Source organism: Euleptes europaea, chromosome 3 (genome assembly GCF_029931775.1).
Source record: "Euleptes europaea isolate rEulEur1 chromosome 3, rEulEur1.hap1, whole genome shotgun sequence".
NCBI classification, from domain to species: domain Eukaryota; kingdom Metazoa; phylum Chordata; class Lepidosauria; order Squamata; family Sphaerodactylidae; genus Euleptes; species Euleptes europaea.
In genome coordinates this window covers 34,993,945-35,050,108 of record NC_079314.1, presented here as the reverse complement: position 1 = coordinate 35,050,108, position 56,164 = coordinate 34,993,945, and the positions used below count along the sequence as shown (strand labels likewise).

Below are 56,164 nucleotides of genomic sequence, written 5' to 3'. Positions count from 1 at the left end.
TGATCCCCAGGCCCTTGCAAAACAAGCAGACAAATGTTATTGGGGTCCTCTCCAAGCCCTAGTAGGTATCCTGTGGGCCAGCATCAGCATATCTTGAGGTGGAGCATCTGGCAGGACCCAAGGCTTCTGGCAGGGCCCACTGACATTGACCCCTGCCCTACACACTTCCTCTGACATCGGCCTGCACTCCCTTCCCTCACCCACTGACTTGCAAGCATTCCACCTCCTGTGCTTCTGGCTACCTGGGCTGCCCAGCACTGCCAGGAAAGAGTGTGCTGGTGGTGCAAGCAGTGCCCCTAATGGTCACAGCAATGGCAATTCCAGCCACACATACTGCCCAGTGTCACTGAGGAAAGGACTTGCAGGTGGCTGTGAGTGTGGTTGGCTGGAGTGGTTGTGAGCTGGCAGAGGAAAGATGCATAGATGGGGGGGCATGTGAGTGGAGGCAGGAAGGGAGATGGAAGCAGGGGCCCTGGTGGCATGCAGAGGAGGGCCCCTCGAGCACTCTCTGCCCAGGGCCCCTCAAGAACCGGCCATGCGTATCCGTTACTCAGTAGGAGGCATGCCAGCCATATCTTTGGGCCTGTGCGCTTTCTTCAGTTTGCTGCTGATGGTGGCTGCCAGCTCCTGAGTCTTAGATGCCTGAATAGGTGCATTATCATCATAAGGAAAAATCAACAGGTATGGTTTCCAGAAAACACACATCCAAGATGGCAGTTCCCCTTTGCCTCACAGTCCAGACGAAGCTCTATAAAAGTTGGGTGCCTTTAGTGCTCATCACACCCAGCTAAGAATAAGACTCCTGATTGGGTTCTGTCTTCTGAGCCCCACCTGTTTTCTTCCCAACCCGCAGGATGGACCAGTCTTTCGCCATCCAGGAGACGCTGTCTGCCGGGGAGACTTGCCTGGCCATATCCTTCAGGAAAGGAGAGAATGTGAATGCCAGAAGGACACTCTGCTTTGCTTGGCTGTTCTCTCTCGCGGGCATGGAGCGGGGCGGAGAAGAGCTGGCTGCTTATCGTGAGGAGAATGCAAGAGGGCCGAGTGGCACATGTCCCTGGGACCCTTTGGGAAGCTGCCAGTGGCAGCCCTAGGGAGTCAGCAGTTTTTTTGGCTCTTCCTTGACCATCAGTCGCACACGGTGCAGGGAATCCTGGTGGCCGAGGAGGGCATGGAGAGCCGACTGTTCAGCCTGGTTGAGAGCCACGGGAAGTCCATGTGCGTTGTCCAGGTGTTGCTAAGGGGTCTGGTGCTGCTTCAGTAACACATGAAAATAAGAACCACATGGGGGAGCACAGGAGGAGGCTACTTCCTTTGCCAGTGTCCTCCTTCTCAAATCTGCATCATGTTCATAGAATCATAGATTTGGAAGGGACCACCAGGGTCATCTAGTCCAACCCCCTGCACAATGCAGGAAATTCACAACTACCTCCCCCACACACACCCAGTGACCCTTACTCCATGCCCCTACTCCATGTTGCACCTGAGGAGCACGAGGTGGGTAAGTCCCATTGTAAGGTCCCGATGCAGGACTTGATGGGCCTTGGTCTGATCCAGCATGGCTTTTCTATGTTCTTATAATTGCAGCAGACCCCTCTGCAACCCCATGGCAACCCACCAATCATGAAGCAGCATGCTGGCAATGCCCCTGTGACAGACAAACAGAAACAAGCAACCAGCATACGCTGATGCAGCTGTGTCTCCCCACACACCCTGGTGTTATCTGAGATATGGGTGCCTTGGCTTGGGTTTAGTCAGTACTTTCTAGGACTGCAGACATGACTGGCCTCCTAAGCTGTGCTGGGAGGGGATTGGGGAGGGAGAGGTGTGTGTATCGGGGAGGGACAGCTTGAGTTTCCATGCTTGGTGCCAAGCTACACTTAGGTAACTCCAGTGCCAGTGTCCATACGGGCAGCATCAATGTGGCATGTTAGGGGTGCACGAGGCTTAGTTGCCCCCAGTGTCACATTGTGTTTGTGCCATCAAGTCGCAACCGACTTAGGCCACCCCAGCAAGGGGCTTTCAAGGCAAGTGAGAAACAAGAGGTGGTTTGCCCACACCTTCCTCTGCAGAGCCTTCCTTGGTGGTCTCCCATCCAGGTACTGACCCTGCTTAGCCTCTGAGATCTGACGAGATCAGGCTGTACTGTGCTGTCTTCCCTCCCAGTGTCAGATTACACTGGTGAAAACCCTGGTGTATTTAAAAAAACAACAACCCATAGAACCCCCGAAGGGCTTAGTCACCATCCTAAGTGGTTTGGAATCAGGACTTAGAGGATGATCTTAATCATGTGGAGAAAGCTGAAGAACATAAGAGCGCTGCTAGGCTAAACCTAAGGACCCATACACTCCAGAATTTTATAGAATGGCCAGATAGTTGACTCTGGGAAGCCCACCAGTAGCATGAGAAAGCAGAGTGATATTATCCAGTACCAATGGGTATTGAGGGGTACGTTGCCGCTGAATGTGGAGATTTTCTTCAGCCATTGATCCACCTCTAGGCTTGCCAGGTCCCTCTTCGCCACCGGTGGGAGGTTTTAGGGGCGGAGCCTGTGGAGGGTGGGATTTGTGGAAGAGAGGGCCTTCAATGCCATAGAGTCCAATTGCCAAAGCGGTCATTTTCTCCAGGTGAACCTGTCTCTAGCGGCTGGAGATCAGTTGTAATAGCAGGAGATCTCCAGTGAGTACCTGAAGGTTGGCAACCCTATCCATCTCTTCTCTGTGAAACTGCCTGGTCCATGTTTTGAACCGTGTACACCACAGGCCGTCACAGTCTCTTGAGACGGGGAATTCCGTCACTTCATTTTGCATTGAGTACAGTAGTGCTTTCTTAGTTCTGTCTTAAAGCTGCTGCCCGCCAATTAAACTAGAAGAGCCAATTTCTAACAGTTGAAAAGGGGAGGAAAGTTATTTAATTCTTTTGTAAACTAACATTCCCCCCCTTCCCCCACACACACACCATCTCTAAAGGGAACCTCCACATCCAGAGGCAGGAAACCTCTAAATCCCAGAGCTAGAGGGCTACATCAGGGGAAGGCCTCAGTCTCTATGCCCTGTTGTTGGCCTTCCAGAGGAACTGGTTGGCCTCTGTGTGAGACAGGATCCTGGACTAGATGGACAACTGGTCTGATCCAGCAGGGCTCTTCTTACGTTATGTCCTTTTTGCAAACTGCAAAGCCTCAAACGTTCTTCCTTTCCACACAGGGAAGGTGCTTCCCTTTACCACACTCCGATATTCTTTTGAAGAGGGCACAACCAGAACTGTACACAGTATCCCACACATGGCCTGACCAAAGATCTGCGCAAAGATCTGTGCTAGATCTGTGGTTTGTAGTCCTTTGGGTAGAACTTGCTCTTCTCACACCCTGCACTGAAGTTGTCTTTGACATATGGTGTACCCGGTGGAGGGGGTTGCTGATACTGAGGGTTGGCTGGGTTCTCCTTCATGCTTTGTGCCTGCAGGATATGCCTCTACACACACCGGAGAATGGCCATCACTGCCGAGGACGTTTGCCTGGACAGGGTTCTACTCATCCAGGAGGGATTTGCAGTGGAAGAAGGTAGAGGTTGCTCTCCTGCCCATCAAGTGTTTGCCTCCTCCCATGTGGCTGTCATATGTCACAGAGGATATCTGGAGCTCCCCTTTTGCCTCTTTGGAAATGTTGAAACTATTCAGTCCATCTGAGAGGGATCCACCGTGATGTAGTGGTTAAAGGGCGGTGGACTCTAATCTGGAGAACCGGGCTTGATTCCCCGCTCCTCCTGCTGGGTGACCTTGGGCTAGTCACAGCTCTCTCAGCCCCACCTACCTCACAAGGTGTCTGTTGTGGGGAGAGGAATGGAAGGCAATTGTAAGCTGCTTTGAGACTCCTTTTGGTTGAGAAAAGCTGGGTCTAAAAACCAACTCTTTCTTCTTCATCATCCATGCCAAATAGCAGCTAAGAAGCAGTGGGCAGATGCTTTCTGTACCCAGCAGCTTCAGCAGAAACTATCTTCCACTCTTCTGGCTTGGGGAAGGTTCACCCCAAGACAATGACTAATCAGGGCAACTCTCTTGTGGGCCCCTCCACCAGTAACTGCTTTTCTCCTCATCTTTTGACAGTGACCCCAGAGAATGACCTGCAAATTCCAGGTGAGTGGCTCAGTTAGTTCTGTGGTTCCTAAGGAGGGTAATGCTGTCCCTCCCACCCCCAGAATCTTCCACTCTACTTCTTGGCAAATTAGGTTGCAAGGATTGTATGACCATGTACACTGCACTGAGAGGCAGTGTGGTGTAGTGATTAGAGCAGAAGTCCTCAGCATGGTGCTCTTGGGCACCATGGTGGCTGCCGACACCTTTCCTGGTGTCCACCAAGTGTTTTTAGAAAGTGGGTGGGGCCAGGTGGAGCTTTTGTCCAGCAAGGCTTCTGGTTGGCCATTGGAGAGTTGATTGGCTGTGCCGATTTTTAAAAAGAGTTGCTTTGGCCACAGTTGCTACCACATCCCTAGGGTCTTCACTGTGTGACTGAAGACAAGCTGCCCTCCATGCTGTGCCAGAATTCCAAAGGTGCATCCAGACTCAAAAAAGTTGGGGACCCAGGCAAATGCACATGTATAGCTGAAGGTGCTACCTGGGCCCTGCTTGTAACAAGCTCAAGGGTCTTCATTCAGCCTTGTCCCACCATTTAGCTTTGGATCTGCAGCTGTGTTCCATGAAGGCCACTTCAGTATTCAGTGGGCATCTATGGCTGTGCTGCCATCCTAGACAAGTGTTTGCCAAGCACAAACCGTAATAATCTGCCTACTGCTCTCTGCTTGTGTTCTCAACGCGCAGGCTCTGATGTTACAGTCCAGATTACCTCCTGTAGTGCCAACCTGCTGGTGAGGCTGCCCTTTGGCTCACAGACCCAGATGTTCCTGCAGGAGGTCAGGAAGTGCTGCAGTCCAGGTATGTGTGTGTGTTAAGTGTCATCAAGTCACCTCCGACCTATGGCGACCCTATTAATTAAAGTCCAGGTATAATGTCTCATTATTTCTAGCGGTGTTCAGCCCATGCTTCCTCTACCCCCATTTAATGAGAGGTTCTGGGGCTCAAGCTTGCCTGGAAACTAAGCTGCCCGATGTGGAAACCTGGATGTTTGAGAGCGAGTGAAAGTTACTGGCTCAGTAGTGAAAAAAAAGGCATGGAGTCCATGCTGAAAAGCATTGCACACTTCGCCCAGTCCAAGGCTGCAACTGAAATTGGTTCTGGCACAAAAGCCCTGGGCCGACAGCTTGTCTAGCACCACACAAGGAGCTGACCGCAGAGGTGGCACTTGTAGGGTGCCACCCAGCACTTCCTTTTCAGCAAAAGGGGTTTTGCAAACAGGCCGGATGGGGCTTGCTGCTTGTCCTGGTTTGTCTAGAGGGAGTTCTTTGTCCAGCTTCATGCATGTTTCTCCTTGGCCTCCATGAATGGCTGAGTCCCCACAGGGTAGCATGCCTGGAAGTGAAGCAGGCCAAACAGTTTCCCCTGGGAGAAAGCTCTTGGCAGGCCTTGCCAGAAAACAGCTGCACACAGTGGAAAAGGCCAATGAGGGCTGTCTTTGAAGTTGCAGGGAACAAAGATGCAATGGTGGTGGACCCAGAATGGAGCACTGGTGGTGAAGTCAAGGCTGCCTCCACTTACGGACATCAGAAGTAAGGTGTGATGAAGAGAATGATGGGGGAGTGGGGAGAGACCAGAGATGGGGCTTGAGAGTTCTGTTCTGTGGCCCCAGCACGGCGAAGAGCATCTTGGGTGAATCAGACACCTCAGTCCACAGCAGTGGGATCTTCTGTACACATTCTGAGAGGCATGTGTAGGGTTGCCAACATCCAGGTACTAGTAAATCAAAATGGGCACCTCTGTGCCTATACCATATAGGTTTGGAAAGCAGCACAGGAATTAGGGTACAATTAAGCACAAGAGATGGGGTACAAAGTAGAAAAAATCTGATATGTGATTATAACATGAGAGACAATGTACAATGGTCCACAACAACAAACAGGTACTAGGTGTACTATTCTATAAATATATACATATGTACAAAGCATACATGATGCAAACTCTATGCAAGGCAGAAAGTGTATGTTCTTCTGGGTAACAGATAAGAACAGTTCCTGTAGAATATCCAGTAATTGGTATAGTCCAAAAGAATAAGATGGGGGATGGCCGTTTCACATTCTTTTCTTCAGCCCCATATTCAATCAATATTCTATTGTGAATCAATCACATAACAAAATCATCTGTCTTTACTCCATGTGCCATTGCATTAAGATAGTTCCGATCCCTTGAGGAACTAAGGAATTATCTTAATGCAATGGCACATGGAGTAAAGACAGATGATTTTGTTATGTGATTGATTCACAAAAGAATATTGATTGAATATGGGGCTGAAGAAAAGAATGTGAAATGGCCGTCCCCCATCTTATTCTTTTGGACTATACCAATTACTGGATATTCTACAGGAATTGTTCTTATCTATTACCCAGAAGAACATACACTTTCTGCCTTGCAAAGAGTTTGCATCATGTATGCTTTGTACATACGTATATATTTATAGGATAGTACACCTAGTATCTGTTTGTTGTTGTGGACCATTGTACATTGTCTCTCATGTTATAATCACATATTAGATTTTTTCTACTTTGTACCCCGTCTCTTGAGCTTAATTGTACCCTAATTCCTGTGCTGTTTTCCAAACATCCAGGTACTAGCTGGAGATCTCCTGCTATTACAACTGATCTCCAGCCGCTAGAGACAGGTTCACCTGGAGAAAATGGCCGCTTTTGCAATTGGAATCTATGGCAATGAAGTCCCTCCCCTCCCTAAACCCCGCCCTCCTCAGGCTCTGCTCAGGCTAAGAGGGACCTGGCAACCCTAGGCATGTGACAACATGTATGTGACCAACTAGGTGTATGTGTGTGAGGGTGTGTGTGTCAGCTAGGCTCTCTGTCGACCCCGGATACAAACAAGATGGTTTTCCCCACGGACACTTTTATCAACCTCATGGGGTTTTCAAGGCAAGAGACGAACAGAGGCGGTTTGCCCTTGCTTGCCTCTGGGTAGAGGCCCTGAAGTTCCTTGGTGGTCTCCCATCCAAGTACTAACCAGGACTGACCCTCCTTAACTTCTGAGATCGGGCTAGTCTGGGCCATCCAGGTTAGGGCGTTATGTGAGGGTGGGGGTACCAGCAATTGTGGTATCGGCTGGTGCCCCCTTTGCACGGATTAGATCTTGCAAACACAGAGGAGACCCTTTTATAGTCAAGGGCTCGTTGCTCTCTCCAGGACATAGAGCCCCATAGCCACTGCCTCCATGCGCCATATAAGTCTTCTGTTGCAGTGGCTTGACGATGTACCCCTGTAGACCCATGCCTTCCCACAGATTTGCAGTGGGGGTGTTTGCCAGGAGTTGGCAAATCTTGGAGCTTTCCCTGGGAGCAGGCAGTTCCCCCGTCCTCAGGTCAAACGAAAGGCAGGAGAGAAGCCCCTTTTCATGCTCATTTTTGTCATAAGAACACAAGAAAGGCCCTGCTGGATCAGACCAAGGCCCATCAAGTCCAGCAGTCTGTTCACACAGTGGCCAACCAGGTGCCTCTAGGAAGCCCACAAACAAGACGACTGCAGCAGCATTATCCTGCCTGTGTTCCACAGCTCCTAATATAATCGGCATGCTTCTCTGATCCTGGAGTGAATAGGTATGCATCATGACTAGTATCCATTTTAACTAGTAGCCTTGAATACCCCTCTCCTCCACGAACATGTCCACTCCCCTGTGTCCTTCAGTGGCATCAGCTTGACGCAGAATCAAGGCAGATACACACACACAGCCATGCGTGAGAAAGAGAAAAACAGTCACCTCTGTGACTGCACCAAGCTCTGGGACTCAGCATGGGCCTGGTTTGTCAGCCCCATGTCAGTTTCTGGGTCTGAATCCCTTCCTCTGCCCCCTGCCTTTCCAGGCCAAAGAGTGCCAGCGAGACGGTCCACTCGTCCAGTGTGACAGCCTCTGAGTGGAGACAGAGCCTGTCCACTCGGCCGCCTGGGATGAGAGACACCCTCATCCACTCTTGGCTCAAGCAGAAGGAAAATTCGTACACATGCATCCAGAGCTTCAGGTAACGGGAGCCTGGCGGGGCTAGTGGTTGGCTTTGTGCTTAAAGAGGTGAAGGTTGTTTGAGTGAGAACAAGTCCTCCTCCCCCCCCCCCCGCCATTGTAGCAGGCTGCCAGTCAGCTGCTTTGGCATAACAAACTGGCGTGGAGAGTGGAGAGAGCAGAGGGTGTTTGCAGGGTCTGTTGGCTGCCAGTGGGGGCTGGCAGAATTCTGCTGCAGCTCATGGCTCTGGACAGCTCTTCTGTTTCTCTGCAGGTTCTTTGTTGGGACGTACAATGTGAATGGCCAGTCACCCCGAGAGAGCCTCCGGCCCTGGCTAAGCCAAGAAGGGGAGCCTCCTGATGTCTACTGTGTGGGGTATGTAGGCATTGCCTTCCCTTTCTGGACATTTGACCTAAGACACACTTGAAGGAACTGGGGTCATCTCAGATCCAGAGTGGGTACTTTCTGTGGCAGTGGTTGTTTATGCATGGGTACTTTCACTCACATTCGCCACTGCCTTCCTCTGCAGAATCTGACCCTGCTCAGCTTCTGAGATTTGACAAGAGCAGGCTATACTGTGTCGCCTTCCTGGCCCCCCACATTGTGTTAAACCTCTGTAACTCACTGGGCAGACAACAGTCCAGTTTATTTTCCACAAAGGAAGTACTGGGGAAGCCTGTGCCCGGGCTTCTCACACACAGCTTTCTCTCCTGGGTGCAGCTTCCAAGAGCTTGACCTGAGCAAAGAGGCCTTTTTCTTCAACGACACGCCCAAGGAGGAGGAATGGTTTAAGGCTGTCACGGAGAGCCTTCACCCAGGAGCCAAGTATGCCAAGGTAGGTTGGGATTTGGCTGCTGAGTGGGCACGATTCCCTTGTCTCGTCTTGGTGTTCTGTGTCAAGGTGGGCTCATTCATTTCGTCACATGTTGAGGGCAAGAGTAAGGTGGCATTTCTGTCCCAAGTGGGTTGTGTGTGTGTGTTAAGAGTGTGGGCAGTCAGCTTCCCATTTGAGAGCTACAAAAGGAGGTTAGAAAAAGAGGAACTGGCTTTCTGCAGTGGCGCCATGGCATGCCAGCATTTTCTTTCCTTCATTCCAGTCATGCAGAGAGGGGCACGTGAGGTTGCTCCCTCCTTTCCTGCCTCTGCCTGGCCAAGAACCCCAGGGGTTTGTAGCAGAGTGTCTATGAACCAGCTCTGAAGGCAGCTGGAGTTATCTTGTTGAGATCCATAAGCCCTAGAAGAATTCTGGATCCTGCTTTGCGCCCTTCTCCTTGGGTTGGTGCAGCGAGCACAAACCTTCCCTGCTCCCCTCCGTGTTAACAGGTGAAGCTTGTCCGACTGGTTGGGATCCTGTTGCTGCTGTATGTGAGGACGGAGCTCGCCATGAACATCTCTGAGGTGGAGGCCGAGACAGTTGGCACAGGCATCATGGGTAGAATGGTGAGGGCTGCCAGGCAGCATGCATGTGGGGATTAGGGATGGCTCTACCCATCCTGCTTTGCTTGCAATGCTGTGCACAGCCCGTACCTTGAAGCGGGCACACAAGATGCAGGTGTGTGGGTGGATGGCTTCATTCCTCAGTGGAACTGAAGAAGCCCTTTCTTCACGTGGGCTATGGGCCATTTGTCACTGGACACATTTCATGGCTCTCTACAGTGGCAGCTGTCTAGTTGACTCTTGCAGGGGACAGGTGCCAACTGCAGTGTAGAAGGTGCTCTGGGTCTTCTCTGGCCTCTGCTGGGCGCCTCTGTGTACCTCCCTGCATACTTCAGAGGTCCTTGGGAATCCCAGTCTCTTCATCAAGGCAGCATCCACATGGCAAGGATTCTCTGATTTGCATTCAGCACTGCTGCAAATGCAGAGGAATTCACATTGGCAATGGAGGAACCACAAAGGAGCTTTCTGCACATTTTCTCCTCTGTCAGCCACCATTTCTTCTGCAGTTTTTCTCATTACACCACTGGAGAGTTTTTTGAGGGCTCTTAAATATATTAGCCATTGCTGTAGCGATATAGTGGTATCCCAATTACACTGTGTGTGATTTTAGAAGACCTCTGGTGGCATGCCGTGACACAGGATGGCCTGATATCGGCAGATCTTGGAAGCTAAGCAGGAAGCTAAGTACTTGGATGGGAGACCACTAAGGAAGTCCTGGATTGCTATTCAGAGTCAGGCAATGTCAAACCAACTCTGAACATCTCTTGGCTTGAAAACCCTACGGGGTTGCCATAAGTTGGCTGTGACTTGTTTTCTGTTGCCCGAGAAGGTCGGACCAGAACCAGTGGGTTGAAATTAAATCAAAAGAGTTTCCGTCTAGACGTTAGGAAGAATTTTCTAACAGAGCTGTTCCTCAGTGGGACAGGCTTCCTTGGGAGGTGGTAAGCTCTCCTTCCCTGGAGGTTTTTAAGCAGAGGCTAGATGGCCATCTGTCAGCAATGCTGATTCTATGACCTTAAGCAGATGATGAGAGGGAGGGCATCTTGGCCATCTTCTGGGCATGGAGTTCGGGTCACTGGGTGTGTGTGTGTGGGGGGAGGTAGTTGTGAATTTCCTGCATTGTGCAGGGGGTTGGACTAGATGACCCTTGTGGTACCTTCCAACTCTATGATTCTGTGACACTTTCCACCACCAATGTCAGCATGGTGTGAAAAATGGTACTGATGTGGGTGGAAGCTTACAGCCACCTTCCCATTAAGATGACATACCAGTGTGCTTGGACTGCATTCTTTCAGACAAGATGGTTAGTAAACCAGATCCGAGAGAAGGTGTACCAAGAATGGGGGAAAACCTGGTAAATGCAGAGTTGAAGGATGGGGTTGTATGGATGCTCCCCAAAACAGCACTCCAGGGTAGAAACAGAGGAAAAACATCTGTTTGCAAGCCACCCAAGGCTGCTTCCTTTCTCTTTCCTTCCCCCCCCCCATCCTGCTGCCAAGGGCAACAAGGGCGGGGTGGCCATCAGGTTCCAGTTCCACAACACCACTGTCTGCGTGGTCAACACCCACCTGGCAGCCAACCCTGAGGAGTACGAGCGGCGGAACCAGGAAGTCCAAGACATCTGTGCCCGCATGCAGTTCCACCAGCTGGAGCCCAGCCGCCCTCTCCTTGCCATAAATGGACATGAGTAGGTTGGCAAAGTGGGAAGGAGGGTCTTTTTAAGCTCCTCAGGGATGCTGTGCTGTTGCGTGCAAGGGGACAATTGAAAAGGATGGCTTGTGTATGTGGGAGCAAACATCTGTCCCTTCTTCTTAAATTATGCTTCCCGTAATTCTTTCTCTCCTTCCCCACCCCCTTTTACTTACCTAAAACCATACTAGATGCTGCCTGGGGAGGGAAGGTGGCACTGTATAGCCTAATCTCATCAGATCTCTTAAGCTAAGCAGGGCTGGTACTTGGATAGGAGACCACCAAGGAGGACTCTGCAGAGGAAGGCAACCGCAAACCACCTCTGCTTCTCCCTTGCCTAGAAAGCCCCTTGCTGGGGTTGCCATAAGTCAGCTGTGACTCAATGGCACCTATGTATGCAGGTAAATGATGCCTATCAGATGCCTGACGCAACAGCTCTCAATGGTTGTGGGAGGGTTATTTGTGTGTGAGTTTGAATGAAAATGAGCTTCAGAGGATGCAATGAGGAATGAAGCAAAGAAAGGGAAGCAGCTGCTGAACAGTCTTCTTTTGGTCGTTTTCTGCTCAAAATGTCCCCCCCCCCACTTTCCCACATCTGCTGCGACCTACATCTCTTCCTATGAGCAAAAAGTAACTTGGAAAGAAGATATTTTAGCAGTAAAATCTCCTGGAGGGGGGCAGTGAAGCTGCCTCTCTGCTCAAGAATGCAGCCTCCTGCATAGGGTTGCCAGCTCCGGGTTGGGAAATACCTGGAGATTTTAGGGGTGGAGCCTGAGGAGGCTGGGGTTTGGGGAGGGGAGGGACTTGAATGGGGTATAATACCGTAGGGTCCAACTTCCAAAGCATTCGTTTTCTTCAGGTTAACTGATCTGTATCACTTGGTAAAAGGTAAAGGTAGTCCCCTGTGCAAGCATTTGACCCATGGGGTGACCCATGGGGTGATGTCACATCATGACATTTACTAGGCACACTATGTTTACGAGGTGGTTTGCCATTCCCTTCCCCAGTTGCCTACACTTTAACCTTAGCAAGCTGGTTACTCATTTTATCGATCTCGGAAGGATGGAAGGCTGAGTCAACCTTGAGCCGGCTACCTGAAACCGACTTCTGTCGGGATCGAACTCAGGTCATAAGCACGGCTTTGACTGCAGAAATGCAGCTTACCTCTCTGCACCATGGGGCTTCTATTTCCTGGAGATCAGTTTTAACAGCAGGAGAGCTCTAGCTGTTAGCAACCCTACTCCTGCAGTTTCAGTTTTTAAAAAAGCAAGAGACCATTGGATTCATCTGTGGTATAAAGCCTAGTTTGTCCCCCCCAGTGGCATTTCCTGCTTATAGCTGCTGGCAGGAACAACAGTAAAAGCAGCAAGGTCTTAGGGGGCTGAGTGTGTGTGTGTGTGTGTGTGGGGGCCCTCCTGCTCTACCTCCTCTCTTCCCCAGCAATCTGCTCTAGTGGAGTGGTGTATTTGTTGTCTGCCTGCCAGAGGTATTCCTGGTCTTCAGTGACTTTTTTTCCACAGTGTTGTCTTGTGGTTGGGAGACCTGAACTACCAGCTGGAGGAGCAGGAAATGGAGTGGGTGAAGAAGCTGATCCAGGCTCGGGACTTCCACGCCCTTCATCAGCACGACCAGGTGCCCAAAGAGCTCTTCTGGGGCAGGCAGACGTGCTTTCCTTTTGGGGGCAGGGCAGAGGAGGCTTCTTGAGAAGTAGCTGAAGAGCCTCGGGGCCTTCAAGGCTTCTTGCTTTATTTAGCCTGGACTGGGGAGCTAGTCTGGTATCATGGTTAGAGCAGCAACCTCCAGTTTAGAACCACTGGTATGCTTCTTGAGTCTTGGGGATAAATTCTAAAAGGTCTTGAATGGATCAGAAACAGAGAACTCTGAGTTACTCTTAGACTGATTGCTGTCAAACAATGCACTGAGCTCACTCAAGACAGGCACACAGGTACACAAGAAGAGCCCCACTGGATCAGAGCAGTGGCCCATCTAGTCCAGCATCCCATCTCACACTGTGGCCAACCAGTTCCTCTGGTAGGGCCAACAACAGGGCGCAGAGACAGAGGCCTTTTCCTGATGTTGCCTTCTGACACTGGGATTTAGAGGTTGACTGCCTCTGAATTTGAAGGTTCTCTTTAGTCACTATTTCTAGAAGCCACTGACAAACTTCTCCTTGAATTTGCGAACGTCAGTGTACTACTTGCTGCTGCTATTAAATCATGGAGATTGCAGAACAGGTGCAATGATAAAGAATTCAAATCGGAAGGGAATAAATTCCTTGGGAAGATGTATTTGCATTCTTGCCTCCCAACTGAAGCTGGTAAAAGGAAGGGAAAGTGCATCTTCCTCTGGCTGGAGGTGGCTTTAGCTTGCTCGCCTTTCTCCTGTGTATCAAGAAAAGAAGGCAGGTCTGAGCTCCGTCTTGTGCTTCAGGTCCTCATCATTTTGTCCTCTCCTGCTTCTAGCTGAAGATTCAGATGGGGGCCAAGGTTGTCTTTGAGGGCTTCAGGGAAGGAGACATTTCTTTCCAGCCAACCTACAAATACAAACCTGGCTCTGATGACTGGGATGATAGGTAGGTGGCGCCGCCTCTGGCTTGTTTTGTTCCCTTCGGTTTTGCCCTCTCCTCCAGCCAAAAGGCAAAACATGAGAAAAGCCATAAGACGGTCATCAAGGCATTGAGTCACTGCAGTGTTTTGCACTGGAAAAGTAGACTGAGAACAAGGGATGTCCTAACGTGGCTGCCACATTGTTAGGGGAGGGGCTGTGGCTCAGTGGTAGAGCATCTGCTTGGCATGCAGAAGGTCCCAGGCTCAATCTTCAGCATCTCCAGTTAAAGAGACTAGGCAAGTAGGTGATGTGAAAGACCTCAGCCTGAAACCCTGGAGAGCCGCTGCCAGTCTTAGACAATACTGACTTCGATGGACCAAGGGTCTGACTCAGTATAAGGCAGCTTCATGTGTACACCCAGCCAGAATCTTGAAGTTTAAATTCTGCTGTGGAGAAGCACCAAGCAAAATTGTGGTGCCCATGGGGCACTGAGCTGTGGGCCATCAGGACCAGCGAGCTGTATGATCGGCCTTCCTTAGTAGCAGAAGACACAGTGAGAGGTTCAGCACATCTCTGATTGGTACAAACACACATGACTGAATGTGCTTTCATCTCCACCAGGGCTAGTCTGGATCTCTTCTCCTAGTTCTACATTGGGAGGGTTTGGGAGAGGGGAGCGTGAGAGTGCTCCCCTGCCGTTATGCAGTATTACCACCTCACTGAGAAGCAGGTATTGTTCATGGAGGAGAGGGCTATTCATGGCTGCTAGTAAAAATGGATACTCGTCATGGTGCATACCTATTCTCTCCAGGATCAGAGGAGCATGCCAAATATATTAGGTGCTGTGGAACAGAAGCAAGATAATGCTGCTGCAGTTGTCTTGTTTGTGGGCTTCCTGGAGGCACCTAGTTGGCCACTATTTGAACAGACTGCTGGACTTGATGGGCCTTGGTCTGATCCAGCAGGGCCTTTCTTATGTTCTTATGTTTGTTCTTATGCTTTTTTTTGTTGAGCTGCAAAATGCCTTCTTACTGCAGGGGGGGCATACCCTGTCCATTTCCCTTGCAGTGAGAAGTGTTGTGTCCCAGCCTGGTGTGATAGGATCCTCTGGAAAGGGAAGACCGTCTCTCAGCTGAGCTACCGAAGCCACATGACTCTAAAGAACAGCGACCACAAGCCTGTCAGTGCAACCTTCGACATTGGGGTAGGTACCCGGGCCGGTTCTAGGTTTTGGGGGGCCCTGGGCAAAGTGTGCCCAGGGGCCTCTCTTCTTGCTTACCTACCCATGTGCCCTCACTTGCTTGTTCATTATCCTCCTGCCCACTTGCAAAGTCTCCTGCCACCTACAGTAATAGCTTCCCACACTGCCTGCATAGGGTTGCCAGGTCTCCCCCAGCCACCAGTGGGGGTGGGGTTGCCAGCTCCAGGTTGGGAAACTCAGGATGTTCCTGAGGAGGACAGACCTTAGTGGGTACAATGCCATAGAGTCCACCCTCCAAAGAATCTCCTCCAGAGGAACTGATCTCTGAAGATGAGCTGTAATTCCAGGGGGTCCCCAGGTCCCACCTAGAATCATAGAGTTGGAAGGGACCACCAGGGTCATCTAGTCCAACCAGGGTCATCTAGTCCACACTCAGTGACCCCTACTCCATGCCCAGAAGATGGCCAAGATGCCCTCCTCAGGATCTGCCTAAGGTCATAGAATCAGCATTGCTGACAGATGGCCATCTAGCCTCTGCTTAAAAACCTCCAGGGAGGGAGAGCTTACCACCTCCTGAGGAAGCCTGTTCCACTGAAGAACCGCTCTGTTAGAAAATTCTTCATTATGTCTAGATGGAAACTCTTTTGATTTAATTTCAACCCGTTAGTTCTGGTCCGACCTGGTCCGACCTTCTGGGGCAACAGAAAAAAACTTGGCACCCTCCTTTATATGACAGCCCTTCAAGTACTTTAAGATTGATGGAGGCTGGCATCCTTGTGCCTGCACTACCTTTTCCCAATGGTGCTGGGTGCAGCTAGAAAGGCCACTGCCATGGTCAGCAGGAACGCTTTGCGCACCACCTACATGCCCTTTTCTAGCAGCTGTAACATATGGGTGTTGTTTGGTCTCCTCTACAGACTGTTGGGTACTTATTTTCCACGGCAGGCTCTGCTGATGTCTCCCCAGCATGGGAAAGGTCCATTGACAAAGCCACATGTCTCTTCCAGGTAAAGGTGGTGGATGAGAAATGCTATCGCAAAGCCTTTGAGGAAATAGTGCGCTCTTTGGATAAGATGGAGAACGCCAGCATCCCGTCAGTAACTCTGTCCAAGAGAGAGGTAGGATGTGCTGCCTTGGCCAGCATGACACACTCCACATTCTCTTTCTGAAGGTTCTGACCATATTAAAAACCCAAACAGGGAATCTGAAGGGCTATGCTTAGCCTGTCTAGGACTATATCTGGGGTGGTCCATTTCCTTCCATGGAGGAATCTAGTTAAGAGATCTTTTAACTAAGGCTCTGAGCTGTACATCAGAGCAAAGTATTGGCAGAGGTAGAGTTTACCAACTCCGGGTTAGGAAATTACTGGAGAATTAGGAATGGAGCCTGGGGAATGCTAGGTTTAGAGAGGGGAGGGATCTCAATGGGGTATATTGCCATAGAGTCCCTCCTCCTCCAAAGCAACCATTTTCTGTAGGGAACTGATCTCTGTAGTCTGGTGATCAGTTGTAATTCCGGGAGATCTCCTGGCCCTGCCTGGTGGTTGGCAACATTAGTCAATGGGCTTTGGGCCAGGCATTTGGTCTTTTGGGTCGTTCGTGACCTCCCTGCTTGGGAGCTCAACGGCTGAGCAAGAGGACAAAATGGGAGCTACCAAGAGCTCTGGGCAAAGGCAAGAGCAGACTGACCATTCTCGCTATGTGCTGTGTCCCCCTCCACCCTTCAGTTCCTTTTCAAGGATGTGAAGTACCAGCAGCTTCAGGTGGAGTCTTTCACCATCTGCAATGGCCCGGTCCCCTGCCAGTTCGAGTTTATTAACAAGCCCAGTGAAGGCACCTACTGCAAGCCGTGGCTGATCGCAAAACCAAGCAAGGGCTTCCTGTTGCCAGGTGACTCGGTTGCTGTGTGTGTATGTCTGCGTCTGTTTGTCTACATGTGTGCACGCTCTGTTCCAGGTTGTGACCTGTGAAGCTGTGGCTTCCAACAGGATGGGGATGCCACAGCCTCTGAGCATGGGAAGACTGCCCCTTTCCCTTCGTATTCATTATTCATCCTCTGATTTTGTATGTAGACAGAATCTCTGCTCTGACCAGCAAGGTTATTTCAAAGGAGCAACATCTGTAACTTATTGTGGCATGACCTGTTGTATTCCATCAAATGGAAGGGTTTTGGGTATGACGGTCCATAATCTCATTGCACTGGCTGAGGTTATGTATTCAGCCCAGAAAGGTATTTGGACCTCACAAAATAACTAATGCCATTTTTTCCAGGTGGCTTGTTAGTAAGCATTTTTACCAAATATTGTAAAGAATTACATTTTGCATTGTATTTTAAAGAATTGTAAAAAGAAATAAACCGTGAGCCAACAAAAGAACTGTTCCAAAGACTTTACAATAATTTACATGACAAGGCCAATCCAAGCAAAACAGGAAAACCAACCAAATAGTGAGAATCTGTTCTCCACCTCTAACTCTGGCTGGAATAACCTGCATCTCTCTTTTCCCTAAAGATTCCGAGTTGGTGATTGAGTTGGAACTGTTTGTGAACAAATCAACAGCAACAGCCTTGAACTCCGGAGAAGACAAGCTGGAGGATATCTTGGTACTCCACCTGGACAGGGGCAAGGATTATTTCTTGTCTGTGTCGGGGAACTACTTGCCCAGCTGTTTTGGGTGCCCCATCCAGGCCCTCTGCTACATGAAGGAGCCCATCCGAGAAATGTTGCCAGAGGCCATCAGAGAACTGGTGGGTTCCTACAGTTGATTAGTTAACTGTGCTCCACCCTGGAGGTGGCAGCACTTTGAGTTGTTGTTTTTTACACAAGGCGAGGAGCATCCCAAGCATCTAGGATGCTGCATTGCGTGAAGTTACGTCCCTTTAAAGCAGTGCTTTCTTTTAGACCTTGATGCCGCTGATGACAGACGATGCTTTTCGGGACGAGAAGCCCTTGGACATCCCTAAAGAGTTGTGGATGATGGTGAACCACCTTTACCGCAATGCTTGCCAGCAGGTTAGGGTGTCTCTGGATTTTCTGTGTACTCCTAAAGGGTTCCTTTTTCCACAGGGCTAGTAGTTGGCTGCCCTGACTTGGATGGCCCAGGCTAGCCTGATCTCTATCAGATCCGGGAAGCTAAGTCGGATTGGCCATAGTTAGTACTTGGATGGGAGACCACCAAGGAAGTCTAGGGGTGCTATGCAGAGGCAGGCAATGGCAAACCACCTCTGCTCATCTCTTGCCTGGAAAACCCTACGGGGTTACCAGAAGTGAGCTGTGACTTGAAAACACTTTCCACCATGAGTAGTTAGCTGCAGCAGCTAGGATCAGGATGCATTGGGTGGTGTTGGAGGACACTTACATGGTGTTGTGTGATTATGTACCGTGCCAAAATTCTGATCTTATTCTGTTCATGGGATTCTGTTCATGGGATCCACCTGTGCAAGACAACCTAGCTGATCTGAAATGTTATGCAGTGGGGTGTGTGCAGAGGGGGAATATATATGGATGTAAATACAGGAGATATTCCTTAAACCAGGGATAGAGAAGTGAGACAGCTGTTTTTCTTCTCACTCCTCCCTATGATGTATACACCCTTTATTGCAGGAAGACCTGTTTCAGCAACCAGGCCTGCGGCCAGAGTTTGAACAGATCCGTGACTGGTTGGACACAGGGACATTGGATGTGCTTGGTATCCTTTGACAAGTGTCTTTGAAAGGTCTGTTCTGCTTCTGTAGTGTTGACTATGTTTTTTATTGTTCGTATATTTTAACATGCTCCACACTGGATGGCCCAGGCTAGCCTGATCTCTTTGGATCTCAGAAGCTAAGCAGGGTCAGCCCTGGTTAGTATTTGGATGGGAGACCACCAAGGAATACCAGGGTTGCTATGTGGAGGAAGGCAATGGCAAACCACCTGTGTTATTCACTTGCCTTGAAAACCCCATAAAGGGTTGCCATAAGTTGGCTGCGACTTGTTGGCTCTTTGAACACATACACACTTCAACATACTGTAAAACGTGTGGATGCCCTACTGTAGCAGAGAGGTGCATATAATTTTGTACAATACCTTTTTGTTTGTGTGTTATGTGCTGTCAAGTCGTTTCTGACTTACGTCGACCCTATGAATTAATGACCTTCAAAATATCCTATCATTAACAGTCTTGCATACTGGGGTGGGGGGTGGGGCTTGACATATCAGGCAACCTTTTTTCTCCCATTAAGTTTCTTGTTGCCTGTCATCATTCGTTACTGTTATTCAACACTCTATTTTGGACAAGGAGGATCCCGAGTACATTCGATAGAAAGAAACATCTGACTTGGAAGTGGAGAGGCTGTGGCTCAATAGTAGAGCATCTGCTTGGTATGCAGAAGGTCCCGGGTTCAATCCCTGGCATCTCCAGCTAAAAGGACCAGGCAGTAGGTGATGTGAAAGACCTCTGCCTGAGACCCTGGAGAGCCACTGCCAGTCTGAGTAGACAATACCAACCTTGATGGACAAAGGCAGTTTTATGTATAGTCACTATAAGGCAGCTTCATGTGTTCACTTGGCATGATGCCCTTCCCTGGACCCTTCTGCTATGCACTACAAATGGGTGATCATGACAGGAGTGCTTAGCATTAGTTTCAGTTGGGGCTAGGAGCCACAGAATCATAGAGTTGGAAGGGACCATACAGGCCATCTAGTCCAACCCCCTGCTCAATGCAGGATCAGCCTAGAGCATCCCTGACAAATGCTTGTCCAGCCTCTGCTTAAAGACTGCCAGTGAGGGGGAGCTTGCCACCTCCCTAGGTAGCTGATTCCACTATCAAACAACTCTTACTATAAACTTTTTTCCCTAGTATCCAGCTGGTATCTTTCCTCCCGCAATTTAAACCCATTATTGTGAGTCCTATCCTCTGCTGCCAACAGGAACAGCTCCCTGCCCTCCTCTCAGTGACAGCCCTTCAAATACTTCAAGAGAGCAATCATATCCCCCATCAACCTCCTCTTCTCCAACATAAACATTCCCAACTCCCTCAATCTTTCCTCGTAGGGCTTGGTCTCCAGGCCCCTGATCATCCTCGTCACTCTCCTCTGCACCTGCTTTATTCTGTCCACATCCTTTTTGAAGTGAGGCCTCCAGAACTGCACACAATACTCCAGGTGCGGCCTGGCCAATACAGTGTACAACTGAACTATGACATCTTGGCGGTTGCTTCTTTAACTCCCCCTTCCAGGGCCAGTTGGCACCAACCACTCTGTGGCAGAAGCACTGCTGCTCTTCTTAGAGAGTCTTCCCGAGCCGGTCGTCTGCTCCAGGTTGTACAGAAGAAGCCTGGAGTGTGCCAACAGTTACGAGATGAGCAGTCAGGTAAGGCAGGTGTTGAGAGAGGTACAGGACTGAGCAGCAAGACATCTGCTACTTGTCTGCATCCGGAATCTGGTGTGCAACAATAAGTGCTCTTCATCTCCCTGCAGGTTATTTCTATGCTGCCCAAGTGCCATCAAAATGTTTTCCATTACCTGGTAGCATTTCTGCAGGAGCTGCTGGAACACACTGGGAAGAATCATTTGGATGTGAATATTCTTGGTAAGGAGAACTGAATGAGGGAAGCCACCCCTTTTGATACATGGTCATTACCAGTGTTGTTGGGGTGGAGAGGAGAGGGACAGGAAGAACTCAGATTAGTATCTGTATGCCTTACATTTTATCGCACCCCTTCCTCCAAGGAGCTCAAGGTTTTTTACAGTTCTCTCCATATTATTCGCATTGTGAGGTAGGTTAGTCTGTTGTCTGCCACTGTCTCCCGTCTCCGATTTAGCCCCTCTCCCACTGGGCAAGCCACGAACAACCCAGTGCCCTGAGGGCCGTTGCCCAGAGAAGGAGGCAGCGGGGAACCCAGGAGCAGTGGCCAGCAGTGGCGGGGCAGGCAGTGACAAGTAGTGGCCCCCACTGCTGCTAGAGAAGAGAATGGAGATCTAGACAGCCGAGCAGCAGCCTGCAGAAGTAAAGGCCAGCAGCTGGGGAGGATCGAGATAAGACAAAGATGGAAGAGGAGGCCGAGCCTGATACCTTTAAAGCCAGGAAGGACAGCAAAAGACAGGCAGCCCTGAGAGTGGGTACCAACCTTCCTTTTATCACTCCCAGAAGAGGTGGGGCTGAACCCGATTGGGGCCAAGGTCCAGGGGGTGGGGCCAACCATGATATATAATGGACACTACCAGGCCAGGCTAGGGTGGAAAAACCAGGTGGCTCACACATGGCTAGAGTGAGAGGGAAAAGTTGTGCTCACTTGGGGGGCTGGAGGAGGAAGAGGACCAGGGTGCCTCTCCTTCCCATTCTTGGGCTGGCCCGAACCCACCCAGGGTGCCCAAGGGTGGGTGAGCCAGTACAGCAAAAAGGAAGCCTCTGAGCTGCAAGTGTGAGACAATGATGTTTGCTTGTAAAGCCCTAGACACACTTATTGTGTGGCTTGAACGAGGAAATGACGAACCATAATCTGAATTCTGGAACATTTAAGTGATCGGGACACCCTGCTCCAACTTCCCTAGCTGCTTGCTTGAATCCAGCGCGTGGGGGGAGGGGAGAGTCTTTCTCAGGAACAGGATGTCCTTTTTGTTGGTTATAGTATTAATGGGTATTCTTGGCTTTCCTGCGCAGCGAGCATCTTTGGAGGCTTGCTGCTGCGCCTGCCCACCGGCCGCTCCAAACCAGGCACGGCAGAGAAGCAGAAGGCTCAGCAGTTCATCCAGCAGTTCCTCTGCCGGGAAGGGAGCACACTGTGAAGGCCGTGCATGAGCCAGATTTTACACTGCTGCAAAGATAACATTTTATGCATTCCAAGTATTAGATTTTATATAACATAAATATCTCTTTATGCAAATACAATCATGTATTCCAGAATACAGGGCCAGTATGATGTACTACTTGCAAAATGTATCTCTTGAGTTATCTCAAGTGTTGTGATCAAGCAGTCGTATCAGTGTATCACTGCTTCCTCTTAACTGCTTGTAAACTTAAATCAGTGAATTTTGCAATAATATTAAACCCACTTTTTTAAAAAGTATACGCTTAACAGGTTATTAACTTCGGGCTCTCCTTTCTGTCAGCCCCATAGTCAATGAAGCAGTTTCCCCATTTGTTGTGACTCACCCTTACGTACCCTCTAGCTAGCAGCAGGGGTGCCTGAGTTGAGGAAGAGAGTTTCAGGAAGGTCACTGTGTTGGTCTGCAGTAGAAGAGCTAGATTTGAGTCCACTTGCACCTTAGAGACCAACAAGATTTTTGGGCTTTGCCAGATAAACTTGCTGCTCTCCTCCCACCCCCCACCCCAGATCTTTAGAGCTACAAGGACACGCTCCATGCTTCCCTTGGGTGGCACACTGAGGGATCAACGCCAGACCAGGAACTAAATGCCACACAGCCTAAAACCAGGGCAGCAGTGACAGAACATGGCATGACATCACAGCCTTTCAGAGCCAAAGGTTCCATTGCCCTGAAATACCACCCCTCCCCTGCACATCACAGTGTAGAATTTGGCAGGAACTGTCAATCGCTTGTATGAGAAGCAGGCTTGATGTGCCCCCAAGTCACTTTCACTTTACGGTGACCCTATGAATGAACGACCTCCAAAACGTCCTGTCACTGACAGCCTTGTTCGGGTTTTGCAAAGCGAAGGTCGTGCCTTCCTTCACTGAGTCACCCCATCTCGGTTTTGGATCTTCCTCTTTTCTTGCTGCCATAGAGATCATGGACCATTTATGCATGGGAAGTTTTCCCTTGGATTTGCCACTCTTTAGATGCACATTTCCCCCCCCCATCTCAATTCTCAAAACTCAACAGTAAGCTCCCCTGCAGAGTTCTGAGAATGCGGATGGGGAAAATGGGCCTCTAGAGAGCGGCCAATCCAAGGCACAACCTCCCATGGGTAAATGGCCTCGTTCTTGCAGTTCAGAGTCCCGTGAATACACAAGTAGGGAGGGGGCACAGTCCCTCCGGCCCATGGGAGGGGTCGGCGGCGCCTTCTGGGGCTGAGCTCCCTCTTCCCGGCTCGTCTTGAAGGGGGCGAGGCTCGAACAGGCGGCACCACGACCGCCTCTTCCCTCTCACCCCTTCCGGCCACTGGAATCTGGCGGGCTAGAGCGGCACCTCGGCCTGGACTCCGGCTCCTGCGCGCGCAGGAGCCGGAGTCCAGGCCGAGGTGCCGCTCTAGCCCGCCAGATTCCAGTGGCCGGAAGTAGGGCCTGGGCATGCCCCGCGCTAGGCGGAAGCGGAAGCGTCGCTTTCTGAGGGAGCCCCTGTCGGACCGAGTCGGGCCCAGGGCTGTGCGGGGCCTGCCGGCGGGTGCCATGGCACCGACACGGGCTCGGCTCGGCCTGGCCTTGCGAGGAGCCGGTGAGGCAGCGCTGGGGAGCGGGCTGCGCACGGAGGGAGGGCCGTTCGCCTTGGGGCCTCTGCGCTCCGTCGAGGGGGGGGGTGCCCGACTGGCTGTGGCGACGTTGGGAGGGGGGCAGGTAGGAGCGGGCCCTCCTTTTCCTCCGAGCGCCGGCCGGACTGTCGGGAGACCTGGGCGCCGCAACGAGAGGCAGGCGCATGGAGGCGTTGCTTCGGCTTTTGCCAGCCCAGAGCCCGGCGCAGGACTCCGTTCTCCTGCACGGGCCAGGCTGGGTGGCGCCCGTGTGCCGCTGCCTCTTGACAGGCCAGTTCCAGCTCCGACCTGTTCGAAATAAACTTCCCAACTGATTTTGAGACGTGTGTGTTGTTGTGTTTTACTGGCAATTTAAGCTACCTCGATAGCCTTCGGCTGGGAAGACAATGTTTAAACGGTTTAAACGAATATCCTTTATAGTGGAGGCCTCCAGGATGTAGCGATGGGCCCAAACACTGAACGCTATTGGAAGCAGGTTTTCGTTGTAATTAATCTATTAGAATTTATTTTTTCTATGCCACTTTTCTGCACAGCGGGTATGAAAATGAATAAAGAGCCTCCCAAATTGGCTAAAGTATAACAATACGAGGTAACAGCTGAGAAAAAATAAAACAGGACACTAAATTGTCAGAAGATTGGATTTTTTGGTTTCTGGTGAAGCACTGATTAGGTTATCATCGCTGTCTTTTGTGTTGTTCTGCTTCAGGTAAGCTGTTGCTTATTTATCCTGCGACTCTACCCTGAATTCCTCTGAACCATGGGGGAACACAGTCCTGAGAGTGTCATCTATTATGAAGTGGAGGAAGATGACTTGACACAGGAGGATAAACCGTTAAGGTTTGTGGACAAGAATGGCCTTGTCTCATCTTTGTCACGGACGGTGTACGACAGAACAACAGTCCTCATTGAACAAGACCAAGGGTCACTGGAGGAAGAAGAAGATGAAGGGCAGTGTGGCGATCCTCTGCCTTTTCTACCTGAAGGTCATGAGGACAGGTTTCATTTGATAGCGGACCATGAAGGAATATCCCAGGGTTACGTCCAGCACATTATTTCTCCGGATCAGATTCATTTGACTATCAATCCTGGTTCAACTCCGATGCCACGAAACATAGAAGGAGCCACCCTCACTTTGCAGTCAGAGTGCCCTGAGACCAAGCTTAAAGAAGTAAGTAACGGACTGTAATCCGGCTACTTTCTCCTTTCTGCAGGCTCTTGTCTGGCAGTGTGGAACTCCATCTCAAAGTGTTGCTGTTGTGCTACTTTTTAAAGCTATGAGATCACTTTTCGAGTGCCATGCACAAAAGCAGTAATTCTTGATCCTGTACTTACATTGCAAAGCCAATGTGGAAATTAATTGTCTTTACCCAAACTTGCTTAAGCGTGGTGTAGTGGCTAAGAGTGGGTGTTTGGAGCAGTGGACACTGATCTGGAGAATGAGGTTTGATTCCCCACTCCTCCACATGAACAGCAGAGGCTAATCTGGTGAACTGGATTTGTTTCCCCACTCCTAAACATGAAGCCTGCTGGGGGACCTTGGGCTAGTCACAGCTCTCTTAGAGCTCTCTCAGCCCCACCTCCCTCACAAGGTGTCTGGTGTGGGGAGGGGAAGGGAAAGTGATCATAATCTGGTTTGATTCTTCCTTAAGTGGTAGAGAAAGTCGGCATATAAAAACCAACTCTTCTTCTACGTGGTGATTTTGGATATTTGCCTCTCATTTTCCAAGATAGTTCGGTAGAGCAAAAATCTACCATTATGCGTCCATGTATCTTTACATATAGGGTGATTCACAATGCATTTAACTGTCCGTCTTAAAAGTAAAATGGAAAGTGGATTTAGGATTCCCGTTAAATTCAGGAGTATACCCTAGCAGGGAGAGCTCTGCAATGTGCTTGTGTGAGCAGTCCAGACAGTCTCTCCTGATTTAAGTTGTGCATTCTGTCATTCCCTCACATGCTGTTTGTCAAAATGGAAAATCCTAAAAATTCAAAGCATTAATGCTTGACTATAAGTGTGAGCAAAGCATAAGAAAAGGCCCTGCTGGATGAGGCCAGCAGTCCTTCTAGTCCAGCATCCTGTTTCACATAAAGCCCAGCCAGTTGCCCAAAAAGGCCAACAAACAGGACATAGAGTTGCTGCTCTTTTAATGTGGCTCCCAGAATTTGTGGTATGAATGGGTTCCACTTTAGTTTCTATACTGTTAATAATGAGCACATTCCCCAATCTACATTTTCTGTCAGTTCGATAACTGCATAAGCTGGTATTTTGTTCTTTTTGGAAGAAATCCTTAGATGGCTGACGGAGGTTCTGTTCACCTGAATCATAAAGAAATTGGATTTATCAGATTTGGTCTGGATCTTCAGAATCTTAGTCTGCAGTTTTAAAACTGCAGAATTCTAAAGCAGACCTGCTAGTTTCAGTATGGTTACCGAAATCTGTAGTTTGATGACTTCCATGTCAATCAAACTCCAGCTCTGGAGATGGACTGATGAGTCCTCTGAAACACCTTGCTTCTGCTTAGAAAATGAGCTGGAGAAATTTTCTCTCGCTTCTATGAATTTATTGGAGACAAAATTCCCCTTGAATTTCCATTGTAATCTCTGTATATTCAGGTGATTATTTAAACCAAGCCTTAAGTTGATATTACTAATTAGCTGTTCAGGAAAAGAGGTAATTTGGAAGAGATGGAGACCTTAGTTTGGATATTTCTGAACAATGCGGAAACTGTTGGCACGTTAATTCCAGTTGAAATCTAAATTCATCTTTCATTGTAAAGACAAAAAGTCCTGGATGCCTTAAAAACGAATGGATTTATTGTATCAGAAACTTTCATGGAGTAAGGTGCACTTCAGACGTGTGCATGTTCAGAAAAAGTTCATGCCATCATCAATCCAGAGGCTCAAGACTTTTTCGTTTTGTAATGGGATGGCCCCTCTGGAATTTATCATCTTTGTGTACAAGGTTAGGCTATTAGCTTCCTTCAAAGCAAAATTGTTTGGTCACCTTACATGGGTAGGCTAAGTCGAATTTCTCAGCTACAAACTTTTATTTCCACAGAATAGAGCACGCTGTTGTGAGCTGTCTTGACTGTTGCATTCAGAGAGCTGGCTAGGTTGTTCTGGGCATAGCTATTCTTGCTTCCACCTTTCCCCCATGAGAGCAAGTTCCCTTTACCAGGGAGCACTGAACTGTGCTCTGAAAGGCCCCTTGTGAGCACTGTGCTGTTCCCTGCGGCTTTGCGATCAGGCAAGGAACAGACTCTATTCAGCAGCAATAACAGATTTGTGGTAAAAGGACTTTTGCAAGCAAACCCAAGCAGGTGAACTTTTTTTTTGCAGTGTTTGGCCAGAGTGCTTCCCTTGGCAGTAAGGAAGGCACTCTTTTTCTTAGCTAATAAAATTTTTCTTAGCTAATAAAAAGTTTTCCACTTTGTGTCTGTGTAGAGTTTGCTTTGCCTTATAGATATGTCACCTTGGCTTGCAACAGAGCTCAAAAAGCTCGGTTTTGTTGGCTCCTGGGGTACAAACCTCTCCTATACCAGCCATCTTTGACAGCTGGTTGGCTGTAGCTGCTGCAGTGTGGTATGGTTAAGAAGGTGGACTCTAAACTGGAGAACTAGGTTTGTTTCCCACTCCTACACATGAAGCCTGCTGGGTGACCTTGGGCTAATCACTGTTCTCTCAGCCCCACCTACCTCACAAAGTGCCTGTTGTGGGGAGGGGAAGAAGAGGTGATTGTAAGCCGCTTTGGGACTGAAAGGTAGAGAAAAGCAGGGTATAAAAAACAACTCTTCTCTTGCAATTCTGCTGCTGTACTCTTCTCTGCTCGAAGGTAAGACCCAGACTAGAAAGAATTGCTGGGTCAGAGTCACCTAGGACAGGGCTTCTTAAATTTTTTCCACTCGCAGCCCCTTTTTGCTCGAGACATTTTTACGTGACCCTGAATATATAGGTATATAAAATAGGTATACGAATCAAACATTTACTGATAATAAATCATAAAGAAACCTTTTACTGTTGCCAAATTTTTCACGACCTCCACATTCAGTTACATGACCCCATATGGGGTCGTGACCCTTAGTTTAAGAAGCTTTGATCTAGGAGACTAAAAATGTGAACTGTATAATCATCTCTGATGACTGCTGGTAGCAAAAGCTTGTCTGGTGCCTAAGAATTTAAATACAACCCACCACCCCCATTTCTCCTGGCAATCACTTATCCAGTTTTCTCCTGTAGTTCTGGAGGACTTCTGTGCTGCTGTTGAGTCATCTGTGCCTCAATTATTGCTTATCTTGAGCCTATGGCCTTTTTTTCAAGTTCCTCAGTATCAATGTGGATTGGCCGACACTATTATCTTCCTGTTACCAGGTTGAGTGGAAGAGGTGTTATCAGAAATGCCAGAGGGTTTGTTTCACACAGTTCTGTGTATCTTTGTAAGGGTTTGATGCTTTGGGGAGCAGTCTGTTTATTTAGGTTGGTAATTGTCCTACCATTTTTGCACAAGTAAAGAACAGACGAGGCCAAGTGCCCTTCCAAAGAGCACCTAAGGTTCAAATCATATTTGAGTCTTCACCTTCTCGTGCAATCATAATTGAAGCACAAGCCATTTGGGGACTTATGTGAAAATCCCAGAAGACGCCGTTGCTATAGCATTAGAGGTTGTTCCTGTAAATTTTCTGTGTATCTGCTTCTGGGACACAGGGCAGAATGTCTGTTCTGCTTGCACATATGAATGCTTCACATGTTCACAACTCGGGATTAATCCAAAGATTCATGCAGCTGGCCCGTTTTACTTCATAGAATACACTGGATAGTTTTCTCCTAGGGGAAAGTGTCGGGCTGGCTGTTTGCTTCCTTTGCGAACTATCAGCAAAACCTTTTTGACGTTTCTAAGAAGTGGTGGTTGAAAGTATTGGAGGTGCAGGAGGGCCTGTGTAAAGTTCTGTGGGAGATGCGCCTTTGTCACTTGGCAAGCCCAGCAGCTCAAGCACTCCCCCAACCCGATGCCACACATTTCCCGAGTCCCGCAGACGGAGGTGGAAGTTTTGACAGCAGCAAAAGTTTGCCAATGATGCTTTAATCCCCAAATCACTCGTTTTCTGGTTCCCCCAAGAATATTTTCTCATCACCTAGATTGCTGGGCACGATCCGATTCTTGTTTCCCATTTTTAGAAGCTTCAGACTTGTTCTTCTCTTTCAGTTCAGCAAATTCCTGCTTCTTTGGTTTTGGCATGCCTTGGGAAGATGCAAGTGCCCTGGCACTTGAATCTCATTTCAGATTTTCAGGGGCGGGGGCAGAACATTTCCTGCTATGTTTGCACTGTGACTAATCTCAGTGACATGGATTGGCTTTCTGACAAAGTTATGTTCTGTCCCTGTGCTCCCGTTGCCAGCAGAATTGATACTGGCCAGATTCCAGAACTGTTGGCAGCAGATGCTGGAGCCATTGCTGGCTCCTCTGCCCTTTGTCCTTCAAATTCTTTGCTGGGGCTTATGCTGATTTTTTTTTTTTTTTTAGCATATACCAGGGGTGTCAAACATATGGCCCGGGGGCTGGATTCAGCCCCTTGAGAGCTTTTATCCGGCCTGCGAGCCAACTGAGGCAGCCACCCCCCTAGCCCCAATCTGGGCTGGCGAGGTATGGCCCAGCCTGACTAAGTGACATGTATGTCATATCTGGCCCTCATAACAAATGAGTTCAACACCCCTGACCTATACTATGTTTTCCAGACCTGGTTAGTCAGTAGTAGAATGTACCGCTGTGTACGTGCAGCTTTTAAAAATTTAACATTTTTCATTCTCTACCTTTACAACATCTTAAGAGAATCATACAGCAAGACCTTCTTTACACTAGTTATCCCAATACATAATTTGAAAAGTCCCATTTTTCAATCAGCAGCAGACACCAGGGGCTGAGCAGACGAGTCTCCGCAGGGTGACTTTTTTTTAATGTGTGTTTACACTCAGTGTAATCACCTGCCTACTTTGAAAGGCAGTACGATAGTACATGTTTTCCCGAAATTTTGGTAATCATCGTTGTCTGTGACCTGCAGGAAAAGGTGTAACTACATGAGAAGTGGCAACCCCTCTTCCTACCCCTGCTGAGGAACCAAGTTAGAGGTCTTTGGATTGACTAGTACCAGAATTCAGTTTCACTGAGATTGGCCACTTGTCAGCGCCAGTGATCATTACAAAACCGGCTTGCTCTTTCATCCTGTTTCCTTGCTTTCTTCCTGTTGTGAAAGGAAAGCTCAGTGTGCAAGTTGGTGATTATTGTTCAGACTCTGTGCAGTTGTCTCGTAGTTACCTTCCTGTTTGCCAGATCCATGGTTCAGTTCTTGTAAAAGGTGGGCTAGTAAAAACTTTGATCGTGGCAAGAGTGGTCCAGTTACAGCTGACTTAAGGTGACCCTGTAGATTTTTCAAGGCAGGAGATGAATCGAGGAAGTTTGCCGTGGCCTGCCTCTGAGTAGCAACCAAGGTTTTCCTCGATGGTCTCCCATCCAAGCACTAACCAGAGCTGACCCTGCTTAGCTTCCGATTATGGATGAGATCAGGGTAGCCTGGCCCACTTTAGTGGTTGTTAGATCTTTTTGAGCCACCTTTCGGAAGGCCTCTGAAGCAGCTGACAATTGAGCAAACTGAAACTCCAGAATGACCGACCAGAAATAAAATTCACTTAAAAGCCAACCCCAACATTTTAAAGAACTGCTTTAACTGCCTTGACTATCCAATATGACCCCTGTCAACATGGTGTAGTGGTTAAGAGTGGTGGGTTGAAGCGGTGGAATCTGATCTGGAGGACCAGGTTTGATTCCCCACTCCTCCACATGAGTGGCAGAGGCTAATCTGGTGAACTGGATTTGTTTCCCCGCTCCTACACACAAAGCCAGCTGGGTGACCTTGAGCCAGTCATGCTCTCTCAGCCCCACCTACCTCACAGGGTGTCTGTTGTGGGGAGGGGAAGGAAGGTGATTGTAAGCCGGTTTGATTCTCCCTTAAGTGGTAGAGGAAGTCAGTATATAAAAACCAAGTCTTCTTCTCCTCCTCCCTTCACAAATGCCCCTTTATTTCACACAGGAGAACTGACTTCATCCTAAAGCTCCCTTTCCCGGCAGCCTTTGGTTTCTGTTCTGGCTGTCTGTCACTCTTAGCATACCTGGAAATCCTTCCTAAGCCTTCTAGGCAGTGTGGGTTCATCCCCTGACCTCTAGATGATCTTGTTCAGGAAAGGAAGCAGAAAGAATGGAAGGATCTTCAGAGTCTTCATTCCCAGAGCTGACCTGTTCAGATCCTTTACTTAACCACATTCAGCAGCATTAAGTGGATGACTCACCCTCTAAAACATTGGCAGGATTATGCCCAGAAGGAGGCATCAGGTGTGTATTCCAGAGGTTTAGCCATGTTAGTCTGTTGCAACAAAAGTAATCCAGGAATCTTGTGGCACCTTAAAGGCTATAACCCGTTTTAATTCTAGCAGAGGCTTTCATGGAGCAGACTACAGCCTGCTTTGTCAGACATAAGCTTGTATGTCACTCTTTAAGTTTAGCCCAGACGGCTGGGACAAATTTGCTACTCCATGAGACTGACCAGTTGTCTCTCTCCTTGCCTTGGGGCAGTTGGTTTTGGGACGCTTTAAAGGACTAGTAGCTCAAACACACTACTGGGGATGGGCATGGAGCTAAGAGGCTTGTGGCTGCAGCAGCTCAACAAGTCCTTCCCCTTTAAGGAGACTGCTGTATATTGAGCAGCATAGTATGTGGTGGTGGATGGGAAGACAACATGACATCATCCCAACTTGTCTTTCTGAAACAGTTGATGTTTGTTCCTTCCTACTGGGGCTTGAAGCTGCCTCTCTGCCGCTATTAGATTCTGCTCAGCAAAGACCTCTTTACTTTTGCAACAGTTTGGGAAGTTCTTCCACTGTTACCCTCAAATGAAGCAACTTAGCCCAGGTAGTCATTGTTCCTTTCCCCTTGCAAAGCACTTGATTTAATCCACTGGGAAATGCTCTGAGTTAGCTGAGTTAACACCTGAGGCAACCTTTTCCTGGTCATCTCACAAAGCCAGATGGAGTTTATAGCAAACTTTCCCTTGTGCGAGGCTCAGTTGTGGATCCTGATGAACAAAAAGCTTCCTGTTAAGCATGTTGTTGTCTTTTTTACTGGAAGAAACATATCCTATCTGGTTCTTCTTGGTTAGTAGGTTGGACTTATGGAAAGTAACTTCCCAGGTAAAGAGTAAAAATGTCAGCAGCAGGTACATTTGAACGTGTCATCTTTGTGGTTTTTTTCCCCTGATAGGTGAAACGCTACCAGTGCACATTTGAGGGGTGCCCTCGTACCTACAGCACCGCAGGCAACCTGCGCACCCACCAGAAGACACACCGAGGGGAATACACCTTTGTTTGTAACCAGGAGGGCTGTGGGAAGGCTTTCCTGACCTCTTACAGTCTCAAAATCCATGTTCGAGTCCACACCAAGGAGAAACCTTTTGAGTGTGATGTTCAAGGCTGTGAAAAAGCCTTTAATACACTGTACAGGTAAGCACGGGAGGGCTCTCCTTGAAGAGCACGATTGCTCTTGTGCTTTCAGCCCCTCTGGAAGTCCCTGCCTGAAGAATAGTTTCTCCACAATTTTCCTTTTGAGATTGTGTCTATGTTGGTCTTTTGGTCCAGGCTACCTGCAGGATCTGCAGGAAGAGCCTCCTTCGCTACCCAAATGTTGACTGTTTCTGCTTGCAGTCCCCCCAGCCTGCCCCATTGTATTCATATATTTCCCTGCGCCTGCCTCGTTGGGTGGATCTGGTTCAGGAGATGCCATCAGTAACGGAGTCTCCTTCTCATTCTATAGGTTGAAAGCCCACCAGAGGCTTCACACAGGGAAAACATTCAACTGTGAATCAGAGGGTTGCAGCAAGTACTTCACCACGCTCAGCGATCTGCGCAAACACATTCGGACTCACACAGGGGAGAAGCCCTTTAGGTGAGTTCTTGAGTCGCAGCAGGGGAATCAAGCCGAGTTGTCGAACTGCTACAGATTAGGTGGCTGTAACATGGGGCTTCCTATAAAGATGTGTGTGGAGACTGTTACAGAATACCACTGCTGTTGAGACAACTTTCTGGTTATCTGTTTTCAAGCTCAATTCAAGGAGCTTAGTTTTGACATATAAAGCCCTAGAAGATCTGGGTCTGGAGTATATTAATGAGTGCCTTCTCCAATATAAACCTCCCCAAACTCTGAGATTAGCCAGTGAGCCCCCACTTGTAGTTTACTTGGATGCCAGATTGGCTTTTACAAGGAACTGGGTCCTTTCGTGTTGTAGTCCTGATGGTCTAGAACAAGGATCCCCAACCTTTTCGATCCTGCGGGCACATTTGGAATTCTGACACGTCATGGTGGGCACAGCAACGGAATGACTGCCACAAAATGGCTGCTTCAGGAGGCGGCGCCAGCCACAAAATGATTGCCACAGCTGAACTTCAGTAACATAATGTAGATCCTTGTGATGTGGTGGCAGCTGCTGCCAAAGCAACATTTTTTTAAAAATCTGCACAGCCAATTAAATCTCCAATAGTCAATTAGAAGCCTTGCTGGGCAAAAGCCCTACCTGACCCCACCCACTTCCTAAAAACGCTTGGTGGGCTCCAGAAAAGGTGTGAGCAGATGCCATGGTGCCCATAGGCACCACGTTGGAGACCCCTGGTTTAGAACATCCTGCTGAAGCTGTTCATCTCCTTCTTTAGTGGTGGTCCATGGACAGGTATAAAACAGTTTTGTTTTGTAGTGTTTGAAAGTTAGCCTGTTCTTGCTATTGTCTTTTGGTTATTTGTATGCTACTTTGGAAATGCAAGTTGCAGAGCAGTATATGAACAAGATTTGAGACCAGTAGCACCTTAGAGACCAACAAGATTTCCAGGGTATAAGCTTTCGAGAGTCAAAGCTCTCTTTGTCAGACATAAGGAGGGTATCTGACAAAGGGAGCACTGACTCTTAAAAAGCTTATACCCTGGAAGTCTTGTTGGTCTTTAAGGTGCTACTGAATTTGAATCTTGCTCTCCTACTGCAGACCATTATGGCTACCCACTTGAAACAAAGCAGTATTTGAGTTTCATAGTTTCAAATTGTTTCAAATTTCATAGTTTCAAATTGTTCAAGACTTTCTATTCCTTGGCTCCACCATCAACCAAAAGGGAGACTGCAGCCAAGAAATCAGAAGGAGATTGAGACTGGGAAGAGCAGCCATGAAGGAGCTAGAAAATATTTTGAAGTGTAAGGATGTGTCACTGGCCACCAAGACTAGATTAATTCATGCCATCGTATTCCCTATTACTACGTATGGGTGTGAAAGCTGGACAGTGAAGAAAGCTGATAAGAAGAAAATAGATTCCTTTGAAATGTGGTGTTGGAGGAGAGTGTTACGGATTCCGTGGACTGCAGAAAATAAATAAAAAATCAGTGGGTTATAGATCAAATCAAGCCTGAACTGACCCTAGAAGCTAACATGACTAAACTGAGGCTATCGTATTTTGGTCACGTCATGAGAGGACAAGAGTCACTGGAAAAGACAGTCATGCTAGGAAAAGTTGAGGGCAGCAGGAAAAGAGGAAGACCCAACAAGAGATGGATTGACTCAATAAAGGAAGCCACAGCCTTCAATTTGCAAGATCTGAGCAAGGCTGTCAAAGATAGGACATTTTGGAGGACTTTCATTCATAGGGTCGCCATGCGACTTGACGGCACTTAACACACACACACACACACACACACACACACACACAGTTTCAAATAATTTTGCCTTAAACCCTGTTATCTCTCAGCATTTGCATTGCTTTTGTGTAGAGCAGCCAGGGTAGGACTGGGCTTTGTAGACCTTGTTGTTTAAGGAAGGGGAGTTTGGGCAGTTGGGGATGTGCAGCCATGGGAAAAATTGCACCTCCCTTTACAGGAGCACAGGGACACAATCCATCTGGAGGCATGACTGGAGGCCTTTGCCTGACCAGTCCCTGAGCAACCTCAATGGACTGACATTCTTGTTCCTTTCTCTGCTACGTCACTGCTGTGTCCAAAGGCAGGCAGGGAACCAAGCTGGGCTGCATTCTCCAGGGGACTTCCGCCCCCTTGAGGGGCAGTTTCATGCCCAGGCTTCTGACCTGGTAGGAGGCAAGAGGCATTCTTAGAAATGGTGCCTGCGGGATGCCTCTTGCTGATACTTCTTCCCTTTCCTTTTCCCTGTAGGTGTGATCATGATGGCTGTGGAAAGGCTTTCGCTGCAAGTCACCACCTGAAAACGCATGTCAGAACACACACAGGTAAGATTGTTGGGATGTGCAGGTCTGGAGTCACCTTTGTAGCGCTGTATCACTGGAAGGCACTGGCAAACCACCTCTGTTAGTCTCTTGCCATGAAAACCCCAAAAAGGGGTCGCCATAAGTCGACTGCGACTTGACGGCATTTTACACACACACACATCACTGGGGAGGGACTGTGGGTCAGTGGTAGAGCATCTGCTCTGCATGCAGAAGGACCCAGGTTCAATCCCCAGCATCTCCAGTTAAGGGACTAGGCAAGTAGGTGATGTGAAAGACCTCTGCCTGAGACCCTGGAGAGCCGCTGCCAGTCTGCGTAGACAATACTGACTTTGATGGACCAAGGGTTTGATTCAGTATAAGGCAGCTTCATGTGTTCATGTGTCACTGATGTGGCCGTGGGACGGCAGTGGCTAGCTGTTAATGACTGAGAACTAAAGCAAGTTAAAAAGTTGAATCAACTCAAAAGAAGCCTGACATAATAGAACAAGCAGTCTGGCCAAAATGGTTTTTCTCTGAAGCCTGTTAGCAACCTCCCTGCCCACTCTTGCCCAATTAGCATGTGAATCCTATGTGGGCATTTGGAATCACATGAACACCTGAAGCTGCCTTATGCTGAATCAGACTGTCAGTCCATCAAAGTCAATATCGTCTGTTCAGATCGACAGTGACTCTCCCAGTCTCACTTACTGCCAGATCTTTCCACTAGAGGTGCCAGGGATTGCACCTGGAGGTGCCTGGGACCTTCTGCATGCCAAGCAAACGCTCTACCACTGAACCATGGCTCCTCCCCAAGGAAATCCTAGGTCTGCTGAACATTAAAAAGCTCTCGTGCTGGCACCAGCATAGAAGCAGCTGACCATGCATAAGTTCTCACCGATTTTTGCTGTTGCAGGTGAGAGACCCTTCTTCTGCCCTAGCAATGGTTGCGAGAAGACCTTCAGCACACAATACAGCCTCAAGAGTCACATGAAGGGGCATGAGAAAGGCCCCTCCTACACTGTGCTCTCCAACAGCAACATCTCTGAGGTGGGTGGCTTATTCTTTAAGGTAGAAATGCAGCTTTCTCTTGGCAACACACTCTTCGTTGTCTGTCTGTCAATATCTAGGACATCCAAGGTTGGGACTCTTGTAGAAGTCCAGCTTCTTTTTGCAGGTAAAATTGCAGAATGGGGAATATGAACAAAGATGTGCACTTTTCCGCATAGTGTGGTGGTCAGGAAGATTCCCTACTGTTGAAACAACTGCTGCCTAGATCTGAGCAACTTCGGCAATGACCTAAAGCAAGAGTCTGAGGGCACTTCAGAGACTAACAAAATTCTTTCCAGCGTAAGCTTTTGCTAGTCAGAGCTCACTTATCAGATACATATGATCCTTAAGGCCAATTAATTTATATTAAAGGCTGCAAACAGAATGATGTGTATAGGGTATTACAAAGAGAGGTCAGTTTAAAACAAGATCTATTCAAAACAGTAATCCGTTCAGAATAACAGTCGGTAGAAGATGTGGATATTGCTAGAGGGAAGAGACAGAAATGGACTTGCTTTGCTGTTCAGAATGTCGTGGCTTTCTTGGAGGCAGAATGTCCTCCCGGTGCCTGTTGTGTTATTTGGGTCTCTGGCTGCAGCACCGGAAGGAGGGCAGAGCAGTTGGCATTCTCAGCGGTGATAATTCCACCTCCCTCCACTCCCTCATCCCCTTGGCACTTGTCAATGGAATTAATGGTTATGAATATCCCACTTGTAAATTTTAAGCTACAACACGACTTTCTACCTGATCAAATTTGGGATAAAGTCTCTTTGAAAGAAGCGGCACTTGTGACTTCCGGTGGTGCCGCTGGAGAGAGCACTCCATTTCCCCAGGCTGTCCTGGGAGAAATCCAAGTTTGCGTTATTTCTGGGGTACATAGATACCCCAATCCGACCCTTGCAAGTGGGTTGGAAAGCAGGAACTCCCTGCAGCCCGCAAACGCGGTTTGACCTCCTAGGTACTCTGAGGGGGCTTTTTTAAGCCCCTCGGAGTCCTGGACGCCGGTCCTGCGAGGGCACTAGGGAAGGACATCGCCAGAACGCAACTCTGGCCTCAAGCTCTACCCTCCACCACCTTATTACCAGCATAAGGACTACATAAAGAAAAGAACCTCACCTCTTGACACCCAAGTGAGTACAAAGAACTCTGCGTCTACTTACTGGAATATTTGAACAGACGGGGGGCTGATAAGAACATTTCTGAGACCCCCATTCCTCCTTAATTCGAACTGAAAAAGTTTGATCTGAGTTAGTCATCGGGATTAGCGACAGGACCTTTATCAAATTGATCAGCCTAAACCATAACAAAGAGTCGGAAGGATACCTTTTAGATTGACAAGAACTATCACCAATGAGAAGGTCCGAGGGAAGGGGAGGGTGATCTTTCTTCCTGATTTTCCGGCGAAAAGAATTTCCTGCCACGTTTGTAGTAAGGGAGCGCCTGGAACGGAAGACTTTCTATAACACCCTCTCTATCATCGGAACTAAAACAACAGGAAGTAGCTGTGGGACTGAATATGCGTCGCACTCGAGTTACTTTGAAATCATTCCTGAAGGAATAACCATCGAGAAGAGGCGGTAGAAGGTCCGCAGCACTTGCAACTTCCGGTATACTTCCTGATTAACCCGATCTAGAGCGACCGAAAAAACTCACTGGTATTTTAAAACTTTAAAATGCAATTTTAAAGCCAATTTCGACTCTTTTCAACCCGAAAAAATTATTAGGCTGATGTTTGAATTATCATCTTTTAATCAGCACCTTAAAGGCCCTGTCTGTGGACATGTATTTTACCAGCTTTTTTTGAATGTAAATGTCTCGACCCCGCTCTGGCTCACTACACAGCCCTGCCTATACTAAACTAAGGGACTCTTTACAAACCTCGACCATGGAAAAAAAGTTACAGGATATGCTAACTAAACAAACTGAGGCAACAAATAAACAGTTTGAACAGATGTCTACACAGATGGCACAGTTGACTTCTATGATGACAAATCTTGGTCAAGCATCCCAAGCTATTAATCAGAAGTTGGATGTGGTCACTGGAGACTTGAAAGAAGTAAAAACTCAAATGACTGTTATGAAGACAGATATGCAAGCGATGGATGTATCAATTAAGAAAGTGATGGATGAGCACAAGGACACAAAGAAAAAAGTAACAAGCCAAGAAAAACAGATTGAAACAATACAAACTGATCAGATGGCGGCAAAAAATCAAATGGCAATGATGGAGATGAGAGTGAGAGAGACCAATCTTCGTATACGCAACTTTCCAGATATGATGGGAGACAATAAAGAAACTGCAATACCGAACTTGGCCTACTTATTTCAGATAGATGAACAAGAATTAAAACAAGCCATTAATAGAATATATAGGATACCATTACCTGCCAGAATGAGAAGATCTAAGCCAAGAGATTTGATGATAGTGTTTTATGACACCAGAGTTAAAGATAAGATTATGAAGATTCATTATGAAAATCCAGTGTCAGCAGGAGATTCCTCTCTTATACTACTGAAGGATATTCCAAGGCATCTACTCTCACAGAGGAATAACTACAAAGACTTTGTGTCTACATTGAAAGCTAATGGTATCAAATACCGTTGGATTATGCCACAAGGTTTGGCTTTCACCTACAAGGAAGTGAAAACGACAATTCTATCTCAAGCAGATGTGGGGAAATTTCTGAGAAAATATAAGATGGACCTTAAAGAATTACCTGGAGAGAAGGAGGAAGAAGAAGAGGAAGAAGAAGAGGTACAGGGTGCAGAAGGAGGTACCAAATTATAGACTTTTTATTTTGCTAAAAAATACTACATTATGGCAAAAGCAATTTCTTGGAATGTAAATGGACTGAATGAGAAAACTAAAAGGGCTAGAATCTTCAAATATCTACAGAAATATAAATACTCCCTAATTTGTCTACAAGAGACCCATATAGCTTCAAAGCATAAAAAATACTTGGAGAAACAGGTGCTTGGACAAGCATTTATTGCTTCAGCCAAAACTAAAACAAAGGGAGTGGTAATCTATGCCCACCCCAATCTTTGTCCAGAATTAGTATATAAAGACAATGAAGGAAGAATTGTAATTATCAGAACTAAAATACTGGGACAAAGGACAATAGTGGTTGGAATTTATGCACCCAATGAAGGGAAAAAACCCTTCTACGAAAAATTACACGATTTGATAGCCCAGCACGCAAAAGACCAAATTTTATTGATGGGCGACTTCAATGGAATTATTCTCCCATCTCTGGACAAAAAATCAAAAGCAAAAGACATCAATGATGGATGCTTGCCTAAAACTTTCTTTACCATGGCTTCAGAATTAGAATTACAAGACATTTGGAGAACAATGAATACAACAGCTAAAGAATACACCTTTTATTCAGCAAGACATGATTCACACTCCAGAATCGATATGATATGGGCCAGTAAATCAATCTTCACGCAACTACGTAAAATTCATATCTTACCTAGAACTTTTTCTGATCATAATCCTGTTACTTTTGATTGGAACAATAAACAAGCATTTAGATGGCGAATGAATGATAAACTTTTAAAAGACAATAAGATACAAAAGGAATTACAGGTTTTAATGAAAGACTTTTTTGAAATTAACCTTAATGGGGAAACTTCTTTGAATACAGTTTGGGATGCATTCAAAGCTGTTCTGAGAGGTTTTATGATACAGAAACATTCGGCCTGGAAGAAGACTCAATTGCAATTTACAAACAATATACTTTGGAATTTACAAAATTTGGAGCAGAAATTGGTAACGGTAACACAGGAAGAGGAGAAAAGAGAAATTCAAATAAAGATTTCTGCATCTAAACACCAATTAAATTTGGTAATAATGGAGGAAATGAATAAAAATCTGAAACTTGCTAAACAAAAGTATTTTGAATATGCAAATAAACCAGGAAAATTTTTAGCAACACAACTGAAGGACTCATTTCAAAAGAAGATTATAACAAAAATCCAAACTGTTAAAGGACCAGTTTATTCAACTTCAGAAATTCAGAAAGAATTTGTTTCATTCTACTCTAAGTTATATCAGAAAGAAAATACTCCAAAACAGAAAATAGATAAATTTCTAAACTCAATACAGATGAAAGCTTTGTCAATGACCCAGAGAGAATGTATTGAAGCTCCAGTAACAAGGGAAGAAATACAAGAAGCAATACTGAGACAAAAGACGGATAAAACACCTGGACCAGATGGAATTACTGCACTATTTTATAGAACATTTAGTGACAATTTAGTTGGATTTTTTGGCTCACTTTACAATGCAATTTTGGATGAGGGAACATCCCCGGAGACTTGGTCACATGCATTTATATCATTGATACCTAAAGAAGGAAGAGATCCAGAAAAAACATCTAATTACAGACCTATATCGCTGCTAAATGTGGACTACAAAATTTTTGCTTCGGTTTTGGCATGTAGGATAAAACAATTTATTAAGGATCTTATACACGAGGACCAAGCAGGTTTTATACCAGGAAGGCAAATAAAAGACAATGTAAGAATTTTACTAGACTCACTGGAATACTATGACCAGAATATTCAACAAACTGCGGCTTTTGTATTTTTGGATGCAGAAAAAGGCTTTGATATGGTCTCTTGGAACTTTTTGAAACGGATTTTGGATAAATTGAATTTTGGAGATCGTTTTCAGAAAGGTATATCGGCTATTTATACCTCCCAACAAGCTAAAATTTTGGTTAATGAATCAATGTCAGATAATTGCCAAATCACGAAAGGGACTAGACAGGGATGTCCCTTGTCTCCACTTTTATTTTTGTTGGTGTTGGAACCGCTATGTGTGAAACTAAGAAGTATGGAGGACATCCGCGGGTTAAGAATTAAAAAACATGAATTTAAGTTGAGAGCATTCGCGGATGACCTACTGCTAATTTTGGAAAATCCAACACAGTCAATGAATATACTTCAGGAGACTTTGGACGATTTTGGAAAAGTATCAGGCTTTAAAGTGAATCAAGAAAAAACAAAGATAATATTTAAAAATTTATCGGAAACACAGCAACAGGAATTTATATCTTATACTGGCTGGGAGAAAGCTAACAAAGTTAAATACCTGGGAATTTGGATTACTGCAAAGAATAAAGATCTGATAACCAACAATTACCTCAAGTTATGGGGTAAGATTAAAACTGATATGATTATATGGTCAAACAAAAAATTGTCACTAATGGGACGTATTTCAACGATCCAAATGAATGTCTTACCGAGGATGCTCTTCTTATTCCAAAATTTACCAATAATATCACAAACTAAATATTTTGAAACTTGGAGGAAAGACATTTCAAACTTCATCTGGCAAGGGAAAAAACCAAGGACTGCCTATAAATACTTGGTGGATCTAAAAACTAGAGGAGGTTTAGCACTGCCTAATTTTCAACTCTATGCTGAAGCGGCAGCTTTAGTATGGCTAAAAGACTGGATGAACTTGTCAAATATACGTTTGTTAGACTTGGAAGGTTATAATAACTTAAGTGGATGGCATGGTTATTTGTGGTATGATAAAATTAAATTACAAGCAACATTTCGTAATCATATAATCAGGTCCTCTTTACTTTGTATCTGGATGAGATATAAACATATTTTGGAACCAGAAACACCGATGTGGATATCGCCTCAAGAAATGCTAACTTTGCGCCCACTTAGACCAGACAAATTTATTACTTATCAAGATCTAATTAATTGGGAAGGAAAGAAATGCTCACTAAAAGACTTTCAACTTCTTAAGGATGATTTACAATGGCTCCAATACTACCAAATCAAATCAGTTTTTATACAAGATGCAAAAAAAGGTTTCTCTAAAGAAAAATCTTCTTTTCAAAGGATTTTACTAGATAATAATACAAAACTGATTTCTAAAATGTATAATCTCCTTTTAACAATATATTGTGAGCAGGATATGATTAAACCAACTATGATCGATTGGGCTCAAAATCTGGGACATGATATTGTTTTAAATAAATGGGAAAGATTATGGTCCAAAGATCTAAAAGGAATAAAAGCACAGTCAGTGCGAGAAAACATTTATAAAATGATGTATAGATGGTATTTAACACCCAAGAAAATTGCAAAGATTTATAAAACGATGTCCCCTACTTGTTGGAAATGTAACAAAGAAATTGGTTCCTTTTATCACATGTGGTGGACCTGTGATAAAGCCAAAGACTTCTGGGACATGATCTATAATGAATTGAGATTAATACTACAAAAGAATATACCCAAAACACCAGAAATGATGCTACTGAGTATGATTCCAGACGACTTAGCAATACAAAGAACTTTTTTGATTTATGCCACAACAGCTGCGAGACTGCTCTATGCAGCGAAATGGAAAGGGCTAGAAACTCCTGAGAAAAAAGACTGGATTGTTAAAATGTTTGAAGTTGCAGAAATGGCAAAACTCACAGCTATTCTAAATGAAGAAAATGACGTTCGGTTTTTGGGGGAATGGGGGGCGTGGATGCATTATTGTGAATATGAGTTAAAAATGGGAAGAATGGAAGAATATTTTCTAATCTGATCCAGAGGATTATTTCTGATCTTTTTTATAATGATTAAGTATAAGTATATTTACTAACAGACTATGATTTTTTTTTCTATATATGGTATTGATAGTTTATTAAGATTAGATTACCTACGACGGGATGAACTTTTTATTAAGAGGCAGATAGAGGTGAAGGGGAAGTCAAAATTTTTTTTCCATTTTTCTTTTTTCTTTTTTTTATTATATGATATGGAACTATAACAACTTTAAGTTAGAATTGAAATTTGATATTGTTATAGATGTTGTTCAATGTAATGGAAAACTTCTAGTATAAAACCTAATAAAATTTATATAAAAAAAAAAAAAGAAAAAGAAAGAAGCGGCACTTGTTTCTTAGTTAAACACATCTAAAATTGTGGCACGTGTTCTTTTCTCTCTTGGGAAGAATGTTCCTCAGGCTTTATTGTATTCGTACAGTGTAGGTTTAGGAGCCCTGTGGCGCAGAGTGGTAAGCTGCAGTTCTGCAGTCCAAGCTCTGCTCATGACCTGAGTTCGATCCCGATGGAAGTTGGTTTCAGGTAGCCTGCTCAAGGTTGACTCAGCCTTCCATCCTTCCGAGGTTGGTAAAATGAGTACCCAGCTTGCTGGGGGTAAAGTGTAGATGACTGGGGAAGGCAATGGCAAACCACCCCATAAACAAAGTCTGCCTAGTAAACGTTGGGATGTGACGTCACTCAATGGGTCAGGAATGACCCAGTGCTTGCACAGGGGACCTTTACCGTTTTACAGTGTAGGCTTAGCTTGCAAACCCCCACCTTGGCCTGACCTATCTGTGTTCACTGTTCTCTTATTCATGCTCTTTGTCTCTCTGGACACTCACTCGAGTGCCCACTTAGGCAGAAAACGCAGTTAAAGAGGCCTTCAAGTGACCTTGGAGTGTTCCGCTTGCTCCCCCTTCCTTCAGCTGCAGGCTGCCTTCCCGTTCAATGGTGCTTCTTTTGTTTTTAAAAGGGCCAGCAAATGTCTTGGATCCCCACCCCCACCCCACTCTCTACATGTTCTCAAACTAAGGACTGATGCACTTGGAAAGGGTGAGCCAAATTACCCTCGTAATTTTAAATGCTCCACTGATTAAAAGAATTCCCATCTCCTTTTCCGCAGGATACGAACCACTCGCTCTGCCTGAGCGACTTGAGCCTCATGTCCACGGATTCAGAACTGCGGGATAATTCTAATCCAGTAAGTATTCCTTGTGTTCAGTTGTTGACAGCACAGTGGACATGTGTGAGACAGAAACAATCCCCAGCTAGCTTCTTCGGAGAAGGACTAACATTCTCTCTTTCAGTGGTGGATTTATTTCATGCGGGTGAAAGCAACCCTTTGTGATTCGATTGCTGTCACTTAGAGGAGGGCAGGGAACTGTTCCTGTTGGCAGCAGAGGATCGGACTCGCAATAATGGGTTTAAATTGCAGGCAGAAAAGTACCGGCTGGATATTAGGGATTTTTTTTTTACAGTACGAGTTGTTCAACAGTGGAATCAGCTCCCTAGGGAGGTGGTGAGCTCCCCCTCACTGGCCGTCTTTAAGCAGAGGCTGGACAAGCACTTGTCAGGGATGCTGTAGGCTGATCCTGCATTAAGCAGGGGGATTGGACTAGATGGCTCCTTCCAGCTCTATGATTCTATGATCAGGAAATAGATTTTGAGAGTAGAAGCCTGCTCTGTGACTCCGAGTAAGTGGCTGGCTTTGCCACCAGGTACAGAGAGCTGACTACTGGGTGCCTAACTGTGCTCCCTCCTTTCTCCAGATGCACGGACAGGACCTGAGCACCATCTCACCAGCCAGCATTTTTGAGTCCATGTTCCAGAGCCCGGAGCCTCCTGCCACTCAGGAAGACTCTCAGCAGACAGGTATGGGCCCAGTCTGCATCTCCTCTTCCTTTCCCACATGGATGGCTACAGTGTCTCCAAAAGAACAGAGCCACACTGCCCACTGCAGCTGGGGAAAGAGGGATCACCAACGGGCTTCCGCTGCAGCAGGGATGTGTAGCTGGAGGGGCCCCATGTCTACAAATGTGTAGGAGAGACCATCAATCAGTTCCTGGCTTAGAGGCCTTTGCAGCACATCTTGCCTTATAGGCCTCATGATGCTGTTACTGGCCAATGAAGTCATAAGCTCTTGTTTAACATTCAACACGGTAGGGTTGGTCACCTTGGCTTGTCCCAGGAAGCCAGGGTTACACAAGATTAAAGAAAAATTCTGTCCTGGTGTGATGTTTTGATTGCTCCCCCCCAATTCCTAAATCTCTAGAGCCCAGGCAGCAAGAACAGCCTATAGAACAGTGAAGTCAGAGGAGGAGCAGACTGGAGCTAAGAGGTTCCTCCCCACCATGGCTGCTATAAAGCCGAAGTCCCTGGGCCACTGGAGACTGACTGCTGGAGCTGGGACTCGTGCACAAAGAGCTTCTCCAGATCCCACAGAGCTTTTCTCATTCTGCTTCTCTTTTGGCAGCCGCCTTGATCGAAGGTGTTGGTGGCGACGCAGACCCGGCCCCTGCCAGCCAGCCATCAGCAGGAGAGGCCAGACCTTTGTCCCTGCCGCTCGTTCTGCACCTGGGTATCGCTGAGCCCGCCCACCCCGTGCCACCCCCAGCCCCCTCCAGTCCTCCGCGAGAAGCGTACGGAACCCCAGCTGCTCTCTTACAGACCCCAGAAGTGCCTGCTCCAAACAGCACATTCTTTGCAGCGAATCCTCAGAGCTTCCTGCAGCCCGTTCAGCCGCCCCTGCCGCCCCTTGGGACTGGGCTTCCTGTGGCCCCGGGTGCTCCCGCGCAGGCCGTGGCCAGTGCTCCGGAGGTGCTACCTGGCGGCGTTCAGACTGTGCCCCTCGGAGGGAGCTCTGTGCTGTCTGGCAGTCCGACCATCACCATAACCCCTTCGCAAAGCGCAGCCATTCTGCAGTCCAGCATCGTCATGGGGGAGCAGAACCTCCAGTGGCTTCTCAACGGTGCCAGCAGGATGTCCCAGAACCAAGAGCAAATGGTGCGTATCAACTCCCATGTTCTGGCAGAGAAAATGCTGAGGGTGGGGGGAAGGGATGGTCCACCCTTGCAATTCCACGTCGGGGAGCTCACGGCTCATGGCCAGTGGGGGAGGATCTTGCCTGAGTCCACTTTCTGGGTTCTTTTCTGCATTCTTGGTGACTGGATGGCTCAGCCACTGAAAGGTGTCTTTTCTTTTTAAAAGCCGCAGGCCCCGGTGGTGGAGAACGTCTTCTTTACTACTGCCGTGCCTGTTTCTGCTAATGCAGGTAAGTAGCATTAAGATGCTTGAGTCTCATCTGCCACTTCCTTCGTCCTTCCTGACACTGAAAAAAGGCATGCTAAAGGGAATGTGCCCAGACCTGGATGGCCCAGGCTAGCCCGATCTCCACAGATCTTGGAAGCTGAGCAGGGTCAACCCTGGTTATTACTTGGATGGGAGACCACCAAGCAAAAGGAAGGGAAGGACTTATCTTGGAGAGTGGCATCTCATTTTTTTCTTCCGATATCACACTAATCGCCACCTCTGGAATCTCCTTTCTCAGTGAGATCAGGTGCAATCTGCCACCTTCCTGTATTACGTACGCCTTATTTTCTGTATAAAAATGCCCTCCTGAATAATTCAGTTTTGCATAGTTTGCACAACGCCAGAAGGGCAGGCAGCCTTCCTGGCCTCCTCAGACAGGCCATTCCACAAGGCCACAACAGAGATCACTGGCATGCATGTGTGCAGGCATTGCCGATCTTGCCCATTTGCCCTGGGGCACCGATGGAAGGCCCTAATCAAATGAGTGCAGCTGTTGTGACGGTGTATAGGAGGAGAGGTGGTCCTGCGGATAGGAGGGTCCAAGGCCATGTAGGGCTTTCCATGTGATAGGCAGTATCTTAAATTGAACCTGGTGACTGATGGGCAGTCGGTGGAGGGACTTCAGAATGGGAGTAATGCACTTGCTCCACCTAGCTCCTGACAATAGCCGAGCATCAGCATTCTGTACCAACTGGAGACTCCGAGTTGACTTCAAGGGCAGACTCTTGCTGAGTGCATTACAGTTGTCTAGTCTCAATGTGGCGTGGATCCAGGTGAATAGATCTGCCAGGTCAGGGTAGAGGGCTGAATGAAGTTGGAAGAAAGCATTTCTTGAAGCTGTCTTAATTTGCTTCTCTAGCAGTGGCGTGGATCCAGTTGAACAGATCTGCCAGGTCAGGGTAGAGGGCTGAATGAAGTTGGAAGAAAGCATTTCTTGCAGCTGTCTTAATTTGCTTCTCTAGCAGTAATGCCCTGGGACCAGTGTGTAACACCCCCTAGGCATAATTTATTCCACCCTTTTGTCCCTAGTAGGAACCCAAAGCACCTTACATTGTTTTCCTGTCTTCCATTTCATCATCACAACCTCCCTGTGAGGTACGTTAGGCTGAGTCTGTGTGTGTGACTGGCCCAAAGGCCACCAAGCAAGCCTCCATGACAGAGTGGGGATTCAAACTTGGGCCACTTGGATTCTGGTCCAGCACCCTAACAACTACACCCACACTGTGGGGCTTGGCTGCCTGCCTCTTGCTGCTGCCTAATTGGTTCTCCACTACCAGGGCTATGCTCTGCTGCAGCAGGATCCTGGTTCTCCCCTTGCCATCAGGCATACCAGGGCAGGGAGGGTGGGGGGCAGGAAAATACACGTCCTGTTGCGTACAGGTGGGTGGCAGTGACAGGTGTTAAAAGATGCCCGCCCTTCCTGCGCTGCTGGAGGCTTCTTTGTTCTCGCCGCCACGTCTTTTCATCCATGACTGTGAGGAGTAGAAATGGAAATGCGTATTTCAGTAGGGAATCCCCGCGGCCTGCCCAGCCCTGCGCTGGCTGGCCCCCTGTATCAGACATGCCTGTGTTTGTCTCCAGGGAGCTCCGTGCAGCAGATTGGCCTGAGCGTGCCCGTGATCATCATCAAGCAAGAGGAAGCCTGCCAGTGTCAGTGTGCCTGCCGGGACATGGGCAAAGAGAAAGCCAGCAGCAGGAAGAGCTGCTCCCCGTCTGACCCCAAGTCCTCGGGGGAGCCTCCGCCAGGGCCTCAGCCCTTCCCTGTTGCCGCTGCCCCCTCTGCTGCCACCCTCTCTTCCACGTTGCCTCCTTCCTGCGAGCAGAGCGCTCTGGCGGGGAAGCCGCCGGACTCGCAGACCCGATCCCTAAGTGCCATGGACGTTTCCGACTTCCTTTCCCTCCAGAGCCGTGAGGCCCCCTCCCCGCTGATCCCCCTCGAAGCCCTGCTGCAAGGGGAGGAGGAGCTCGCTCTGGGCAGCACCTTCCCCAAGTGATGCCCTCCTGATCCCGAGGGAAGGTTCAGCGAGAGACTGTGCTCCCTGGTCACAGAGTCCTGTCCTTAGGAGAAGCGGCCTGTTCGGGGAGAAAAGGCAAAGGTGCATCCGGACTGCTGGGCCGCTCTTTCTTGCCTCGTCCCCTTCAGCTCCTTGTGAATGAATGGAGGGGGCATCAGAGTCGCGTGGAGGGGGCTGTTGGGGCCGGCTGCTGCCTACTTGCACATAGCTTGGTGGAGGTTGGGAAATGGTGCGGGCAGGATGTTGAAATCCTTTGTTACAGTCTTCGCTAGAGTGTGCACTATTATTGGCGGGTGGAGTGGAACGGCGAGGCAGGCTCCCATTCGAGAAGCAACTGCACTTTTCAAGATGGTGTCACCAACTTCAGGGCCAGGGTGGAAGAGAGCTCGTGCTCCTTCCCAAAGGGGTTCCCCCGCCCCTGCTTGGAAGCTCTAGAAGTCTAAGCGAGGCACATCTCCTCAGAGTTTGCACTGGAGTAAAACGCTCTTGCTCTGTAGAGGCAGCCGGGTCTTCAGACTCTCTCTCTCTTTCTCCTGCTTGGTAGCTGAGTGCCACTCTCAGGAGCAGCGGCCTGGGTGTTTACAGAGACGTCAGGGGCTCATTTGCACTGTTTCAGCTTTACCCGAACCACTTGCCCAGCACAGCCACTTTGCAGCGTAGCAAACACAGCCATAGGAGTTTAGCAGTTTTTTTGTTCTGTAGGTGGGCAGCTGCGGCTGTGGAAGCCTGTCTGTCCTTCAGGCTGACATTGCTTTCGCCACATAGGAATTGTCCAGCCAATTGGGTAAAAAGCCATCTTTGAAGATGCTGCCCAGCCCGTTGGCAAATGAATGCCAGTGTCTCTCCAGAGCGGCTCCCTCCCTTGCAAGGAGTAGGCGTTGTCTGCTTCCCCTCGGCTGTCAAGCAGTTCCATCCCTGCCCAATTCTGTCCTCTGCCTGCTGCTGTGGAAATTGCATCCTCCTCCTAACTTACTCAGGGTAAAATTGTAACACGGAGACTCCCTTCACACCAAAGCCTGTAGTGTTCCAGGAAGCACCCTCTCCTTTCCAATGTTCTGATTATAGCCTATCACTTGTATGAAGTAGGTGCCATGCTGATGGTTCTTCCCAACTGTGTCTGAGTTTGTGGCCAGTCCCTTTCTGTCTAGGGTCTTTGTTTTGCATGCGGAATAGTTTGTCTGATGAAAGGGAGCTCCAGGAAGCTTCTTGCATACTGAGGGACAAACGACATAGGCAGCTGGGGGCAGACTTGGGACTTCCTTAAGCCTTCTCTGGAATTTGACCTGGTGTAGGAAAGACGAGGCTAGTGACCCCCACCCCTAGCACCCTGGGGAAGGGTGTACAGTAAACATTAGAGCCATCTTTTAAGAAGGGGCTTAACCATTTTGGTCGGTCTGGGTCAGCCTTGGGGAGGGGAAAAGATTGTCTGCACTAGAAGAGTGGGCCCTGGCTCTGTAAGAAGGGGCAGCCTGGGTTGCACAGAGCTGTCCGGAGGTGTTGCCTAACTTAAGCTAGGTTATAGCGCGGTAGAGAGCAGAGAGGGCAGTCCTTGGCCTGGGAATTGCTGGGTTGCAGTGGTTGGCTCGGAGCCCCATGCGACGCAGTGCAGAGGAGGAGGTGTTTTTCTCTGGCCTTGCTGCGATCTGCTGTTGGTTTTTCAAGGGGGTCTGTCTGATCCTCTGACTGCAGCAGGATTTGGTTCACCTTTCAGCCGCCCCCTTGATGCAACGTGCAACTAGCTGCACTGCCTCCTTCGGCAATTAGAGGCTTGGAGTGGCAGACATTCACAAGCAAGCTCGGCATTGCTCATTGCTGCTTTGCTTGGTTTCCTCCGGTGGTGGAGAGCAGAGCAGCTGTTGAGAAGTTCCTTTTTTGGATATTCTTTTCTGCTCCTTTTTATTTATTATTAAATTGAACTCAAACCATAACTTTGAGAATTGCCATCTCCTTCCCATGAGCGGGTGAGGCTCAGTGTATCTGGAGGGGTTCCTTGGTTGGGCATGGAAAGGCCCCCATGCTGGGCTGCCAGGGATTGGGTTTTGCACCAGAACACACCACCTTTGGCAGGTTTGTCTGCTTGGAATGACTGCTGAGGAGGTGCTAGTGAGCATGGATGCTGCTGCTACCTGACACATTCAGGGCCTGACTGATCTTGCTACCTGACACATTCAGGGCCTGACTGATCTTGCCGCTCTGCTGGGCAGGTTGATTTGGTTGCGCTAAGGACCCTGGGCAGGAATAACCTCCCGCTGTGGGACTGAAGGGAACGTTTGGAATCTGCTGCATTTGCTAGAGGCTGCTAATGGGAATCTAGAGAAGGAAAGTTACTTTTGCTAGGGCTGCTCCATTTACACAAACATGCTGGGCTATATAATGCACTTTAGTTCTCTTTAAAACCAACTGCTGCAATTTTCATTTGTAAATATTTTTTTCAGAAAGTTTTTCCCCCCTCCCTTTTTTTGGTCTGACTAAAAGTTTAATGTGGTTGGGCAAAAAGAAGAGCACTTAATCTCCGTGCAATACGTGTATCTAGAAGCGGCATCCACATGCACTCCATGTGTGTTTGTGTGTCTGCACATGTGTGAGACAGATGGAATTGGTATAGGAACCAGCTCGGTGATGAGTGCTCTGCCCCCTTCTGATTTATGCATTCTTAAGCAAATGACCAGTCTATGCAAAACAAAACAAAAAGGGTGGGGGGAGATTTGACTGTACAGAATCAGGCTGGGGTCACTCATGTTTTCTGAGGCGACTCTAGCCACTGGTGAGATACAGAATCTAGTGTGATGCCTTCCTCTTTTAAAGGTCTCCCAGAGAGGAAGGGGCCAGGGGAGAGGGAGAAGTCTGTCTTTCATTGGGTTTGTAACACCTGCTCTTCTGGGCATCATATTCTGGCTTTGCTTCACTTGCGAGGGATTCGCCATCCAAAGTGGCAAAATCCTTCAAGGAGTTTGCAGTCCCTTCTGGCGCCTTCTCACATACATGCCAGCGGTTGATCCATAAGGGACTGAAAGAAACCCAACAAAAGGAGTTCCATTTGATGGATGGAGTGGAGAAGCCGGCCATTTCACTGAATGGCTCCCTCTTCTTTGCAACACCCCGTACGGAATCCTCTTGGTGACTGGGATCAATTGGGCTGAGAAGTAGATACTCCTTACTCTGGGTCACGGGTGGTTCAATGGGGGTGTTTTTTGTAACCTCTTTCCAGTGGTCTTTCCAGATTTTTCACAAGCATCTTCTGTAGTTGGGGACAGGGCTAACCGTTAAAACTTTTGCATCTCATCCTGCCATTTCTTTCCAGGGTTTAGACTCTGGTTCTGCACTGCGAAATGCCAAGGAAACTGGATAGTTATGTGGGGCACGTGGGTCAACGTGTGCTCATTTGTGAAAACTATTTTAGTGGTGTGCACGCTGGCCAAAGGAAAAAAGAAGGAAAGGTTTCTATGCAGGGGACACTTTCAAGGTTCTACTTAACACTCCCCCCTTGTTTTGCTATTTGCTCCCCTCCTTCAGTCTTCCCCAGAAAAGCCCAGGAAGATCTTCTGATGGGAGGACAGGGCTGTCTATTAACTGAAATGGCTCCTTTCTTTGCTTTGCCCTATTGTCTTTTTCTATCTGCTGAGATATTGAAGCTCTTTATGCAGGGAAAGAGGAGCTGCCGTTCTCTCCAGCGCCGGCTAGAAAATCTGGAGAGTGGTGCTAAGGCTTGATGCAGTGCCTTAGAGAGGATTTTGGCTTTTCCTTTTTGCATAGCTTGGGGCACACCAGAAGAGAGAGGTTGCTTTGCCCTTGGAAAACAGTCACGGATTTGTCTGTTCCCACTGAGCAGGGGAAAGACTGTGGTTGTTATCCCCAACCCCCAGAAGTATAAAATGGAGGGCAAAATTGGGGAAGAAAATCCCTTATTTCTAGAGTAGGGGAACTGGGGACTCCCCAAATCCATCAGATACCTTGCAAGAGGACTTACCCACTTCCAGCCTGGATCTAAGTGGGTGGCCTGTAAACAGCACATCTCTGGCTCCCTCCCTGACAAAGAGGCCCAGAATTTAGTCTCCTGCTGACTGCATCTCCAGACAGTCACTAGAAATGGAGATGATTTGAGGTCAGCTTCTCTCAGGAGTTGTGTGTATTGTGTTTAAACAAACTTAATTTAACTCTGAACATGGGAACAAATGTCCTTGCATTGAGTGATGTGAAGATGTTAGTTACAGGTACAGTACTTCCAAAGGAAGAGTCTCTCTCCCGAACCCCCAGAAGTGTAAACATGAATTTGTATTTTTGAAGAATGTAAAATGTGAAATAACAGTGTTTGCTTAAAACTACTCGATTTTGTATAAAACATTAATATTGTACTTTGAAATACCTGCAAGGAAGTGAAAATTATTTTTTTTTAAAAAAAAATTGAGAGCAATATTAATACGAATGGAATCCTAATTAAACGCTTATTTAAACCTGGTGACTTTGGGGGGTCATTTCTGGCAAATCGGGGGCGAGTAAGGGCGGCGTGGCTGTTGCTTCGCCTGCTTGGAGCACGCTGGGGGAGCGTTCTAGGCCAGCGTCCGCGGTTGGTCTCGCCGGAAGTGCGTCGGCGTTCGGTGCCGGAAGTAGTGTTCGCATGCTGGGCAGGTGTTCGGTGCCGGAAGTGGTGTCCGCATGCTGGGCAGCGTGAGGTGCCGGGCCGTGCGGGCGCTGGCAGGCGCGGTGAGCGGCGAGGGGGCCGCCCGGGGCGGCTCTGCGGCAGCCGCCGCCATTCCCCTCCTTCCGCTGGCCGGGCCGAGCGCGCAAGGTTGGTGAGAGGGACCTGCGGGCGGGCTTGCCGTTTCCTTCCCCCCGGTGTGGGGAGGGGGGTTGTTCGGCGTCCGACCGGCTCCCTCTCTCGTTCTGCCTCCTCCAGGCCGGGAGCGCGCCCTGTCTGCCGCCGCCGCCGCCCTGCGCGAGGGGGGCCTGGTGGCCGTGCCCACCGACACCGTCTACGGCATCGCCTGCCTGGCGCAGGACTCGCGCGCGCTGCGGGCCGTCTACCGGCTGAAGGCGCGCGACGGCGCCAAGCCGCTGGCCATCTGCCTAGCCGACGTGGGCCAGGTGCACAGGTGGGGACGGGTGGCTCGCAGATGGGGTTGCCAACTCTTGGGGCGGGGGGTGTTGGGGGAAAGAGCTCAGCAGGGATGTCATGCCTTGGAGTTAGGGTTGCCAACCTCCAGGTACTCAGTACAGGAGCGAAGTGTGTACCAAGTGCAAAAAACTTTATAAGCTGCCAAATTGACATAACAGTACAGCTGTACACGCTATATATACTACAAAGCTGAAACACACAAGCTAAGACAAACAACGTGACTGTACAAGGTGGAAGAAGTGTCAAAATGACACAGCTAATGTTCATAGAGTCTCTCTCAATTGTAGGAGAAGTGGTATCCAAAGGATTTTCAACGAGGAAAGTTTTTTGCACTTTGTATACACTTCGCTCCGGTACTGAGTTCCTCATCCTCCCGATATTAGTACAGCGGTGTCTATTTCTCCCCCAACCTCCAGGTACTAGCTGGAGAGCTGCTGTTACAACCGATCTCCAGCCGATAGAAATCAGTTCCCTTGGAGAAAATGGCCGCTTTGGCCATTGGACTCTATGGCATTGAAGTCCCTCCCCAAACCCCGTCTTCCTCATTCTCCACCCCAGAAATCTCCAGCTATTTCCCAACCCAGAGCTGGCAACCCTACTTGGAGTCCAGCTTCTAAAGCTTACCTTTGCCTCCAGAGAAACTGATCCGTGTAGGCTGGAGATTAGTTGTAACTCAGGGAGATCTCCAGGCCATACTTGGAGGTTGGTATCCCTACCCTCGTTTCTTCTTCCTCTCTTCCCGCTGGCTAAGCCCCTTTTCTTTCCTCTGGCAGGTACTGTAAGGTGGCCGTGCCTGATCAGCTCCTTCACGATCTTCTGCCAGGGCCTGTTACACTAGTTCTAGAGCGCTCCCAGGCCCTCAACCCGGACCTCAACCCCTTCACACCTGTGAGTCTCAGTTTATTATTGGATCCTTCAGATCTGGCTGAGTCAAATAATAACTGACATGGAACTACTAGGCGAACTAGCATGTTAGCCTGCTTGGCAGGGTGGGATAATGGGGCACAGCCCTTGAAAGTTCTAGTGTGTGGATGCTCCTGAGAGTCTTGGCTGTGAACGCATCTTCCTCTTCCCTCACAGCTGGTTGGTGTCCGTGTCCCTGATTACTGGTTCGTCAAGGAGCTGGCCAGGATGTGTGGCACCCCCTTGGCTTTAACAAGCGCAAACATCAGTGCCCAGGGAAGCAGCCTGGCAGTCACGGTAAGGGCCTTCTGAAGTCCTAGGGAGGGGCTGAGGGTGCAAAGAGAAAGGGGAAGACCCAGAGGAGAGGAAGTTTGCAGGAGAAGTTAAAAAAAAAACAACCTCCAACACACTCTCTTTTGGGGGGAGGGAACGAGCAAAGATCTCATAAAATGTAGGATGAAGATATGTATCAAATGTACAGCATCAGGGAACATTAATCCCTGTGTGTGTCATAGACATGTGACGTGTTTACGACACTTATTGTTTATCTGTAACTAAGTTTGCCCAGAATTCAGTCTATTAAACTTTTTCATTCTCTAAGAAATCTAAAAAATTTTTAGCTTTTATTTTTTTCATACCCCTTAGATGGCAGAAATTAAAATGTGTATGCAGTGCACACTCTCTCTCCACTATTGATAATTATAGTTGTGGAAAACTTATTTACACTCAAGTAAATGGTCACATAGTTCAGTTTTATAATGTTAAGCAACAAATAAGTGATGCGTTTACACAGTATAACACAGTATAGTAAATACAGGTTTGGTAACCTCAGTATTGCATATATTTCAGGGTTTTTTGTAAACTTCCATGGGGGGTGGGATCTTGCCTTTTTCTCAAGGCTTCAAAATTTCCAAAAGGGTTGTGTCTGTAAGTGCAGGACGGGTCTCTCTTCTGTCCCATGTTGAGCTCCTGAGAAGGGATGGATACTCTTCCAAATTGATATTTCTGTTCCCTTTGTCAGTTCTTTATCCTTCTCAACCTGTACTCTGCACCTCTTCCTTCCAGGAATTCCAAGAGCTTTGGCCTCATCTAGCACTGGTGGTAGATGGAGGCCCGATTGGGGACCTGCAGAGACCGGAGTGCCGTCTGGGCTCTACAGTGGTCGATCTCTCTGTCCCTGGCAAGTTCAAGGTCATTCGTCCAGGCTGGTAAGGCCTCCCAGAGCTTGTGCTCATAAGTTGCCTTTTGAAGCCAAGGACAAAAAAAAGTGCAATTCTTTTCCCCAGTGCTTTATTGATTGATCTTTGCTGTATCTTTGGTACGGCCCTTTTCTCTTGCATTGTTTTTTGGAGGCCTTACAGACTGTTTTCTAGCTCCTTGCCCTGCAAGCGAAGAGGGTGGAATTGTGCAGCCCCCCGGAATATTGGAGCCCAAGTGGGCAGTCTGAAATGATTGCTTACAAACCACTGTGTTTTCTCTTGCCTGTATTGTGGAAAGTCATCTTAACTGAGGCACATCTTGCACCCTTCCCTCTAGCTTGCTCCCTCAGCATAGACTTGGGAGTCCTGGGTTCAGATTTCCACTGAGATCAGAATTTAGCACAAGATTAGTGCTGTCTGCATTCAGAAATACTGACAAGAAACTAAGGTTACTCAGTTTTCGCCCCCTTCTCTCTTTCTCTTTGTTTTTCCACAGTGCACTTACCCAGACTGTTGAAGTCCTGGAAAAGAAGCATGGTTTGACAGCTGAGTCACCTAGTTGATAAAATACACATGATGTGTGCAACTGAGTACTCTGTGGCTCTCCAGGAAACCACTGTCAGGGGACTTGTTTATGAAGGCACAAGGGGTTTAATTCTGCCCAGGCAGAAGCTGTTTGGTAAAAAAGGAACTTTCTCTCCACCCCCCTCCACTAACTCCCATGTCTCCTGACAGCTTAGAAATCTGCTCTTTTTGTGACAGGTGGTGACCCCATAGGTAATATGACCCCTTGGAAATGCAGAGTTCTTAGGACTGGACACAACTAAAATGGAAGAATTCTTCAGCATGAGATGGTCAGTTCTCTCCGATGATAGGTCAGTTCTCTCCACTGATAAAACTGGTGATTTTTGTGAACCAAAGGTTGAGGGAGTCTGTCAGAAGCCTTTTTTATTGACTGTTTCCTTGGGCATGTGGTGTGAATTTGGGGGCAACCTGGAGAGATGCAAGGAACTGGAAGGTGGGTTGGGAATATGGCAGTTAGGGACCAATCTGATTTTAACCCCACCTCTGCTGAGCAGATGTGGTCCATAGCATGTAATAGGCTGCATTCAGCCCAGTGTAATTAAAATGGAAACTTTGTGCAGAACGTTGCCTCTGCCTACATTCTTCCAGCTACGTGGCCCCTTGGGGGTGGGGGAGGTTAAAGCTCTGAATCAAGTAGGTGTGACATGCAGCTTTTGCTGATCTTTTTTCCTTTGCCATTAATCAAACCCCAGCTTCACCAGGTTGGAGCTGAGTGCCAGAAATCCACAGCTAAGGTGGTTCCCTCTTCTCACCCAATCAG

At 47.9% G+C, this 56,164-nt stretch overlaps 3 protein-coding genes across 3 annotated transcripts; all 3 read left to right on the top strand.

The window, feature by feature from the left end:
• The first annotated feature begins 1,168 nt into the window (after nucleotides 1-1,168).
• Nucleotides 1,169-21,735, top strand: INPP5B (inositol polyphosphate-5-phosphatase B). Its single transcript, XM_056846047.1, has 21 exons — nucleotides 1,169-1,218; nucleotides 3,462-3,559; nucleotides 4,102-4,131; nucleotides 4,813-4,926; nucleotides 5,576-5,657; nucleotides 7,955-8,119; nucleotides 8,372-8,473; nucleotides 8,819-8,933; nucleotides 9,422-9,538; nucleotides 11,035-11,222; nucleotides 12,745-12,856; nucleotides 13,687-13,796; nucleotides 14,840-14,975; nucleotides 15,980-16,090; nucleotides 16,699-16,861; nucleotides 17,482-17,717; nucleotides 17,872-17,982; nucleotides 18,574-18,658; nucleotides 20,187-20,320; nucleotides 20,428-20,539; nucleotides 21,611-21,735. Exons 1-21 carry the CDS (start codon nucleotides 1,172-1,174, stop codon nucleotides 21,733-21,735), a joined length of 2,493 nt encoding a protein of 830 aa, XP_056702025.1. The 5' UTR covers nucleotides 1,169-1,171.
• Nucleotides 21,736-23,245: 1,510 nt separating this feature from the next.
• Nucleotides 23,246-47,583, top strand: MTF1 (metal regulatory transcription factor 1). Its single transcript, XM_056846033.1, has 11 exons — nucleotides 23,246-23,343; nucleotides 24,084-24,545; nucleotides 31,680-31,918; nucleotides 32,229-32,360; nucleotides 34,614-34,687; nucleotides 35,580-35,713; nucleotides 43,404-43,481; nucleotides 44,050-44,152; nucleotides 44,754-45,283; nucleotides 45,488-45,551; nucleotides 47,171-47,583. Exons 2-11 carry the CDS (start codon nucleotides 24,135-24,137, stop codon nucleotides 47,581-47,583), a joined length of 2,178 nt encoding a protein of 725 aa, XP_056702011.1. The 5' UTR covers nucleotides 23,246-23,343; nucleotides 24,084-24,134.
• A 4,674-nt stretch (nucleotides 47,584-52,257) lies between these two features.
• YRDC (yrdC N6-threonylcarbamoyltransferase domain containing) lies at nucleotides 52,258-55,411 on the top strand. Its single transcript, XM_056846042.1, has 6 exons — nucleotides 52,258-52,390; nucleotides 52,499-52,694; nucleotides 53,491-53,605; nucleotides 53,798-53,917; nucleotides 54,686-54,828; nucleotides 55,316-55,411. Exons 1-6 carry the CDS (start codon nucleotides 52,258-52,260, stop codon nucleotides 55,380-55,382), a joined length of 774 nt encoding a protein of 257 aa, XP_056702020.1. The 3' UTR covers nucleotides 55,383-55,411.
• Nucleotides 55,412-56,164: the final 753 nt, after the last annotated feature.

Excerpts from the sequence above, each read along its gene's own strand:
- INPP5B (XM_056846047.1), top strand. The coding sequence starts at position 1,172 with ATGGAGAGCCGACTGTTCAGCCTGGTTGAGAGCCACGGGAAGTCCAT. Across the intron at positions 4,132-4,812 it reads GAATGACCTGCAAATTCCAG|GCTCTGATGTTACAGTCCAG; the intron begins GTGAGTGGCTCA and ends CTCAACGCGCAG. Across the intron at positions 16,091-16,698 it reads TAACTCTGTCCAAGAGAGAG|TTCCTTTTCAAGGATGTGAA; the intron begins GTAGGATGTGCT and ends TCCACCCTTCAG.
- MTF1 (XM_056846033.1), top strand. The coding sequence starts at position 24,135 with ATGGGGGAACACAGTCCTGAGAGTGTCATCTATTATGAAGTGGAGGAA. Across the intron at positions 44,153-44,753 it reads GGAAGACTCTCAGCAGACAG|CCGCCTTGATCGAAGGTGTT; the intron begins GTATGGGCCCAG and ends CTCTTTTGGCAG. Across the intron at positions 45,284-45,487 it reads CCCAGAACCAAGAGCAAATG|CCGCAGGCCCCGGTGGTGGA; the intron begins GTGCGTATCAAC and ends TCTTTTTAAAAG.
- YRDC (XM_056846042.1), top strand. The coding sequence starts at position 52,258 with ATGCTGGGCAGCGTGAGGTGCCGGGCCGTGCGGGCGCTGGCAGGCGCG. Across the intron at positions 52,391-52,498 it reads GGCCGGGCCGAGCGCGCAAG|GCCGGGAGCGCGCCCTGTCT; the intron begins GTTGGTGAGAGG and ends TGCCTCCTCCAG. Across the intron at positions 52,695-53,490 it reads GACGTGGGCCAGGTGCACAG|GTACTGTAAGGTGGCCGTGC; the intron begins GTGGGGACGGGT and ends TTCCTCTGGCAG.